Source organism: Mobula birostris, chromosome 28 (assembly GCF_030028105.1).
Source record: "Mobula birostris isolate sMobBir1 chromosome 28, sMobBir1.hap1, whole genome shotgun sequence".
NCBI classification, from domain to species: Eukaryota; Metazoa; Chordata; class Chondrichthyes; order Myliobatiformes; family Myliobatidae; genus Mobula; species Mobula birostris.
The window spans coordinates 9,775,781-9,847,869 of NC_092397.1; the positions used below are offsets into that span (position 1 = coordinate 9,775,781).

The window sequence follows — 72,089 nt, forward strand, 5'->3', positions numbered from 1 at the left end:
TCTCATCCTTCTAAATTCCAGTGTATACAAGCCCAGTCGCTCCAATCTTTCAACATATGACAGTCCCGCCATCCCAAGAGTTAATCTCGTGAACCTACGCTGCACTCCCTCAATAGCAAGAATGTCCTTCCTCAAATTTGGAGACCAAAACTGTACACAATATTCCAGGTGTGGCCTCATCAGGGCCCTGTACAACTGCAGAAGGACCTCTTTGCTCCTATACTCAACTCCCCTTGTTCTGAAGGCCAACATGCCATTAGCTTTCTTCACTGCCTGCTGTACCTGCATGCTTACTTTCAGTGACTGATGAACAAGGACACCTAGATCTCGTTGTACTTCCCCTTTTCCTAACTTAACTCCATTCAAATAGTAATCTGCCTTCCTGTTCTTGCCACCAAAGTGGATAACCTCACATTTATCCACATTAAACTGCATCTGCCATGCATCTGCCCACTCACCCAACCTGTCCAAGTCACCCTGCATTATCATAACATCCTCCTGCTAACACTGCCACCCAGCTTTGTTTTGGTTTGGTTTCCTCCCACGTTATACAGACCTAGGGCCCTGGCAATGTTGCCTCTAAGGCGGGTGCGTGCGCGCACGCATCTTTTGCCGCTAGCGCACAAAGGAATTTACACTGTGCCAGAAAGCTTGTCACCCTCGGCCTCATCGGCACGTTCAGCATACTTCACCATCGTACACAATCGTCTTTCCTTTCCCGGCTTCCGACGTGGAGAATGCTGACAACGTGGAGCTGGCAGTGATTTGTCCGCAGATTTTTAGAGCTGGCTTATTTACGCTGTTTTTATCAGAGGAGTTATTCAGTGTGCACATGCTGTTGTCACTGGGCAAAAAAAATTGCACGGCACAAGATTTCTGCGCACACTGCTTATTACCAATGAGAGGGAACATTGGTTATTGGTCACAACAGTGTAATTGAGCAACGTGGCTCACCAGGCCAGAAGAGCCTGTTACCCTGCCGTATCTCCAAATGAAATAAAGAGGTTAGTTTATGTATTAGATTATGAGAACACTCAGTCCTCTTTTATTGTCATTTAGAAAAGCATACATGCATTAAGAAATGATACAATGTTTCTCCGGAGTGATATCACAGAAAACAGGACAGACCAAAGACTAACACTGACAGAGCCACATAATTATTACATATAGTTACAGCAGTGCAAAGCAATACCATAATTTGATGAAGAACAAACCATGGGCTCGGTAAATAAAGTCTTAAAAGTCCCCGAGTCGATCGACTCCCAAGTCCCTGATAACAGGCGGCAAAAGGGAGAAACTCCCTGCCACAAACCTCTGGGCACCGTCAACTTGCCGATATTAATATGGTTGGTTGAAGAACAGAGACGATCTGTGGTTTGTTTTTAAACTGAGATTGGCACACAATCAATGCTAGGCCCCAGGCTGTTTGAATGTGGTGTTCACAGCTTAAATGAAACACATTAAAATACATTGATGAAAGAAAGCTGAGTGCGAGACTGTGAGGACTGTGCAAAGGGACACAAAAGCAGTAAGGAAAGAGATGGAAATATCAAGTTATTCACAGTAGAGTAAAGAATTGCAGAACATTTTTCAAAAGGTGAGAAATTAAAATGGCGGGAGGAGAAGATGGCGGCACGACGCAGCGCGCGCAACCTCTCTGGTGAAATGATATCATATTTGTTAAATAGCGGACTGTGCACAATTCTGATTTGATGGAGACAGATGTGAGAAGGTCAGAGGAACATCTGGAGAAACTTCTGAAATGCCCGGTTCGCTGCCGCTGCTACTGTGCGATCCAGAATCTCTGGAGGGAAGGCCCCAAATCCTCAGCTTTGCCTGCTGCTGGTGACCGAGTCTGGGGTCGAAGCGCTCGGCAGAGATGGTGCTTGATGCTGGGTGCTCGGTGTCGAGGGCTGGTCGGAGGCTTGAAGTTTTCGGACGACTCAGAGTCGGACTGTGGTCGGGTGTGGCAGGGAGAGTTTTCTTCCTTCTCCCGTCTGCTTGAGATGTGGGACTTTCGAGAGACTGAACTTTTTTACTGTGCCCATGGCCTGTTCTTCATCAAGTTACAGTATTGTTTGCACCTATATGTTATAATTATGTGGTTTTTGTCAGCTTTTCAGTCTTGGTCTGTCTTGTGTTTCTGTGATATCACACCAGAGGAATATTGTGTCATTTCTTAATGCATGCATTACTCAATGACAATAAAAGAGGACTGCGTGTCCTCTTAATTATAATCATAATTAGCAAATGTCTCCTCGTGCTGCTGGTGTATAAACCAGTTAACGGGGCAAGAGGGACTTTACTGCCATCTAAAAGAGAAAAGAATTCTTGATGAAACTCCAAACGCCACCACTGAAGTTTTGCCTTACACACCTAAGCAAGGGTGCATTTGCTTAGGAGGAGAGATGGTACACCACCGTAGCGTAGGGCCAGTAATCAGCGACCGGGGTTTCGAGTCCTGCCGCAGTCTGTAAGGGGTCGATAGAGTGAAAGGTACTGACAGAGTGGATGTGGAGAGGATGTTTCCTACGGTGGGAGAGACTGAGACCAGAGGACACAGCCTCAGAATGGAGCGGAGATGAGGGGCATTTCTTCAGCCAGAGGGTGGTGAATTCATTGCCACAGGCGGCTGTGGAGGCCGAGTTATCGGGTGTATTTAAGGCAGAGGTTGTTAGATTCTTGATTAGTCAGGGCATGAAGAGATATGGGGAGAAGGCAGGCGATCGGGGCTGAGGGGAAAAGTGGATCAGCCATAATGAAATGGCGGAGCAGACTCGATGGGCCAAATGGCCGAATTCTTGCTCCCACATCTTATGGCTTTATGGGTTTGTACGTTGTCCCCGACACCGTGTGGGTTTCCACCGGGTGCTCTGGTTTCCTCCCCCATTCCAATGACGGGCGTACAGATTAGGATGAGTAATTTGTGGGCATGCTGTGTTGGTGCCGGAAGCACGAATCTGGGGATGCGCTGGTCGTTGACGCACACGGCACATTTCACCGTGTGTTTGCCTGTTCTCTGATGTACATGTGGCCAATAGAAGTAATCTTTACCCTTAGGCGTTTGGCTCACAGGATTGGTTGTTGTGTTGAGCAGCTGTGGAGGATGGGCCTGGAGCCTTGAAGGGTGAGTAATTGCCTCTTGAACATGTGCAAAATTGATAAAAAGATAACATGGTGTATAGTTAAGACATGGCCAAGGAAGAACAATTTGATCATTTTTCTATTGAGAATTTTTGAAACTCCGAAAACTATGGATTTAGAGACTTCCTTACCCTGGAGGGCTGTGGATAGATACCCTGTTGAGGATACTCAAAGTTGGAATCAATCGGCTTTTGGACATTCGTGCTATTAAGTAGAGGTAGATTTTAGATAACTTGGTTGTAATCTCAGGAGTACAGTGATTTCCCCAGGAGAAGGAAGGTCCTATTGCTCCTCAGAAATGAGACCTGTGTGCCCCTCCGAATTTAATTAGTGCCTTCAATGTTGGCACTAATTCAGAGTCTTCAATTCAGAGTCTTGTTAGATTCAGGTTATTGTCATCTGTACCAGGGGTGGCGGGGTGGAGATGAGACTCTGCCAAAGGAGGTGTAAAGCACTCCTTCCTTCCTTCCTCAGTGTTCACTTCAAATAGTGGATTTTGGTGTGTTATTTCCCTGACCTTGTTCCACCATTTAACAAGATGATGGAACCTAACCCATGTACCTTTGGACATTTTCTCCTCACCCTTTGAAGTCTTTGCTTGATAGATCTCCCATCAATATCACTTGGCCTTGCCGTGTGCAGAAGAGAGTTCTAAAGTTCCCTCACTATCAAGGGTGCTACGCCATTGACATGACCGCTCTTTGTCCATCTCCAAATGTCTAGCTTCCCTCCTCAAGTATAACATCTATGATTTACAAAATTGGTCACCTCAGCTTTAGAATTAATGGTTACCCCGGCGTTGATTTCTATTCCTGGAAGAGATTTCTAAACTCTTGTGTTTGGAAGTATTTCCTAAGGATGACCTGATTCTAATTTTGTTGTCTTGCCTGTATTCCTAGACAGTTCATTTCTGCTGCCTCGCTTCAACTTAACTTGAACGTCAAGGGTTGAATTGTAAGGAGAGATTGGACAACGCAGGATGCCTCTCCCCAAAATGGAGAAGATTAAAATCAATCTGGCAAGACCAAAAGATTTAGGAGTAGAATTAAGCCATTCAGCCCATCAATGCTACTCCATCATTCGATCATGGCTAATTTATTTTCCCTCTCAACCCTATTCTCTCTGACGTCCTGACTAATCATGAACCCATCAGCCTCTGCTTTAAATATACCCAACGACTTGGCCTCCATAGATAGCTGTGGCAATGAATTCCACAGATTCGCCACACTTTGGCTGAAGAAATTCCTCCTCATCTTTTCTTTCTTTTCAAATCTTTTTATTGTTATATTATACAAAAGAAATAACACGAGTACATTGAAGTAACAACACTTACAATGTCTCAAAAAAGACATTATCTTAAAGATTGCAAAAAAATTTGTGATAACAGAATAAACCTACTAAGCAGAAAAAGTGAGAAAAAAAAGAACCCATTAGGTGTACGACCCCAGAGCCATGCATCATACAAAAAGCTTCTAAAAATAAACATCAAACCGCCAGCAAGAAAAGAAAATATATCAAAAAATTTACAATTAGATCGTGGAAAAAAATCTATCAATTAGCTCAAATGATAATAACGAGCAAATGAGCTCGATCTTTTCTCAAAATCAAATAAAGGTTCAAAGGTTCGACTTCTAATTTTCTCCAAACTAAGACATAGCATCACTTGAGAGAACCATTGTGACAAAGTGGGAGCTGATGTATTCTTCCACTTCAACAAAATGGCCCTCCTAGCTATCAATGTAACAAATGCAATAACATGTTGGTCAGACACAGAAATACCATGAATATTTTGAGGAATTATTCCAAAAAGCACAGTTAATTTATTAGGTTGTAGATTAATTTTAAGTGCTTTAGAAATTGTTGAAAAAACTGACTTCCAGAACTGTTCCAATATAGAACAAGGCCAGAATATGTGCATCAGTGTAGCTGCATCAGTTTTACATCTATCACGATGACAGGTCAAGAGCTTTAAGTTCCTCGGGGTCAATATCACAAATGACCTGACTTGGTCCAGCCAAGCAGAGTCCACTGCCAAGAAGGCCCACCAGCATCTTTACTTCCTGAGAAAACTAAAGAAATTTGGCCTGTCCCCTAAAACCCTCGCTAATTTTTATAGATGCATCGTAGAAAGCATTCTTCTAAGGTGAATCACAACCTGGTATGGAAGTTGTCCTGTCCAAGACCAAAAGAAGCTGCAGAAGGTCGTGAACACGGCGCAGCACGTCACACAAACCAATCTTCCATCCTTGGACTCACTTTACACCGCACGCTGTCGGAGCAGTGCTGCTGGGATAATCAAGGACACGACCCAACCAGCCAACATACTTTTCGTCCCTCTTCCCTCTGGGAGAAGGCTCAGGAGCTTGAAGACTGGTACGGCCAGATTTGGGAACAACTTCTTTCCAACTGTGATAAGACTGCTGAATGGATCCTGACCCGGATCTGGGCCGTACCCTCCAAATATCCGGACCTGTCTCTCGGTTTTTTTGTACAACCTTACTTCCCATTTTTATATTTTCTATTTATGATTTATAATTTAAGTTTTTAATATTTACTAATTTTAACTATTTTTAATATTTAATATTTGTAATCCAGGGAGCGGGAAGCGCAGAATCAAATATCGCTGTGATGATTGTACGTTCTAGTACCAATTGTTTGGCGACAATAAAGTATGACTGTCAACATTAGAAAAGATCTCTTCTAAATGGTCGTCCCTCCATTTTGAGGCTGTGCCCTCTGGTCCTAGATTCCCCCCCCACTATAGGAAACATCCTCTCCACGTCCACCCTGTCGAGGCCTTTCAGTATTCGATAGGTTCCAATGAGAAATGTGCTGCCTTTCTGGAGCTCCTTATACAAGTGGGAGCTGGAAGTGTACCAGTGGTGAATAGTGTCCAACCAGCCATGGTAATCAACAGCAGAGGAGATTCAGCAGATGCTGCAAAACCCAGAGTAGCACACACAAGATGCTGGAGGAGCTCGGTAGCTCAGGCAGCATCTACAGAAAGGCATGAAGAGTAGATATCCTTGGGTGTGTTGGTTGTTAATGCAAGCGATGCATTTTGCTGTATGTTTCGACGCAGACGTGACGATAACTAGACCATAAGATATAGGAGCAGAATTAGGCCATGTGGCCCATCGAGTCTGCTCCCCCATTTCATCATGGCTCTCTCCTCTCAGCCCCCAATCTCCTGCCTTCTCCCCGTATCCCTTCATGCCCTGACAAATCCAGAACCTATCAACCTCTGCCTTAAGTATACACAATGACTCCACAGTGGCGAATCTTGAATTCCACAGATTCACCACTCTCTGGCTGAATAAATTGCTCCTCATCTCCGTTCTAAAAGGATGCCCCTCTGTTCTGGGGCTGTGTCCTCTGGTCTTAGAGACCCCACCACAGGGAACATCCTGACATCCACTCTATTGAAGTCTTTCAACATTCAAAAGGTTTCAATGAGATCCTCCCCGCCCCCCATATTCTTCTGAATTCCAGTGAGTACAAGAGCCATCAAACGCTCAAATAAACGTAAATCTAAATATTGCTCACGTCTAAAGCTCGCTGTATTTTCGTGTTTGGCAGTGAAACTGGTTCTACCGAGCCCTAAAGTTATTTCAGTTGGCAGCTTGGTGTCGGGATGTGATACAGATCGTAGGGGAGTATAGCACAGGAAAAGCCCCTTCAGCCCACAACAAATTGACAAGCTCACCTAATTAATAATCAAATGCCCAACTTAACCAATCCCTTCTGTCTCCACAATGTTGATTCCCTCCCATCTCCTAGGAGGAGAAGATGGCGGCACGACGGCAGCGCGCGGCCTCTCCGGTGATTGATATCTGTATTCTGTCAAGTAGGGTACCGTGCACAATCCTGATTTGATGGAGACGGACGTGAGAGCACAGAGGAACATCTGGAGAAACTTCTGAAATGCCTGCTTCACTGCCACTGCTACTGTGTGGTAACCCGAATCTCCGGAGCGGAAGGCCTCAAATCCTCGGCTTTGCGTGTTTCAGCGGCCAGGGTGAGGTCGAAGGCGCTTGGCAGAGGATGGCGCTCGGGAGGCTGTATCGGAGGGGCTGGTCAGAAACTCGAAGTTTTCGGACGGATGGAATCAGTGTCGACTGTGGTCGGCTGCTTCCAAGGCATCGGCAATTTGACAGTGCCTGGAGGTTTTTGGCAGGGAGTTTCTCCCTTTTGCCGCCTGCTATCGGGGACTCGGGAGTCGATCGACTCGGGGACTTTGGGACTTGTTTTTACTGTGCCTGTGGTCTGTTCTTTATCAAATTATGGTATTGCTTTGCACTGCTGTAACTATATGTTATAATTATGTGGTTCTGTCAGTGTTAGTCTTTGATTTGTCCTGTTTTCTGTGATATCACTCCAGAGGAACATTTAGAAATGTATGCATTTCTAAATGACAATAAAAGAGGACTGAGTGTTCTCATAATCTAATCTAATCTAATTCATATGCCTATCTTGAGCATCTATATCATGCATACCTCCATCACCAGCCCAGGGAGGGCAATCTAGGCACTCACCACTCCCTGCGTTTCTTCAAAAGCAGCCTGTCCTCCACATCTCCTTGAATATAACCCCAACCTGAAATGCAGGCTCTGTGGTACTAGATATTTCAACCCTGGGGAGAAAGGTACCGGCTGTCCATCATAACCTTATAAACAGAGAGTGAGCAGTTTCAAGTTCCTGGGTGTCAAGATCTCTGAGGATCTAACCTGGTCCCAACATATCGATGCAGTTATAAAGAAGGCAAGACAGCGACTACACTTCATTAGGAGTTTGAGAGATTTGGGATGTCAACAAATAACACTCAAAAACTTCTATAGATGTACCGTGGAGAGCATTCTGACAGGCTGCATCACTGTCTGGTATGGAGGGGCTACTGCACAGGACCGAAAGAAGCTGCAGAAGGTTGTAAATCTAGTCAGCTCCATCTTGGGTACCAGCCTACAAAGTACCCAGGACATCTTCAGGGAGCGGTGTCTCAGAAACACAGCGTCCATTATTAAGGACCTCCAGCCCCCAGGACATGCCCTTTTCTCACTGTTACCATCAGGGAGGAGGTACAGAAGCCTGAAGGCACACACTCAACGATTCAGGAACAGCTTCTTCCCCTCTGCCATCCGATTCCTAAATGGACATTGAACCCTTGGACACCATCTCACTTTTTAAATATACAGCATTTCTGTTTTTTACATATTTTTAAGTCTATGCAAAGTCTATACTGTAATTGATTTACTTGTTTATTATTATTATTTTTATTCTATTTATTATTCTTTTTCTCTGCTAGATTATGTATTGCATTGAACTGCTGCTGCTAAGTTAACAAATTTCACATCACATGCTGGCGATAATAAACCTGATTCTCTTTCTTTTTAAATCTTTTTATTAATTTTTCAAAATTACAAACTCAATAACAAAGTTGGTACAAAGAGATTGGAAAAATGTTCAACAACATATATAAGATGAATTTTAAGTGACATAGGTATAAAAGACTTCCAAACTCATAATGAGATTAAACATTAAAAAAGAAATAAAAAGAAAAAAATATATATATAAACAAAAAAAAACCCCAAAAGAAAAAAAAAGAAAAAAACCCCAAGAAAAAAAACAAAACAGGGCTAGACCAACAGCTTATATCGGACATGTTCAATAATGTCGTTAACTCCGCTCCTCTCCTCATATAATTTAAGTTTAGAAAAAAGATTCGGAAAGGTCAGATTACATCATATGAAAATGTTGCATAAAAGGTTTCCAAGTTTCTTCAAATTTAACCGAAGGGTCAAAAATATCACTTCTAATTTTTTCTAAATTTAAACTTAATATGGTTTGAGAAAACCATTGGAATGTAGTTGGAGGATTAGTTTCCTTCCAGTTCAACAAAATAGATCTTCTCACTATTAAAGTAACAAAAGCTATCATTCGACAGGCTGAAGAAGACAAAGATCTATGTTCTACCATTGGCAATCCAAAGATTGCCGTAATAGGATGAGGTTTTAAATCGAAGCATTGAACTGTTGAAATAATATCAAAAATGTCTTTCCAATATTTTTCCAAAAGAGGGCAGGACCAAAACATATGAGTTAAAGAAGCCACTCCAGAGTGACATCTATCACAAGTAGGGTTTATATGGGAATAAAAACGAGCTAGTTTATCTTTGGACATATGAGCTCTGTGTACTACTTTAAATTGTATTAATGTATGTTTAGCACATATAGAAGAAGTACTAACTAATTGAAAAATTTTATCCCATTTCTCTGTGGGTAGGGAAAGTTGAAGTTCCCTTTCCCATTCATTTTTAATTTTGTCAGATATATCTGGCTGTAATTTCATAATTATATCATAAATTATTGCTATTAATCCCTTCTGCAAAGGATTAAAACCTAAAATTTTATCAAGAGTGCCAGAAGGATTGGAACTGATTCTCATTCTGATTCTGAGCTCTATCAGATCTCCCCGTGACACCCTCCCGAAACTGAGTTTGTGATCCCGCAGCCAGCCTGGCTTCAAGTAGAAGGGGGGACAAACGGGGTTATTCCCTGCTTCCCTTTCCGATTCAAGTAGCGCTGGGCAGGGCCAGCTTTAAATATAATCTCACTTCACCCACCAGAAAAAAAGTTGGAAATTGTTGATTTTATATACTTTTTATAAGATACTAGTTGAACTAATTCAAGACTAAAATCGTAGTTTCTTTCTTAGATAATTTGTATTTTTATTAATCTGTATCTTTGACAAACTCACATTTGCCATGATAGTATGTGGCATTTTGCCTCTGGTTACTGGTGGGAAGTGGTATAACCGTTAAATAACGGTTTGACACCCTTTTTTGTTTTTTTAATTGGCTAGGTCTTAGTGTTGGCGTGCTTTTGTGGTGAGCACGTGCAGCAAATAACTTCAGCAGCTAACTTCAGCCGCCAATCTTCTTCAGACGTTGGATTTTTTTAAAGCTTCCCAGTCATCCAACTTCCCACTCACTTTTGCTGCCTTAAAAAACCAAGGTAAGGGCATATAAGTGGGAAGTTGGATCATTGGGAAGCTTTTAAAATCCAACGAAAGACAACTAAAAAAAAGCTATAAGAAGGGAAAAGATTAAATATGAGGGCAGATTAGCCAATAATATAACGCAAGACACCAAATATTTTTTCAGTTATATGAAGAGTAAAAGGGAGGTGAGAGGATATTGGACCACTGGAAAATTATGCTAGTGAGGTAGTAATGGGGTACAAAGAAATGGTAGACAAACTTTTGACAGATGTACTTTGCATCTGTCTTCACTGTGGAAGGCAGTAGCAGTGTGCCAGAGATCCGTGAAGTGTCAGAGAGCAGGAGTGAGTGCCATTGCTATTACAAAGGAAAAAGTACTACTCAAACTCAAAGTGATAAGTCACCTGGACCCGATGGACTACATCCCAGAGTCCTGAGAGAGGTTGCTGAAGAGGTAATGGATGCATTGGTCATGATCTTTCAAGAATCATTTCATTCTGGCATTGTCCTGGAGGATTAGGAGATTGCAAACATCACTCCACTCTTTAAGAAAGGAGCAAGGCAAAACAAAGGAAATTATAAGCCAGTTAGCCTAACCTCAGCCGGCTGGTGGTTTAGTGGCATCAGCGCCGGACTTCGGAGCGAAGGCTCCCGAGTTCGAATCCAGCCGGCTCCCTTGCACGCTTTCCATCCGTGCTGGGTTGAGCATCGAGCTAGCAACTCGGCCTCGTAAAAATAAGAAAGCCTGCTTAAAAAAACGTCGTCATGATGGCGTCCTGATGTCTCCACTCGGAGTTAAGCACTTTCTTCTTCTTCTAGTCTAACCTCAGTGGTTGGGAAAACGTTGGAGTCTATTATGAAGGATGAGGTTTCAAGGTTCTTGGAGACTAATAATAAAATAAGTCAAAGTCAATATGGTTTCTGTCAAGGAAAATCTTGTATGACAAATCCATTGGAGTTCTTTGAGGAGGTAACAAGCAGGGTGGACAAAGGAGAGGCAGTGGATGTCACTTACTTGGATTTTCGGAAGGTGTTTGATAAGGTGCCACACATGAGTCTGCTTACATAAGAACACAAGAACAAAAGCTTAATGAGAGAAAATCCTATGACGTTACAGGAAGGATACTGGCATGGATAGAGGAATGACTGAGAAGCAGGAGTCAGTGAGTGGGAATAAAAAGGGCCTTTTCTGGTTGGCTGCCGGTGACTAGCGGTGTTCCTCAGGGGTCAGTATTGGGACCGCTACTTTTCACATTGTTTGTCAATAATTTAGATAATGGAATTGGCAAAAAAAGTGGCAGATGGAATATAGTTTTGGGAAATGTACAATAATGAATTTTGGTAAAAGGAACAATAGTGTGGACTATTATCTAAATAGGGAGAAGGTTCAAACATCAGAGGTGCAGAGGGACTTCAGACTCCTCGTGTAAGACTCCCAGAAGATTAATTTACAGGTTGAGTCTGTGGTAATGAAGGCAAATGCCATGTTGGCATTTATTTCAAGGGGAATAGAATATAAAAACAAGGAGATAATGCTGAGCCTTTATAAAACACTAGTCAGGCCACACTTCGCATATTGTCAACAGTTTTGGGCTCCATATCTCAGAAACGATGTATTGTCATTGGAGAGAGTCCAGAGGAGGTTCATGAGGATGGTCCCGGGAATGAAGGGGTTAACATATGAGGAGCATTTGGCAGCTTTGGGCCTGTACTCACTGGAATTTAGAAGAATGCGGAGGGATCTCATTGAAACCTACCGCATGTTGAAAGGACTAGATAGGGTGGATGTGGAGAGGATGTTTCCAATGGTGGGAGTATCCAGAACTAAAGGGCACAGCCTCAAAATTGAAGTGCAACCCTTTAGGCAGAGGTAAAGGGGGTTTTAGCCAGAACATAGTGAATCTATGGAATGTTCTGCCACAGACTGCGGTGGAGGCCAAGTCCGTGGGTATATCTAAGGTGAAAGTTGACAGTTTCCTGATTGGTCAGGATATCAAAGGATCGATGGGCTGAATGGCCAAATTCTGCTCCTATGTCTTATGGTCTTATAGACCTGAATATGGTTTGTAGACTAGATTTAAAATGCAGCTCTGAACAATGGGTTCCTAAGCGTCATGAACCACAATTAATTGGAAGACCAGACATTGCTGATTTAAATTCATTTGGGTGTCTGCAGTGTAGGTGCGAAGAGGCAGGTGTGAAGGTTGAGTGTATTTCAAAGAAAGCATTGTGGATGCATTGTAACTATGGAATTGTCCTTTGATCTTTAGCACATAAAATGTCATGTAGTGTTGGGTCAAACAGGCCTTTTTCTTCCAAAAGGGTCTCAATGTGATGCCTGCCATGTCTCATTTTGTCGAATAAAGAGACTTCTTCATATCTACTGGTTACTCCTTTCTGGTGACTGTTCACACGACAACATTAACATATTATACACATGTTAGAATTTATGATTGGATTATCTTTATCCAAGAATCTTCCTCACCAGCCCTTTACCTTTCCCTCCCACCTGGCTTCCCTGATCACCTTCCAGCCATCCTCCTCCCCCCACAACCTTTTTAATTCTGGCATCTTCCCCCCCCCCCCCACCACCCCCTCCCCACTTCCTTCTCAGTCCTGAAGAAGGGTCTTGACCCAAAACGTTGACTCTTAATTCATTTCCATGGATGCCATGTTCCTCCAGCATTTCGTGTGTGTGTGTGCGTGTGTGTGTGTTGCGTGTTGCGTGTTGCTTTGGATTTCCAGCATCTGCAGATTCCCTCGTGTTTTTAACGCGGGTCATTGCCCTGTCACGAGCTAAAACCGAGCCGAATAGGTGACCTTGAGGTAGTCAGCGTGGATGGTCGCAAGTATCGAATCGAAGAGTATTGAAGAGGCTAGTCATCAGGGTTAGTTATTACATCAGTAATTCCACTTATTCCCGTCCCTTATGGCGTAGAACCTCCCTTCTTGATCTTTTTTTAAAAATCGTTCCACTTCCATTTCTTTCTTTGATCTGACAAGTGTTATTTTATCTCGACTCGTAGCCATTAGCGGCCAGTACTTAGGGGAGGGATTATTTGCATCAAGCTGATCAGGCAGGTGTCGTTTGAAGCCGTCGCATGGAGCGACTGGGCAGCAAGCGCGGCAGGAGCCGCACGAGAGACATGGGGAGTCGTGAGCTCGGAGAGCTTCAAAGGCTGGAGTTGCTCATCGGACGGGGACTCCAGTAGGGCCGGCCTCAGGGGTGACGTCGTCTTGCGTTTGTTGTCGGTGAACTGGCTGTTGGTATCAGAATCAGCTTTAATATCACCGGCATATGTGGTGAAATTGATTAACTGTACGGCAGCAGCACAACACATGATAAATGTAGAAATTAAATAAATGAATTACAGTTATATATATATATATATATACACACACACGTATAAAACAGTAATTAAGTAGGTATATATAAAACAGTGAATAAGTAGGGCAAAAGCAGAAATCAAATAAAGTTACTGTAAGGTAGTGTTCGTGGGTTCAACGTCCGTTTAGAAATTGGATGGCAGAGGGGAAGAAGCTGTTCCTGAATCGCCGAGTGTGTGTCTTGCTCCTGTACCTCTTTCCTGATGGTAGCAATGAGAAGAGAGCATGTCCTGGGTGATGGGGGTCCTTAATGATGGATGCCGCCTTTTTGAGGTACCGCTTCTTGAAGATGTCTTGGTGGCTCCCATGATGGAGCTGACTGAGTTCACAACTCTCTGTAGCTTCTTTCGATCCTGTGCGGTAGCCCCCTCCCACAGCCCGCCAAACCAGATGCTGAAGCAGCCAATCAGAATTCTGACTATTTTTTTCTCCTCACCTGGCATTTCATTTGTCTCAAATTTCAAAATAAATTTTATTATCAAAGTACAATATCGCCACGTACAACCCTGAGATTCATTTTGTTTTGCAGGCGTACTCGATATATCTACAGAATTAATGAAAGACCGTCCAACCAAAGTGCAGAAGACAACGAAGTGTACAAATACAAAAAAAGAAGAAATAATAATATTAATAAATAAATCAGAAATAAACATGGAGAACATGAGATGAGAAGTCATTGAAGGTAAGTCCATTGCTATCAGAGAGAGAGAGAGAGCCTGTGACATGTCAAGGTGCTGGGTTATGCACAGGAGCTTTTGGTGGACTAGATCATGGTGTCTTTGGGGGTTTTGCTTGTGTGCTGGGTTGGGGGGGTGTGATGCTTCCTGCTGGAATAAGTTGGCAGGGGGAGCAGGGTTGATGTTTTGCTGCTACTTGTGCATGGCAGGGGGAGGGGGGGTGCTTTGGGGCTCTGAAATTTTTCTGTCAGTCATTCTTTGGGTTCTTCTCCTGTTTCATGGATGTCCGTGAAGAGTAAGAATTTCAGGTTGTTCACTTCCTACATTCTCTGGTGTTAAATTGAACCGCTGAACCTTTAGTTGTGGGAACAGTTCAATGATGGGGGCAAATAAAGTTGAGTGAAATTGTCTCCTGTGGTTCAGGAGCCTGATAGTTGAGGGGTAGAGACAGTTTACCTGATTTTTTTTTTTCTGGCTAATGTCAGAATCGGGTTTATTATCACTGACACAGGTCATGAAATTTTGTTGGTTTTGCGGCAGCAGGACAGTGCAAGACGTTAAAAATACGACAATTATAAATATATAGTTTAAAAAAGTGTAAAAAGAGAGCTAACTAGTGAAGTGGCGTTCATGGATTGTTCAGAAACCTGCTGGCAGAGGGGCAGAAGCTATTCCTAAAACGTTGAGTCTCCTGTACCTCCTCCCTAGTGATAGTAATGAGAAGAGGGCACGTCCTGGGAGATGAGGGTCCTTAATGATGGACACTTTGGTGCTTTTTAATATGTGAGTAATTTATATATATATATATAGTTTAAGAATTCATGTTCATTTAACTAATTCACATGGGTTATATGTATAAATACGTGAATTGCATATGTCTTGACACTCCCACGTGATACGTGCACGCCTCACTTAAACACGAAGCTAGACTCGCGTTTCAGACTCCAGTGAGGGAGTATGGAGGGATATGGTCCGTGTGCAGGTCAGTGGGACTAGGCACAAAATGGTTCGGCACAGCCAAGAAGGGCCAAAAGGCCTGTTTCTGTGCCGTAGTTTCTATGGTTTCAGTGTCATCCTTTGAATTAGTTTAATGCTTTGAAGTTACGGGTGCTACTACCTTTAGGCACTTAAGTGGGGTTTAGCCTGTCTTACAAATGAACGACCACCCCGTCGCCGTCTTTATCACCCAGCCAAGACACTGTAATCCATAAAACATTCCTATAACCATGAAACCAAGCCACCATGTTTCGTCTCCACTGTTCTCTCCCTTCTCTATCTAAGCCATTGGCTCCATCTGTTAGTTGGAGGATCTGACTCATCGTTAATTGAATCTACCAGGGCTGTGTACAAAGCCCCCTCCTTTACTTTCTGTGTACCCATGACTGTGTCACCACCCACAGCTCCAATCTGCTAATTAAATTTGCTGACAATACTACACTGATTGGCCTAATCCCAAATAATAATGAGGCAGCCTACAGAGAAGCAGTCATCTCTCTGACACAGTGGTGTCAAGAGAACAACCTCTCCCTCAATGTTGCAAAAACAAAGGAGCTGGTTGTGGATTACGGGAGTAATGGAGGCAGGCTAACCCCTGTAGACATCAATGGATCTGGGGTTGAGAGGGTGAACAGCTTTAAATTCCTCAGCATAAACATCACTGAGGATCTCATGTGGTCTGAACATACCGGCTGTGTGGCGAAAAAGGCACAACAGCACCTCTTCCACCTCAGACAGTTAAAGGAGTTTGGTATGGACACCCAAATCCTAAGGACTTTCTACAGGGGCACAATTGAGAGCATCCTGACTGGCTGCATCACTGCCTGGTATGGGAACTGTACCTCCCTTAATCGCAGGACTCTGCAGAGAGTGGTGCGGACAGCCCAGCGCATCTGTAGATGTGAACTTCCCACGATTCAGGACATTTACAAAGTAAAAAGTGTGTAAAAAGGGCCCGAAGGATCTTTGGGGACCTGAGTCACCCCAACCACAAACTGTTCCAGCTGCTACCATCCGGGAAACAGTACCACAGCATAAAAGCCAGGACCAACAGGCTCCGGGACAGCTTCTTCCACCAGGCCATCAGACTGATTAATTCATGCTGACACGACTGTATTTCTATGTTATATTGACTGTCCTGTTGCACATACTATTTATTATATATTACTATAAATTGCACAATGCACATTCAGATGGAGATGTAACGTAGAGAGTTTTACTCCTCGTACATGTGAAAGATGTAAGTAATAAAGTCATTTCAATTTACTGAAAACCAACTGCAGTGATTGGGTTGAAGGGACGTGGAACCAATTCACTCTCCTTCTGGCGGGGAGAGGCCAACACACAAACTTGGCCTCATCTCTTCAGGTCATCCCGTTGTGCTTTAAATCCAATCATTTAATTCTGACGGGGACTCTGTAATAATTCGGAGGTGTCGGGGAGGGGGGTGGAACCTTGGTGTTAGATTGAGTGAGGAGAAAGACAGCCATCTGCTCCAGCTTCCAGTTATTTTATTCAACACAGTTAACGTTACAGGACTACAAAACAAGACCACAGCTACAGCCAGATAAAGAACAGTTGTTATATTGCGCCACAGAATTGGACAAGAATCTATTTGTTTTTGCACAGACGACAAAACGGGGCCAACGATCGCTGACGCACTTCTCTTCTGGGGTCATGCTTCTGTCTAGTGCAAAGGGAAGTACCCAAGAAAAGAATGGTTTGCAATGCTGTCCAAGTTACTGACAAGATACTTCACAGTCTTGGTTATCAATCTTCTTTGCTTCACTGTTCAAATTCTCTTTGGCTTCACCACGGTTTCCTGGACGTGATCCCTGGACTCAAGCTGAACTGAATGTGCTTGTTCACATTTTCTCCGGAGCTCTATAAAACGTTTGGAGATGATGGAGGGGAAAAAATCTGGTGCTCTTTAAAAAAAAATCAGGTCATTGTAACACCAGCCAGTTCTCCAATCTACCTAACCCAGGCCTGAATCAACAGTGTCTTGGACAGGCATGTCCAACTGAAAATTGGGGTGCTCCCAATAAAATCAGTTTCAGGCATGGAATTAGAACATATAACATAGAAGATTACAGCACAGGAACAGGCCATTCGGCCCACAGTGTTGTACTATCCCAGCTAAAAAGCAAATCAGAAACACCCAAACACTAATCCCTCCTACCTACACCATGTCCACATCCCTCCATCTTCCTCACATCTAAACATCTTTTAAAAGCATCTAATGTATTTGCCTCTACCACCATACCAGCCATCCACGACTCTCTGAGTGAAAACCCTACCCCTCACATCCGCCTTTGAACCTAGCCCTTCTCACCTTCATAGGACGAGACATTTCTACCCCGGGAGAAAGATACTCCCTGTCTACTCCATTTATGGCTCTCATAATCTTGTAAACCTCTATTAGATCTCCCCCCTCAGCCTGTGGGAATTCTGAACCAAATAGAGCAAACCACAGTACAGAAACAGGCCCTTCTGCCCATCTAGTCGATACTAGATCTGTTATCCTGCCTAGTCCTGTCAAGTCCCATCAACTTGGACCACAGCCCTCCCTACCCCTCCATATCCATGTACCTACCCAAACTTCTCCTAAACACTGAAAGCAAACCCACCCATCATTGTTCCACGCTCTCGCCAGCCTCTTAGTGACATCGTTCCCCTGAAGAAGTACTGGGAGCAAGTTTAACAGAAAACTAGGCATATTTCTTTTGACTCCTGGGCTCACAAACACAAGTCTGCCTCATCACCTCACACGATCATGGCCAATCTTTCTGGACCTCCCCTCCTGCTGACATTTCTCCGTGTCCTTCGACTCAAAATCGGAATCGGGTTTAATATCAAATTTAATACTTCAGTGAATATATTTAAGACAAGGTTGGGTAGATTTTTGCATAGTAGGGGGATTAAGGATTATGGGGAAAAGGCAGGTAGGTGGAGATGGGTCCATGGCCAGATCAGCCATAATCTTATTGAGAAGGTTGATGGGCCGAATGGCCTCCTCCTGCTCCCCTTTCTTATGTTCTTATCACTGGCATATGTCATGAAGTTTGTTAACTTTGTGGCAGCAGTACAATGCCGTACATAGTAATAGAGAAAAAAATGAATTACAGTAATCATACATATATTTTAAATAGTTAAATTAAGTAAGTGTAGAAACAGAACTAAAAAAGTAGTGAGCTAATGATCATGGGTTCAATGTCCATTTAGAAATCAGATGGCAGAAGGAAAGAAGCTATTTCTGAATCGTTGAGTGTGTGCCTTTAGGCTCCCGTACCTCCTTCCTGATGGTAGCAATGAGAAGAGGGCATGTCCTGGGTGGTGGGGGTCCTTAATGATGGACGCCGCCTTTCTGAGACATTTGCTCTTTGAAGATGTCCTGGATACTACAGAGGCTATTTTACAACTCTCTGCAGCGTACTTCAGTCCTGTGCAGTAGCAACACCCCTCCCCGCAGCCCATTCCAGACAGTAATGCAGCCAGTCAGGATGCTGTCCACAGTACATCTGTGGAAATTTGCTAGCGTTTAAGGTGAAACTCCAAATCTCCTCAACCTCCTAATGAAATATCGCCACTGCTTTGCCTTCTTTACCAGGTTAGGTCCTCGGAGATATTGACACCCAGCAACATGAGATTGCTCACTCTCTCCGCTTCTGATCTCTCTATGAGGATTGGTTTGTGTTCCCTCGTCTTACCCTTTTTGAAGTCCACAATCAGCCTGAAGTCCGTATCTCTCAAATATCGATCCACCTCTTTGAGATGAATAAATCCAAGGGGAGAGGCTTAGTCTCATCATGCAAACGTCAGGAGCCTGGCAGTGGAAGTGGCTTCACACTATGCCGTGTGTGAGCACAGAGGCTCTCGCCTGCCCTGCCAATCCTAGTCACAAGGGACACACCACGTGGTCTGCTTTTCTTGTCTGTAAGTTTTCAAAAGACTAACCGCTGGTAGTTATTAGGTGAGACACGTGCTATTGAAAACGTTGAACTGGCTCACATACACCCTTTCTCAAAGTGACTTTCATGAGGCCACCCTCAGGGTGACAACGTTGACTCTTTACTCTCTTCCATCCATGCTGCCTGGTCTGCTCAGTTCCTCCGGTGTTTTGTGTGTGTTACTTCGGATTTCCGGTATCTGCAGTTTTCCTTGTGTTTGTGCCTTATATTCCAGCTGGGTAGCCTCCAGCCTGATGGTATAAGTATCGATTTCTCCTTCCAGTTTAAAAAAAAATCCTTCCTCTCCCATCTCTTACCTTTTCCCTCCTGTCTATCACCTCCCCCTTGTGCCCTTCATCCTCCCCTTTTTCCTGTTGTCCACTCTCCTCCCCTATCAGATTCTTTCTCCTCCAGCCCTAGACCTTTTCCAACCACCTGGTTTCACCTATCATCTTCCAGCTAGCCTCTTTTCCCCTCCTCCCCTCCATCCTTTTCATTCTGGTGTCTCCCCCACTTCCTTCTCGATCCTGAAGGAGGTCTCGGCCCAGAGCGTTGAGTGCTTGCTCTTTTCTATAGCTGCTGCCTCCTCCAAGTAGATCACAACCTCGTCGTAGGGTTTGGAGGCTCGCGTGCCTCAATGACCCGGAGAGCCGTGTCGGCTGGCGTCAGGGCTTTGAGCTTTGGCTCTTGGTAAGGGTCACCCACGCCAAACAGGGTCAAAGGGGTAGAGGCCAGATTAAGAGTGGTCCACCGGTCCTCCAGTTTCAGGGCTAACAACCTTGATGGGTCAAACAAAATTGTTATGGAAACAGCGATGAAGAACCCTTCTACCCGCGGAACCCGTGGAATGCACTGCCTGAGTCAGTGGTGGAGGCAGATACACTAGTGAAGTTTAAGAGACTAGTAGACAGGTATATGGAGGAATTTAAGGTGGGGGGTTATATGGGAGGCAGGGTTTGAGGATCAGCACAACATTGTGGGCTGAAGGGCCTGTACTGTGCTGTACTGTTCTATGTTCTACACCTGAGTGCAACGGTATTCCTGAGTCTCCACCCGGGACTTGCGTGACTGACGGTAGTGAAAACCAAGGACACCCTGAACACCGTCAGCGATTTCAGGCATTTCAGGATGTATATGATACACATTTCTCTGACATTAAATTATACCTTTGAACTTTTGAGATGGAGGACTTTCATCGCTGCCCTCAACGCCAGCTGCGTAACCGGCAGTAAAAAGGTAAATAGATGCTGCCCAACCTGCTGAGTTCCTCCAGCTTGCACTATGCTTTCCTGCACTGCACTTTATCCAGCGCCTGTTGTTATTTCATTTGGAGGTATGTCACTGTAACAAGCCCTTTCTGTGCTGTCCACATACACCCATGTGATCCACTAACCTACTGACCCCTGCGTCTTTAGAACGTGTGAGGAAACCAGAGCCCGGGGAGGAAATCCACATGGTTACAGACCCTTAAACGTTGAAATCAAGCTCACCTGCACCACTTGTGCTGGCAGCTTGTTCCACACTCTTTCCACCCTCTGAGTGAAGTTTTCCCTCATGTTCCCCCTTAAACTCTCACTTTTCACCCTTAACCCATGACCTCTGGTTGTAGTCCCAGTGGGAAAAGCCTGCGTGCGTTTCCCCTGTCTGGAGAACATAGAAGAGTTCAGCACAGGAACAGGCCCCTTGGCCCACAGTGTTATGGTGAACCAGCTGAAAAGCAAATCAAAGACCCCCAAACACTAATCCCTCCATCTTCCGTCCATGTGGTTATCCAAACACATCTTAAAAGCCTCTAATGCCTCCACCACCACACCAGGCAGCACATTCCAGGGATTCACCCCTCTCTGAGTAAAAACCTTACCCCTCAGATTCCCCCTCTCACCTTCAATGCACTCCCTCTGGTATTGGATTCCAACCCTGGGAAACAGATACTCTCTGTCCACCCTATCTAAGCCTCTCATAATCTTGTAAACCTCTATCAGATCTCCCTTCAGCCTCCGGCACCCCAGAGAAAACAACCCAAGTTTATCCAGCCTCTTGTGATAGCACACGCCCTCTAAACCAGGCAACATGCTGGTAAACCTCTTCTGCACCCTCTCCAAAGCCTCAACATCCTTCCCGTAGTAGGGTGACCAGAACAGTACGCAATACTGCAGATGTGGCTGAACCAGAGATTTATAAGGTTGCAACGTAATCCCCTGACTTTTGAGCTCAATGCCTCGAGTAATAAAAGCAAGCATTCCATAAGCCTTCAAAATTTTGCTTGCCTCTATCTGATCTGTATGAACAAGCTTTCCACTCTAGCTTGACAATAATAATATATATTAATGACTTAGACGAGGGAATTAAATGCAGCATCTCCAAGTTTGCGGATGACACGAAGCTGGGTGGCAGTGTTAGCTGTGAGGAGGATGCTAAGAGGGTGCAGGGTGACTTGGATAGGTTGGGTGAGTGGGCAAATTCATGGCAGATGCAGTTTAATGTGGATAAATGTGAGGTTATCCACTTTGGTGGCAAGAGCAGGAAAACAGATTATTATCTGGATGGTGGCCGATTAGGAAAAGGGGAGGTGCAACGAGACCTGGGTGTCATTATACACCAGTCATTGAAAGTGGGCATGCAGGTACAGCAGGCGGTGAAAAAGGCGAATGGTATGCTGGCATTTATAGCAAGAGGATTCGAGTACAGGAGCAGGGAGGTACTACTGCAGTTGTACAAGGCCTTGGTGAGACCACACCTGGAGTATTGTGTGCAGTTTTGGTCCCCTAATCCGAGGAAAGACATTCTTGCCATAGAGGGGGTACAAAGAAGGTTCACCAGATTGATTCCTGGGATGGCAGGACTTTCATATGATGAAAGACTGGATCAGCTAGGCTTATACTCTCTGGAATTTAGAAGATTGAGGGGGGGATCTTATTGAAACGTATAAAATCCTAAAGGGATTGGACAGGCTAGATGCAGGAAGATTGTTCCCAATGTTGGGGAAGTACAGAATGAGGGGTCACAGTTTGAGGATAAAGGGGAAGCCTTTTAGGACCGAGATGAGGAAAAACTTCTTCACACAGAGAGTGGTGAATCTGTGGAATTCTCTGCCACAGGAAACAGTTGAGGCCAGTTCATTGGCTATATTTAAGAGGGAGTTAGATATGGCCCTTGTGGCTAAAGGGATCAGGGGGTATGGAGAGAAGGCAGGTACAGGGTCCTGAGTTGAATGATCAGCCATGATCATACTGAATGGCAGTGCAGGCACAAAGGGCCAAATGGCCTACTCCTGCACGTATTTTCTATGTTTCTATGTTTCTATAACTATTTGAATTCCAGCAGTAACTAGGACTTTAGTATTCAGTGCTCTAATCATTGAGGTACCTGTCATTTTGGACCAACTATTTCACCAGTATTGCAGAAGACCATGACTTGGAGTCATGACTGTGGTGTTGACCTTTGCCCTTTGCTCCTTGACCTTGGGCTGCAGCAGTCCTGTGGCAAACCTGTGGCAAATCCGACTTCCCCATGTCGACTGCAGTGGAGAAACAATCTGTGCCAATGCCCCACACACACGCGCGCGCGCACACACACACACACACACACACACACACACACACACACACACACACACACACACAATGCTGGAGGAACTCAGCAGGCCAGGCAGCATCCATGGAAAAGAGTAAACAGTTGACGTTTCGGGCCGAGACCCTTCACCAGGACTGGGAAGGGAAGGGGGAAGAAGTTGTGGAGGGGAGGGGAGGAAGAAGTACGAGGTGGTAGGTGACAGGAGGAACCGGGAGAGGGGGTGAGGGGGGTGAAGTAAAGAGCTGGGAAGTTGATTAGTGGAAGAGATAAAGGGCTGCAGAAGGGGGAATCTGACAGGAGACAACAAAAGACCACGGAAGAGAGGGAAGAGGAAGGAACACCAGAGGGAGACTAGGAGATAAGATGAGAGAGGGAAACAGGAATTGGGAATGGGGAAGGAGAGCGGTGTTGGGGAGACAATTACCGGAAATTCGAGCAATCTATGTTCATGCCATCAGGTTGGAGGCTACCCAGACCCCTGTGTCTTTTTCTCTCTTTCTCTTTAAACCCAGCAACACATCCAAACCGAGCGAACCTAACCACATGGTCCGGGGAAGGAAGAAACACCTGGTCCTTTCTTACATCTGTCATTCTGCAGGGCTGTGAATCATAAATCCCCTCGACTGGATCCAATGGGTGGGATTGCTACAAAAGGCTTATTCGCTCAGCGGCCTCTTTTTAAGCCAGGAGTGGGACCCAATGTGATCTTCTGCTGCTGTAGCCCGTCCACTTCATGGTTCGACGTGTTGTGCGCTCAAAGATGCTTTTCTGCACACCACTGTTGTACCAGGTGGTTATTTGAGTTACTGTCGCCTTCCTGTCAGCTTGAACCGGTCTGGCCATTCTCCTCCGACCTCTCTCATTAACGAAGTATTTTTGCCCACAGAACTGCCACTCACTGGTTGTTTCCTTTTTGTTTCTCGCACTGTTCTCGGTTGGGAATCTCAGCAGTTTCTCAGATACTTTGGCACCGACAATCATTCCACGGTCAAAGTCACCTCTTCTCCCCCTGTTCTGATATCTGGTCCGAACAACAGCTGAGCCTCTTGACCACGTCTGCATGCTTTAATGCCTTGAGTTGCCGCCCGATTAGGCGTCTAGCGAGCCTGCGCACAGGAGCACCGACTGACGCGGCCACTCTGTGTACCTGAAACTCTTCCGTGTTAGCAACGGGCAGGGCCCCAGTCACACCAAGCGTTCTTGTCGCGATTGAGAAAGCCCCGCGAAGCCCTCCAGAATCGGAAAGATGAATTTGTATATTTGCGATGGGATGCTGCTGAGCGGGCACTTGCAGCCAGAGGAGGAGAGTTTTGAAACTTTGGCATCCCCTTAGGATCCGGGGCTCAAATATCACCGTGGCTCGGTTAGGGCTTAAGGTTACTCGGGCCCTGGCATCCCAGCCAAAGAGCCATCTCCAAAGGACAAGGAGCCTCGCTGTAGGGTTCACAGCCAACTACCGCCCAGGCTCAACGGGGTCTCCCCCCCTCAGTCATTCGGACACGGGCAGCACTGAGGTCCGGCAGTCCTGCGCCACAGTGCTTTTGTCTTGCAGCTGGGCGGCCCTGCAGCCCTGTAGCAGGGCCCTCCTGGCGTACTTAATGGCGTTGTTCTTCACGGTGACGAAGAAGAGCGTGTTGATCATGCTGTTGCTCACCGCGATGCACTTCACGACGTAGTACACTGTGATTGAGTGCCTCTCCCGCAGGAGCACGCTGGGGAAGAAATCCCGGACGATGGCGTACCCGTAGTACGGGGCCCAGCAGAGGATGTAGGCCGTCAGTATCGCCATCAGGACCAGGACTGTCTTCCGCCGGGCTCTCAGCCGCTTCTTGATCTGTTTGGTTTGCACACCGGGCACAATCTTGAACCACAGCTCCCTGCTGATCTGTAGGTAGCACAGCGACATAGTCACCACAGGAGCGGCAAACTCCAGGACGAAGAGGAACAGAAAGTAAGACCTGTAGAAATGCACCTTGTCCATCGGCCAGATCTGCCCGCAGAATACCTTCCCTCCGCCGCCGCCGGGGAAGGTGTCGAAGGTGGTCTCGGTCATGAAGTAGGCCGAGGGGATGGAGATAACCAGGGACACGACCCAAACGGCAATCAGGATGCAGTAGGCCGTCTGTAACTTCATGCGAGGCTTTAGTGGGTGCACTATCACCAAATACCTACAGGAGGGCCAGAAACAGGAAAATACAGAGGGAAGTAAGTGGGTTGCAGAGATCGACCATGAGTGACAAGACCAGGTCCTTTAATGAGAGAAGGGTTACCAGAAAGAAACTGATAAATTTTGAAGTAAATACTTTGACATTTCAACTCATCTCCATTTTTACTGAGACGAGGAGGAGAATTAAAAATAAAATAAAGATGATCTTTCATAAGTTATCTTTTGCAGCCGATGGGATGTTATGCTGAAGTTGTGTACAACATTGGCAAGGCCCAGTTTGGAGCATTGTCCGCAGATTTGGTCACCCACCTATGGGAAAGATGTAAATAAGGTTGAAAGAGTACAGAGAAAATTTACAAGGATGTTGCCGGGTCTGGAGGACCTGAGTTATAAGGAAAGATTGAATACGTTAGGACTTTATTCCTTGGAATGTGGAAAATTGAGGGGAGATTTGATAGAGGTATACAAAATTATGAGGGGTATAGATAGGGTAAATGCAAGCAGGCTTTTTCCACTGAGATTGGGTGGGACGACAACTGGAGGTCATGGGTTAAGTGTGAAAGGTGAGAGGTTTAAGGGGAACATGAGGGGAAACCTCTTCACTCAGAGGGTGGTGAGAGTGTGGAACGAGCTGCCAGCACAAGTGGTGCATGCCAGCTCGGTTTCAACATTTAAGAGAAGTTTGGATAGGTACATGGATGGTAGGGGTATGGAGGGCGATGGTCCCAGTGCAGATCAATGGGGGTGAGCTGCTTAAATAGTTTGGCATGGTCTAGATGGGCTGAAGGGCCTGTTTCTGTGCTGTACTTCTCTATGACTAACAAACCTAAAATCTTTAATAATTTTTTCTTTGCGTCAGCATGGTAGAGTAGTGGTTAGCACTGCAGTTTACGGTGCAGGCGATCCGGGTTCAAATCCCGCCGCTGCCTGTAAGGAGATTGTACGCTCTCCCCGTGACCGCGTGGGTTTCCTCCCACAGTCCAAAGACGTCACGGTTGGTAGGTTAATTGGTGATTGTAAATTGTCCTGTGATTAGGATAAAATTAAATTGGGTGGTCACTGGGCACGGCTCAAAGGGCCGGGAGGGCTTATCTCAATAAGGTAAAGGTTACATTTATTTGGCACAAGTACGTCGAAATATACAGTGAAATGCACCATCTGCATCAAAACGAATCAACAAGGATCGAGCTGGGCAGCCCACAGGCGTTGTCACTCTTCCGCCATCGGCGTAGCACGCCCACAACTCACTGACCCCAACCAGGACGTCGTTGGACTGTGGGAGGAAACCAGAGCACCCGGAGGAAACCCACGCGGTCACGAGGGGAGATCCTGAGGAATCGTGGGGGAAATCAAACCCCTATCTTACAGCCGGCACTGGTGAAGCGCTCTGCTCCGTGCAACACCATCGTGCCCCTTGCTTGCTTCTTCCCGTCCTGACCCCGAAACCCAGGTTTGGCAGGCACAGCAAAGCTCGACGGTGAGCTCAGTAATGAAGTGTTAAAAAAACAAGCAGAAGAGTTCAAAGGGAAGTTGAGAAAAAATGTTTTTGAGTTGGAACTTGGATCAGTAGAGGCCCTTCAGCCCAAGATGGTGTGCCAACTTTTTTAACCCACTGAAAGGTCAAAGCTAATCCTTTCCTTCCACACAGCCTGCCAATTTTTCTATCATCCATTTGCCCACCTAAGTATCCCTGATGCATAAAGACAAGAACGGTCAGGATGGGAAACAGTTTCTTCCCTCAGGCCATTAGGCTTCTGAACTCCTGGCCGCATCGCATTCGAAGTGTCACCGGTTAATCTGATCCGTCTTTTAAAATGAATGCACTTTAGGCTATTGATGTGTGATTTGTCTGTTGGTTTTATCCTTACCCTCACAAGTTGTTGTGTGTACTTGCACGGTATTCACACCGATCGGGGCTCGGGTGGTCAAGGCATCGCGACCTCCCGGTTTTGGCGGGACCCAGGTCATACCGACCCTGGACGTACGGAGTCTGGGAAAGTTGCTTCTCTCACCATTGAGTCCGGTGGCTGTTAGCGAGGGGTTAACAAGCCGCGTCTCTGGAGACGCCCGGCAAAAGGGGTTTCATACAAGTATATAGTTATACAACAATAAACTTGACTTATGAGAGGTGATTGATTAAGTTTGTGGCCTAAGGTAGAAGGAGTCAATTTTAGAAAACCTAGCACATCTATTTTTCAACATAGTCCCCTCCTACATTTACACACTTAGTCCAGCGGTCGGGGAGCATACGGATCTTGGACTTCCAGAAAGTGTCCACAGCAGGGGTGATTGATAAGCTCGTGGCCTAAGGTAGAAGGAGATGAGTTATACAGCTCTCGTTACATGCACATGCAGGTCAACTCTTTGAATGATTATGCAGAAAGTTTGAAGTTAATAACTCATCTCCTTCTGCCCTGGGCCACGAGCTTATCAATCAACCCTGCTATGGACACTTTCTGGAGGTCCAAGATCCGTATGCTCCACGACCGCTGGACTAAGTGTGTAAATGTAGGAGGGGACTACGTTGAAAAATAAATGTGCTAGGTTTTCTAAAATTGACCCCTTCTACCTTAGGCCACGAACTTATCAATCACCCCTTGTATGTCTGCCTCCACCTCCACCCCTGGTAGTATATTCCACACACCCACTATTTCTGTGTTTAAAAAAAAAATGCGTCTGGTATCCATTCCCTCCCCATACTTTTATTTAGTCAACTTAAAATTATACACCCTCATCTAAGTCATTCACACCCCGGGAAGAAGTCTCTGCTCGACCTATGCCTCTTATCATCTTGTACACCTCCATCAAGTCATCTCTCATCCTCCTTCACTCCAAAGAGAAAAGCCCTCGCTCGCTCAGTCTGTCCTCATAAGATGTGCTCTCCAATCCAGCCAACATCCTGGTAAATCTCCTCTGCACCCTCTCTAAAGCTTCCACATCCTTCCTGTAATGAGGTGACCAGAACCGAACACCATACTTCGGCAGTCTAACCAGAGTTTTATAGAGCTGCAGCATTACTTCGCACCTCTTGAACCCAATCTCCCGATTAATGAAGGCCAAAGCATCACACATCTTCTAGAAGGTGTTGTTGGAAACAGCAGCTTTTTCAAAAATAATACTTCTTTATAAGATTTGTACTCCTAAAAAGCCATCTTGTAGACATTCTAGAAACGCTCCCTCTTGGAATCCTGCACCGACTTGACTTTCCCAATCTACCTGCATCCCCATGACTATTGTAAAATTGTCCTTTTGGCATGCATTTTCTATCTCCCCTTGTAATCTTTAGACCACATCCTTGCTACTGCTTGGGGTTCTGCATCCAACTCCCTCCCATCAGGGTCTTTTTACCCTTGCAGTTTCCTTAGCTCTATCCGCAATGATTCACCACCCATGTCAACTCTTTCTAATGAGTTAATTTTAGTTTTTTTTAAAACGAAGAAAGCCATGTCACCCACCCACCCATCCCCACCCCCACCTTCCTGCCTGTCATTTCAATACAATGTGTATCCTTGGACATTAAGTTCCCAGCTATAATCTTCTTTCAGCCATGATTCAGTGATGCTGACAATGTCATGTATGCCAATCTGTAACTGTGCTACAAGTTCATCTACCTTATTCTGTTTACTGTGTGCATCCTGTTTGCCTTCAGTCCTGTATTCACCCTTTTCGATTTTGTCCACCTTTTACGTTGCAACTCATCCAGTTGACTGCAATTTTGCCCTATCAACAGCCTCTCCTCACTACACATGACCTCTGTTTGTAACACAACTATCTCATCTTCAGCCCTATCACTCCAGTTCCCAATCCCCCTGCCAAATTAGTTTCAACCCACCCGAACATCTCTAGCCAATCTGACCACAGGAACATTAGATTCCCTTGGGTTCAGATGTAAACTGTCCCCTTCCTACACGTCAGACCTTCCCCAGAAGAGATCCCAAAGATCCGTAAATCTGAACCCCGGTTCCTCAGCCACACAGTCACCTGCCAAATCACCCTATTCTTACCCTCACTGGCACGTGGCACAGGCAGCAATCCAGAGATGACTACCCTGGAGATCCTGTTTCTCAGCCTTCTACCTAGCTCCCTAAAATCTCTCTTCAGGACCTCCTCACCTTGTCTAACTATGCCATCGGTGCCAGTATGTACCAAGACTTCTGGCTGCTCACCCTCGCCCTTGGCATGGGCCCGATCCGAGACGTCCCTGATCCTGGCTCCAGGGAGGCAACATACCATCTGGGTGTCTCTCTCACACCCACAGAATCTCGTCTCTGTTCCTCAGTTCATGAAATCTCCAACCAACACTGCAGTCCTCTTCATCCCTCTTCTCTTCTGAGCCTTCACACCAGACTCAAGTTACAGAGACCCGGTCGCTGTGGTTTCCTCTGGTAGGTCGTCACCCTCAACAGTATCCGAAGTGGTATACTTTTTATCGAGGGGTATGGCCACGGGTGAACTCTGCACAGGGTGTGCATCTCCCCTCCTTCTCCTGACCGTCACCCAGTAACTTGTCTCCTGCAACCTAGAGGTGACTACCTTCCTGTAGCTCCTGCCTATTGCCTCCTCATTTTCCCGAACGAGTCGAAGGTCATCGAGCTGCAGCTCCAGTTCCTTCATACGTTCTCCGAGCAGCTGCAGCTCGGCGCACCCGGTGCAGGTGTGTTTATCTGGGAGCCCGGACTTCTCACATCCCACCCACGGTACAAAACACTGCCCCTAGAGCCATTTTCACTGTACTGTGTACTAACGGATGAGGAATGAACAGAGAGAGAGGGTAACTTACAAGACAATCAACCTCACCCAAAGCTGACCTCGCCCAAGGCTGATGAGCCAAAGCCTCTCTGAAGACTGGCTCGCTCACAGGAATGGCCGCTCCCCTTGCACCTGCGTTACATGTACTCCCTCTTTTTAACGAATCCCTCTCGCTGACTGGTCGCTCCTCAAATCAGAAAAGCCGCAACTAAACTCTGCCTTTGAACTCTCGATCGCCACCCTGATTAAAAAGTAACCCTTTTCACACACCCCTGCAGTGGATTGTCCAATAATACTTCTTGTAAGATTTGTACTTTTTAAAGAAGCCCATATAGTTTTCACAGTGGCAGAAAGCGGTATAGCAGCTAAACTAACGATTTATTACCTTCCTCATTGCTCATTGGCTAACATTACCATGTGATGTATTTTAGTTATATAACCTATTAACTAGCTTATTTCTATCTAAGGAATTTTCCTTATCTTATCTATAGAAATGTTGGATTTTTCAGAGGCACCATCTTTTCTTCTTTTTCATTCCTTTGCCTTTGCATCCAACAGCCTCTTAACTCATTTCTCAGCTCTGTATTCCATTTGTTTAGTATTTGTAAGTCTGTTTGTACTCTGAGATAAACGATCATTAGAATTAAGACTGCTCATCATTTTTGACTCCTGGAAGACTGCTAAGGATGAGGAAACAAATAGACATCCAACAGTGAAGAGCTGAATGGGGCAAAAATGAACACTGTCATTCAGGCCAACAAAGCCAATACTTGATTGTTGAGGCGACTTTATAGCAACAGCTTGAGGGAAAATCGTCAGAGATGGTTACAGATCGAGAATGGGCACTCAGTGACTAACTTCACAGCCGTCAATGATATTGATGCATTCAAGGCTAAAACTGGGTTTCTCAGCTGGCCGTGTGGCGCTGAAGTGGAGCGAGTGACCTTGGAGAGATTTGAGAATTTTAAGTTTCGGAACTGGCCCGTTCCAAAGCCAGTTTAAGACGCAGACATAGGGAGAGCTGAGCTGAACACGCAAGTGAGGTCATCATGGAGTCAAAGAGCAATACAGCACAGATACAGGCCCTTCAGCCCTGTAAGTCAATGCTACCCCACCAGTCCCAATTTCCTGCATTCAGTCCGTATCCCTCCGGGCCCCTCCCTTCTACGTACCTAACTAAGCACTTCTTAAGTGATAATATTGTATCTCGTGTGGGCATGTGGCCAAGTGGTTAAGGCATTGGACTAGTGATCTGAAGGTCGTGAGTTCGAGCCCCAGCCGAGGCAGCGTGTTGTGTCCTTGAGCAAGGCACTTAACCACACATTGCTCTGAACGACACAGGTGCCAAGCTGTATGGGTCCTAATGCCCTTCCCTTGAACAACATCGGTGTCGCGGAGAGGGGAGACTTGCAGCATGGGCAACTGCCGGTCTTCCATACAACCTTGCCCAGGCCTGCGCCCTGGAGAGTGAAGACTTTCCAGGCGCAGATCCATGGTCTCGCAAGACTAACGGATGCCTTAGTAATATTGTATCTGCCTCAATCATTTATGAGAGGATGGTACTGATTGACTTTCATTGATGGAGGGTGAAGGGGGGGGGCCATACAGGAACCACACTAGAATGCCAACCAAAGTTCAGTAGAGGGGAGGTGGTGCTGATGATATGGAGCTGGAAGCTTCGGTGATAGATTAAAGCTCAGTTCAGGGCCAACAGCTGGAACCAAGAGGCTTGAGGCACAGAGGTGAGGTGGGCTAGATTAATATTTCTGAAAAAGACCCACTGCGGTATCTGGAGATGTTCTCACCTGTCGACTGCTATGACCAAGAGAGCGTTGGTGGAGACGTAGAGGGAGACCATCCTGAGGTAGTTCACAGAGGAGCAAAGAACGTGTCCGAAGTTCCAGGACAGCTCCCTGACCACATAGTAATCCATCTCGAAAGGGCAGCACACGATGGCCACAATGAAGTCGGAGACAGCCAGGTTGACGATGAGAAGGTTGGTGATGTTCCTCAGGTTCTTGTACCTGGCCAGGGTGACGATGAAGAGGAGGTTGCCAACGCCGCAGACCAGCATAATGCAGACCAGCACGACGCCAATCACCACCCGAACCTGATAGGTCTTGACGGCGTCCTCCTCTCCTCGCGAATCGAGGGATGTCACGTACTGGTCGTACTCACAACTCCCGTTCCAGTGGGTGCTGGCGTCCACCAAACTTAAGTCAATGTACCGTGAGAAGTTGGCACAGGGATCCGCCATGGCCGAATCTCCCCAGCTCACCAAACCCGGGATCTCTTCCTGTGGCAACGTTGGGTAATATTCCTGTTCTATCTGTATGAAGTAAGTCTTTTTCTACAATTTGCAGGTTGCTAAAGTCTTGATTGTTGGAGCAGGTGGCTTCAGCTTAATGCTGGAACTGTGACTCTGGGTTAGCGTGGTTTGAAGGAGGAGGAGCATCTTCAAGCCAAGCCCACTTGAACTTAGCCAATGGAGTGAGAGGAGAGAGGGCTCACCTATTCACCTGCGGAGGAAAAGAACAATGCCATTAGTTATTGGCTTTGGTCCTGATCCCCGTTTCTATGGCTAATGTGTCGCAGGGTGAGCTTGTGACTCTGGAAGGGTTGTGTTAGTGACCGGTTTTCGCACTGCACCAGATTTAGCGGAAAGCTTCCTGAATGTTTCCTGCACTCCCTCCTTCTCTCTGTCTTCATATCGCTACCTTGCTTGCTCTTTCCCTCTCTCCAACTTTCCAACTCTACCTCTGTTATCTTTTTCTCTACACTGCTCTTTCCCTCTAGCTTGCTTTCTTTCTTTCTCTACATCTCTTCCTTGTTCTGCTTCTCTCTATCTCATTCACTCTCTCTCTAACCCCTCTCTCTTGCTCTCTAACCCATTCTCTCCCTCTCTCTACCCACCTCTCTCTCCACCTGTCCAGCTCTCTGCCACCCTCTCTTACCCCCTTAACCCCTTTACACATTACCTCACACCCCTCTTTTCTTAAGGCATCCGTTAGTCTTGCAAGACCATGGATCTGCACCTGGAAAGTCTTCACTCTCCAGGGTGCAGGCCTGGGCAAGGTTGTATGGAAGACCGGCAGTTGCCCATGCTGCAAGTCTCCCCTCTCCACGACACAATGTTGTCCAAGGGAAAGGCATTAGGACCCGTACAGCTTGGCACCGGTGTCGTCGCAGAGCAATGTGTGGTTAAGTGCCTTGCTCAAGGACACAACACACTGCCTCAGCTGGGGCTCGAACTCACGACCTTCAGGTCGCTAGTCTAACGCCTTAACCACTTGGCCACGTGCCCACTCACACCCCTCACCCACCCAATAATCCCTCCTTGCCCTCCCCAACTCCCCCCTCAGCCCCCTAGCCCCAATCACTCCTCACCTCACCAACCACACTTCTCCCCAATCACCCCTCAATCCTCTCCCTCAGCCTTTAACCCTCACCCCCTCTTCTGTCCTCCTCACTCTCTCCCTCTCCCTTCCCTACCCATCCCCCAAACCCCTCCCCTCACTCATTACTCACTATCCTTCCACTCCCCTCAGTCCCCACACCCCCTTCACCCCTTCCTCCCTCGCCCTTTCCCATCATCCCCACTCCCATCCCCTCCCCACTCACTCCTTCCCTACCCCCGCCCCTACCCATTCCCCACACCCCTCTCCCTCACCAATCACTCACTCACCCTTCCCCTTCCCCATTTGCCTCAGCCCCCCTCCCCCTCCCCACACCTTCCTTCCCCCTCAACACTCACCTACCTTCTCTCTCCCTCAACCTCTCTCTCTCTCTCTCTCTCTCCAACGACTCACAGACGTGCTTCTTCCCCTCCACCACCGGATTCCTGAACGCTCTCCGATCACAGCCGCACTATCCCCTTTCTGCGCGCCGTTTATTTATTTTGCCGTCGCTAGTGACTTTGTGTTTGTGTTTGGGTGAGGGGTGACTGGGGGAGAGAGAGGGGAGTGGGAGGGGGTGGAGGAGGTGAGGAGGGACGAGGAGCGATTGGGAGGGGAGGAGGTGAGGATAGTAAATTTGTGTCCTGACTGCTGCTGCCAGCCGCCAACACACTTCGCACCAGCCGTTCTGAGACCAGCGAACTTCCCCGTCCATTGTTTATCCTCCGCGCCCTCTGTCCGCAGTGACTCACCACCAATCCCCCTCTCTATCTGCGACGGTATGTCTGACGGTCCTCTTTCTCGTCCCCCCACATCCAGCGCGTCCTCTCCACCCTCCCCCCGGCCAACCCCCTCCTCTACTCTGCATTCACTGTCTGTCATCTCCCCTCCCTCTGTCTCCCCACCCCACAGCTTTATCGGTCCCCGCAGAGCTCTCTCGCTGCTACGACCACCCCTCACCCGCCACCCTCCTCCACCCCCTCCGTCCATCTCAGGTGAAGTGAATCTACGATCTAATTCTGCACGTGTCACTTTGAGGGCCGTTTTCTAGCAGGCATTTGCGGGGAAATCGAACTTGTGGAAGACTGCACATAAAGACTGACAACCAACATCAAGAGAAGACAGAGCAAATTAAAATAAACAAAATCAGTAACTCATATTCAGAGTACGAGTTATAGAGGCCTTGGAAGTGCGTCCATAACAATAAGCTCACACAAAATGGCGGAAGAACCCAGCAGGCCCAGGCAGCGTCTATGGAAATGAATAGACAGTTGACAGTTTCGGGCTGAGATGCTTCCTCAGGACTGAGAAGGGAAAGGGGGAGATGCCAGAATAAAAAGCTGTGGGGGTTGTGGGGGGAGGAAAGGAGGCTAGTTGAAAGGTGATAGGTGAAGCCAGGTGGGTGGGAAAGGTCAAGGGTGGAGAGACGAGACAGGGCCATCAGCCATACCGTTGCAGACAGAGAGGGGGATCAGTGGTGAGTTACTGCAGGCAAAGGGAGCGGAGAATCAACAATGGACAGAGAAAGCGACTGGTGCCAGAATCGCTGTCGTGTACAGCACTGCTCATCCCTCCACTCCCCCAACCCCTCTCCCCCAGTCACCCCTCCCTCCTCCCCCTCACCCAAACACAAAGTCACTAGCGATGGCAAAATAAATAAACGGCGCGCAGAAAGGGATAGTGCGGCTGTGATCGGAGAGCGTTCAGGAATCCGATGGCGGAGGGGAAGAAGCACGTCTGTGAGTCGTTGGAGAGGTGGGGGGAGGGAGAGAGAGAGTGGGGGAAAAGAGAGAGGGTGGGGAGAGAGAGGGGGGAAGAGAGAGAGGGGGGAAGAGAGAGGGGGGGGAGAGAGGGGGGAGAGAGGGGGGAGGGGGGGGGAGAGAGGGGGGGAGAGAGGGGGGGAGAGAGGGGGGGGAGAGAGGGGGGAGGGGGGAGAGAGGGGGGGGAGAGGGGGGGAGAGGGGGGGAGAGAGAGAGGGGGGGAGAGAGGGGGAGAGAGAGAGCGGGACTAGAGAGTGCGGAAAGAGAGAATGGGGAAGAGAGAGAGAGTGAGGAGAGAGAGAGAGAGTGGGGGAGAGAGAGAGGGGGGGGAGAGAGAGAGAGTGGGGGAGAGAGAGAGAGGGGATGAAAGAAAGGGAAGAGAGGAGAGAGAGAGAGAAATAGATGTGAGTCATTAGAGGGGAGAATAGAGAGAGGGAGGGTGACAGGTGAGGGTAGTGTCGGGTGATGAGGAGGAGGAGGGTGGGTAGGCTACCTTTCCCTCACCATCACTCTCCTGATGAGATCTCCATCCCCTGCTGTACTTCTCTCCACTCCTTCCTTCACTCCCACTCTGCCCAGATGAATCAGCTGAGTCCTGCTGAGTAGGGATGTATAAGTTATTGTAGAAACAATACTGGTGAATCTGACAACGTTAATTTCCCCAGGAATCATGAACTCTATTAAACAGAAATTAGCAGACCTTGTACTGGATTGTAAGTGAATGATTGCTCGAGATGAGCATTTCCAGGGAGACATCTGCGAGGGACGGGTTTGCGAGTTGGGGATTTGATATTCTTGTTGCTGTTTTTTCCCGTGTGGGCGATATATTAGTTTTTGTGCGAGGGAAGAGGTTGTGGGGGGGTTTGAGATTTGTGCGATTTTGATTCTTTTTTTGTGCGGGGGGGCATGGGTTGATGGCTTTCTTTTAACAACTTCTGTGGTTTTCTTTGTTCCGTGGCTATCTGGAGAAGACAAATTTCAGAGTTGTATTCTGCATACATACTCTGATAATAAAATGAACCTTTGAGTATTGTTATTATGGCACAACCGTTGCTTCTCTGTGTAGACCAGACCAGGAAAAAAAATGCACACCTTCCTAGTAGCTCATATCTACCTTAATAATACTTTCAGATAAGAAATTATCTCTCCGCTCCACATCGGCAAATAAATTACTGTGCAAAAGTCTTAGACACATATATAGCCCAGCGGTCAGGCAGCTTATTTCCCAGATAGCCCCAAATCCCTTATGAGGACTCAGTCTCCCGGCATGCGTAATATGGAGCGGAGAGCAAGTTTGTAAATCTGCTGGGAGGAAAGGATGTTGGGATGTTGGGAATGGCGAGGGTGGAGGGGCAGGTGGCAGAGAAGGAGTGCCAGAGATGAAGGGGTGGCGCAGTTGCAGACACCGCCCCCCAGCCCTGAGATGCCAGGCAAGGTCATCTGATTCCAAACAATTGGTTTATTGATGGCTACAGAAGGTCTCTCTGGTGCTTCCCTCTCCCTCCCCCTTTTCCCAACCGTGATTCCCCTCTCCCCGACCCCTTCCCACTCTCAGTCCACGATAGAGACCCCTATCAGAATCAGGTTTATCATCACTCACCTATGTCACGAAATTTGTCTTTCTTTGCGTCAGCAGTACATAAATTTACTACGGTACTCTGCAAAAGTCTTAGGCACCCTAGCTATATATGCGTAAGACGTCTGTACAGTAGTGTATCTGCGATAATGTGTTTTGATAGAGCTGTGTACGATGACAAGAGGCATGGAGTGAACTGCCAGCGCCTTTTCCCCAGGGTGGCAATGGTTAATACACGAAGTCTTGATGAAGGGTCTCTTTTCCAGACATCTCACCCTGCAAAAACTCATTTCAGGGAGGTAGCACCATCAATTTGCGGGAGACTCCCAGAACTTCCGGGAGAGGTGGGATGTCGGCAATAGAGTAGCTCCTTAGCAGCTAACCAGCTAGCTTAAATAACGTTAGCTTTGCTAATGAACGAATGACACCTGTTAAACTCACCTCAACATGTCTTTTACAGTCTTAACCCACCATGGGCAATAGAACAGTCACCGTTGCAAACAGCACAGTGAGCAACACTGTCATTATTTTTGACCCCTATTAGGCAGGGGTACACGCTAGTGTAGTCTGGGGTGACGTACGTTTTATATTTTCTTTCTTTTGGAACACTCTGCCATGGTGTGCGCTCTCGCTCTCTCTTTCTCACGCTCTCTCGCGCTCTCTCGCTCACTCACTCTCAAAAAAATTGATTTCTGAGATATTGTATATAATTTGCGGGCATCAGGGAGCCGCTATTAATATGCGGGAGACTCCCGGAACTTCCGGGAGAGATGGGATATCTGCTTTTCCATGGATGCTGCCTGGCCTGCTGAGTTCCTCCAGTATTTTGTGTGTGTTGCTTTGGGTTTTCAGCACCTGCAGACTTTCTTGTGTTTGTGTTAATACGGGGGGGGGGGTGCAGGGGACATCATTTTAAAGTGATCGGAGGAAAATGTATTGGGGGGGTTGTCAGAAGTAGGGTGTTTTTTTCACACAGAGAATGATGCTGCCTGGGGTGGTGGTAGAGGGATGTTTGAGAAACCTAATTTTTCTGTAAATGCTTGCAAAAAATTGAGTATTCTGGTGACTTTGTTAATAAATTCACTTTGACTTTGACGTTCGTGCACGATGGAAAACATGGAGGAAAGACGGAAAAGTTCGATTGATTTTGGAGTAGGTTAAAAGGTCAACACAACATCATGGGCCGAGAGAAGCCATATTGTCCTATGATCTATTCCTTGAGTTACTGAGTAATAGAAGCGAACTGGAGGCCATTCAGCCCTTTATATCAGTGCTGCCCCTTGGAAGGAAGTTTCCAATTGGTTCATCCGGCACGGACACAGGCCCTTGGGGCCAGCCAGTCCTTGCCAACCAAGATGCCCACCTATGCTAGATCCACTTGGCCACATTTGGGCCACGTCCCTCCACACCTTTCCTATCCACGTCCGACTGCCTTTTAAATGATGTTCATGAAGTTAACGCAACCACTTCCGGTTCTATGACTGTGATTGTTCTTGGCAAATTTTTCTACAGAAGTGGTTTGCCATTGCCTTCTTCTGGCCTAGGGGGTGAACCCCAGCCATTCTCAATACTCTTCAGAGACTGTCTGCCTGGCGTTAGTGACATGTGATCTGCACCGGCTGCTCATACAACCATCCACCACCTGCTCTCATGGCTTCACGTGACCCTGATCGGGGCGCTAAGCAGGTGCTACACCTTACCCAGGAGTGACCTGCAGGCTAGCGGAGGGAAGGAGCGCCTCACACCTCCCTTGGTAGAGATGCATCTCCACTCCGCCACCTTCGGCATAACAAGTTGCCCCTCAGATGCCTCATAAATCTTTCCCCTTCACCTACGTCTTCTAGATCTGGATTCCCCAACCCCAGCCACCTTGAAAAGAATAGAAAGACATGAGGAAAGAAGATTAAGCTGCGTCGTGGACAATCTGGAAGTAGTCACCCAGGTCTACAAACACCTCTGGCCTCATCTCTTCTAGCTCCTCCTCCTTTTAGGGGCTTTTGGTATTGCTTGGATGGTGGGGGGAAGGGGTGGAGTTGGTGGTTTTGCTGGTGCAAGTGGGGGGAGGCGGAGGGAGAGGGTCAAAGCTCCTGCTTGTGCGCTGGGAGGGGGGCTTCGGGGATCTGTTGGTGTCTATCATTCATTCTAAAGGGTTTCTTGTTTGGTGGATGTCTGTGAAGAGTAAGAATTTCAGGTGGTATACTGTTCACATTCTCTGATATTAAATTGAACCATTTGGACCCTGGTTTTTTAAAAAAAAAATCTGTGCACATTCGCCTTATCTATGCCTCTCACTTTTTAACGTACCTCATAAAGTCAACGCCAGTTGGCGGTGTAACGGTATCAGCACCGGTCCTCAGGGGCAAGATGGCCGGCCCCTCGCACGCTATCCACCTGAGCTGGGTTGAGCTAGCAACTCGGCCTCATTAAGACCATAAGACCACAAGACAAAGGAGCCAAAGTCGGCCATTCGGCCCATCAAGTCTGCTCCGCCATTTTATCATGAGCTGATCCATTCTCCCATTTAGTCCCACTCCCCTGCCTTCTCACCATAACCTTTGATGCCCTGGCTACTCAGATACCTATCAATCTCTGCCTTAACTACACCCAATGACTTGGCCTCCACTGCTGCCCGTGGCAACAAATTGCACAGATTTACCACCCTCTGGCTAAAAAAATTTCTTTGCACCTCTGTTCTGAATGGGTGCCCTTCAATCCTTAAATCATGCCCTCTCATACTAGATTCCCCCACCATGGGAAACAATTTTGTCACATCCACTCTGTCCATGCCTTTTAATATTCAAAATGTTTCTATGAGGTCCCCCCTCATTCTTCTAAACTCCAAGGAGTACAGTCCAAGAGCGGACAAACGTTCCTCATACGTTAACCCTCTCATTCCCGGAATCATTCTAGTGAATTTTCTCTGAACCCTCTCCAACGTCAGAACATCCTTTCTTAAATAAGGAGCCCAAAACTGCCCACAGTACTCCAAGTGAGGTCTTACCAGTGCCTTATAGAGCCTCAACATCACATCCCTGCTCCTATACTCTATTCCTCAAGAAATGAATGCCAACATTGCATTCGCCTTCTTCACCACCGACTCAACCTGAAGGTTAACTTTAAGGGTATCCTGCACCAGCGCTCACAAGTCCCATTGCATCTCAGAACTTTGAATTTTCTCCCCACTTAAATAATAGTCTGCCTGTTTATTCCTTAGCCATACTTTATTGATCCCGGGGGAAATTGGTTTTTGTTACAGTTGCACCATAAATAATTAAATAGTAATAAAACCATAAATAGTTAAATAGTAATATGTAAATTATGCCAGGAAATAAGTCCAGGACCAGCCTATTGGCTCAGGGTGTCTGACCCTCCAAGGGAGGAGTTGTAAAGTTTGATGGTCACAGGCGGGAATGACTTCCTATGACGCTCTGTGTTGCATCTCGGTGGAATGAGTCTCTGGCTGAACGTACTCCTGTGCCCAACCAGTACAATATGTAGTGGATGGGAGACATTGTCCAAGATGGCATGCAACTTGGACAGCATCCTCTTTTCAGACACCACCGTGAGAGAGTCCAGTTCCATCCCCACAACATCACTGGCCTTATGAATGAGTTTGTTGATTCTGTTGGTGTCTGCTACCGTCAGCCTGCTGCCCCAGCACACAACAGCAAACATGATCGCACTGGCCACCACAGACTCGTAGAACATCCTCAGCATCGTCCGACAGATGTTAAAGGACCTCAGTCTCCTCTGGAAATAGAGATAGCTGCCAAAGTGCACAAACATACACTTTCCAACATTGTATTTCATTTGCCACTTCTCTGCCCATTCTCCCAATCTATCCAAGTCTCTCTGCAGACTCTCGGTTTCCTCAGCACTACCGGCCCCTCCACCTATCTTTGCACCGTCAGCAAACTTAGCCACAGAGCCATCTATTCCATAATCCAAATCGTTGATGTACAATGTAAAAAGAAGCGGCCCCAACATGGACCCGCTTTAAAAACAGGTAAGTGGCGAGGTTGCCGCTCGACGTGCCACAGGGCGCGGAGAGGACACAAAGTCAACGCTCAGCGCCCTACAGGAATGAAGCCTTAGCCTGTGGAACTGCTCCCTATAAATCAGTGCCTCGATTCCTAGCAGCGTCCTTGTAGCCATTCCCTGATCCTTTCCCCGAAGCCCTGTTGATCCTTTGTGTGAATACTCCTGTAAAATTCACCGCAGGCTCCAGATTGTAACTTGCATCACAATATCCTCTCCCCCGCCCCCCTCCCCACTTCATCTCTGCTTCACTGCTTTGGCCGCTGCCTTCAATCAGTGGTGTCTGGCGGCTGACCTCCATGCCAATGAACAATCACTTGCTTGCTGTGTGTTTGTGCGTGTGGCTGAAGCTGAAATACAATCATTATCCATCCTCACCGCTCTGGACCGAGGAGGGAGATACGAAAATTGGCCATGCGTGCCAAAATCAGGTTGAATATCCCTGACATCCGTGGTGAAATTTGTTGTTTTTGCGGCAGCGGAACAGTGCAAAAAATAAAAAATTACAAAATGATAAATTAGAATAAGAAATGTTATCGTGTGCCCACCATCTCACGGACATCTCTGCCACTTCACTCGTCCGGGCTGCTGTCCCCAGATGCTTCATATCCTCCCTGAACCAAAGAACTCAGAGCATGCATTTCTAAATGACAATAAAAGAGGACTGCGTGTCCTCATAATCTAATCTAAGTGACTACCGCCCAGTGGCACTGACGCCGATCGTCAAGAAGTGATTTCAACAGCACGTATCACAAACTCCACTCCTGCCGTGCTAGACGTTTATAGACATAGACATAGAATAGTACAGCACAGTACCGGCCCTCAAACCCTGCCTCCCATATAACCCCTCCCCACCTTAAATTCCTCCATATACCTGTCTAGTAGTCTCTTAAACTTCACGAGTGTATCTGCCTCCACCACTGACTCATGCAGTGCGTTCCTGTGCTTACTGACGGAACCACTCTCGGACAGATGCTATAGCACCTGGCCCTGACACACCTCGAAAACAGGGACCCTTACGTCAGACACGAGGAAATCTGCAGATACTGGAATTTCAAGCAACACACATAAAAGTCCTGACGAAGGGTCTCGGCCCGAAACGCCGACTGTACCTCTTCCTAGAGATGCTGCCTGGGCAGCAACTTTTATGTGTGACCCTTATGTCAGAATGCTGTTTCTAGATTTCATTTTGGCATGCAATACTATCATCCCACAGACCGTGGTGAACGAATTTCTACTCCTTGGTCTAAATGCACCACTGTGCATCTGGGCGTTGGACTTCCTGACCGTCAGATCTCAGATAGTCAGGATGCACAATCGCTCCTCCCTCCCCATCATTCTCAACGCGGGCAATCCCCTACCCCCGGCCCCCAGGGCTGTGCGCTGGGCCCACAGCCGTACGCTCTGCTCACACGCGTGACTGCACGGCCAAACGCTCGAGCAATCGTGTTGTCAAGATCACCGATGGCCCGACGGCGGCGGGTCTCGTCGCCAACGACGACGAGACGGCCGACAGAGAGGAGGTGGAAGAGCTCAGGGCCCGGTGCCTGGCAAAGAGCCTCTTCCTTAACATCAACACGACAAAGGAGATGGTTATCAGCTACAGGACAACTCGCACCGCACTCGCACACCCCTCTTTACATTGGCGGCATAGCCGTGGAAAGTGCGAGCAGTTTCAAGTCCCTGAGAAACCACATCTCATGGTCCCAGAACACATCCTACAAAGTCAAAACAGCTCACTGATATCTCTATGTTCTGAAGAGAGCCGGACCTTGCCCATCTATGCTCACGTCATTCTATAGAGCATCCTAACAAGCTGCATCACCACTCGCACTGCTGCAGACAGGAAGGCGCTACAGCGGGTAGTCAAAACAGCCCAACACATCGCTGGCACCAGCCTACCTGCCAACAAGAGCCTGCGTACAGGGAAAGGGCCAGTAACGTCGTGAAGGATCCCACCCACCCCTGCTCATGGACTGTCTGCCCCTCTCCCATCAGGGAAGAGGCTACATAGCATCCACACCAGGACCACCAGACTCAAAAACACCTCCACCCATAATTTCCCATCAGTCACCTTGTGTACAGCCTGGCGCCACCTTATGGACACATTATCAATCTACGTATATAAGCTATCTTATGTATTTTGATATATGGCATGCGTTTTAAAAATTATTATTGTGTTTTTTATTTTTTGTGGGGTTTTTTGTGCTGCATCAGATCCGGGATAACAATTATTTTGTTCCCCTCACACTCATGAACAGGAGGTATTAAAAATATATTACAAGTTAATTAAATAAGAGGCATTGATCGTGTGGATAGACAGAGGCTTTTTCCCAGGGCTGAAATGGCTGACACGAGAGGGCACAGTTTTAAGGTGCTTGGAAGTAGATACAGAGATGTCAGGGGTAAGTTTTTTCACACAGAGAGTGGTGAGTGTGTGGAATGGGCTGCCGGCGATGGTGGTGGAGGCGGATACGATAAGGTCTTTTAAGAGGCTCCTGGACAGGTACAAGGAGCTTAGAAAACTAGAGGGCTATGGGTAACCCTAGGTAATTTCCAAGTTAAGGACATGTTCGGCACAGGTTTGTGGGCCGAAGGGCCTGTATTGCGCTGTAGGTTTTCTGTGTTTCTAATGCAAGTAAAGACCAGGTGAACAAGACTTACGCCAGACTGTGTAAGAACAGCAGATACCTGTTCCTCAAACACCCGAGGTTTTTTACGTTAATCTGGCCGATCTGAGATGAGAGTTATTTCCAGATTTCTCAGACGACCTGGGTCCCTCGGTGGCCATGGCCGGCTCTTACCGCATCTCTCTGGTTAAGCGGTCACCTGCAAAGCCAGTCCGTACAAGTACCTGGACAGGGGAGGGCGATGGCCCAGGTTTAGGTCCTTGGGGACAGTTCAGTGCGGACTAGATGGGCCAAACGGCCGGTTTCTGTGCCGCATGACTGTCATTTTAAATGGTTCAGTCTGTTAAGAGTGTTACTCCTGTCCAGGTCTCTCCCTTTCGGCTTGCTCAGATGCGGCTTCTGGGTGGGTGCAAGTTAAAGCCCGAGGCCACTCCGTCCTTCTAACCTGTTCTGCCGTTTAGTACGATAATGACTGACCTGGCCGGAGCCTCAGCCCCACGTTCCGGCGGTGCCCCGCTTGTCTAAATGCCCGTCGACAGTCGTTGTCGAGCTCCCTTAGCAGGTGCGCTCTATTCTATCCCTCCATACTGAGGCCGTGCCCTCTGGTCTTAGATTTCCCTCCCGATGGCCAGTTGAATTAGATAACCAAGACCCCCGACCCTCATCCCACAACCCCCGAGGATGAAAAGCAAGCCCGCGGTTTCGCTCCACTCCCGAGTCACACAGAAGCCACCTGATAATTTCGCTACACAGACACACACACTCACTTCTCAAAGATCAGCCCGAGTCCTCAGATCCTACTTGCCCTCCACCCAGAAGTTGCAGAAGTATCTTCAGCACCCCCCGGGGCAATAGAGGAACACTTTTTTTTTGTCCTTTGCTTGTCCGCAGATGTTTGGGTCTGGGTGAGTCACAGCGCCGGCGAGAAGCAAATGAAAATTACCTTCGCTTCTTCGGCTGCCTTCAAATCAAGTGTTCAGAATGGACGGCGTGACAAATCGCCTCTATCGCTGCTCTGTCTCCTCAGCGAAGAGTCCTCAAGCCTTACCTGTGATTTCCCCCCTCGCCAAGGTGCCGCGGTCTCTCCTTTGCGGCAGGATGTCTCGGGGGGTGGCCGGCGGGGAGGATTCTCGCCGCGCCGTGCTGGGGTGGGGTGCGCTCCCCTCGTCCCTCTGCCCCGGCTCCGGGGATCTCGCTCGCTGGCGACCTGTCTGCCTTCGCTCGGCCACTCACTGACTCAGTGCCCCCTCGCCGTCAGGAGGAGCTGATTCACCCGCCGCAACGTTGTCTTAAAGGAGAAGTCCCGCCTTCCGAACGAGAGGCGACGCCGGGAGGACCCGGTGTGAGGAAACAAAGACGGTCCCCCCACCCCGGGGAGGAGGGGGATGCTGTGGTTTTGGGGGCTGTCACTAAGGAACTCGGGGGGGGGGTGGGTTTGACGCGATGAGACAACACCTTGTGCTCCGCCTGGGTAGCATCCAACCCGATTGTATGAACACCCATTTCTGAAACTTCTCCCCTCACCATCACCCCCCCCCCCATTCCTGTTCCCCTCTCTCACTTTATCACCTCCCTCTGGTGTTCCCTCCCCCCCCTTCCCCTTCTTCCATGGTCTTCTGTCCTTTAACATCTGTCGGACGATGCTGAGGATGTCCTACGAGTCTGTGGTGGCCAGTGCGATCATGTTTGCTGTTGTGTGCTGGGGCAGCAGGCTGAGGGTAGCAGACACCGACAGAACCAACAAACTCATTCGTAAGGCCAGTGATGTTGTGGGGATGGAACTGGACTCTCTCACGGTGGTGTCTGAAAAGAAGACGCTGTCTAAGTTACATGCCATCTTGGACATTGTCTCCCATCCACTACATAATGTACTGGTTGGGCACAGGAGTACATTCAGCCAGAGACGCATTCCACCGAGATGCAGCACAGAGCGTCATAGGAAGTCATTCCTGCCTGTGGCCATCAAACTTTACAACTCCTCTCTTGGAGGGTCAGACACCCTGAGCCAATAGGCTGGTCCTGGACTCATTTCCTGGCATAATTTACATATTACTATTTAACTATTTATGGTGTTATTACTATTTATTATTTATGGTGCAACTGTAATGAAAACCAATTTCCCCCGGGATCAATAAAGCATGACTATGAGTATCAGATCCCCTCTTCTCCAGCCATTTATCTCTGCCACCTATCAACTTCCCATCTCTTTACTTCACCCTCTCCCGGTTTCACCTGTCACCTGCCACCTCGTACATCTTCCTCCCCTCCCCTCCACCCTTCTCCTCCTTTTCAGTCCTTTTATCCAGCCCAAACCGTCAACTGGTTACTCTGTTCCATAGCTGCTGCCTGGCCTGCTGAGATCCTGCAGCATATTGTGTGTGTGTGTGTGTGTGTGTGTGTGTGTGTGTGTGTGTGTATTTCCAGCATCTGCAGAATCTCAAAGTTGCTGGTGAACGCAGCAGGCCAGGCAGCATCTCTAGGAAGAGGTGCAGTCGACGTTTCAGGCCGAGACCCTTCGTCAGGACTAACTGAAGGAAGAGCTAGTAAGAGATTTGAAAGTGGGAGGGGGAGGGGGAGATCCAAAATGATAGGAGAAGACATGAGGGGGAAGGATGGAGCCAAGAGCTGGACAGTTGTTTGGCAAAAGGGGATATGAGAGGATCATGGGACAGGAGGCCCAGGGAGAAAGAAAAGGGGGAGAGGGGGAAACCCAGAGGATGGGCAAGGGGTATCACTAACCTCTCATATCCCTTTTGCCAATTAACTTTCCAGTTCTCAGCTCCATCCCTCCCCCTCCTGTCTTCTTCTGTCATTTTGGATCTCCCCCTCCCCCTCCCACTTTCAAATCTCTTACTAGCTCTTCCTTCAGTTAGTCCTGACGAAGGGTCTCGGCCGAAACGTCGACTGTACCTCTTCCTAGAGATGCTGCCTGGCCTGCTGCGTTCACCAGCAACTTTGATGTGCGTTGCTTGAAATTCCAGCATCTGCAGAATTCCTCGTATCTGCAGAATCTCTTGTGTTTTTGCACTTACCCTATAAACACCCCTTAAAATGTTGAATACCTCTAGCAAATCTCTCCTCATTCTCCTGCGCTCCAAGGAATAAAGTCCTAACCTATTCAACTTTCCCCCACAAAAAGAAACCTCAGGTCCTCAGGTCCCGGCAACATCCTCGCAGATTTTCTCAGTGCTCTCTCAATCTTAATGATATCATTTCTGTTGCTAGGCGACCAGAACTGCACACAATACTCCAAATTAGGCCTCAACAGCACCTTATAGAAATATGCTGGCTGGGAGGCGTTAATGTGTTCTCCTCAGTGCCAGGTGCTCCAGTTTCCTTCCACAGTCTAAAGACGTACCGGATGGTGGGTTAATTGGTCACTGTAAATTGTCCCGTGACTAGGCTCGGGTTAAATTGGGGTATTGCTGGACAGCATGGCTCGAAGGGGCAGAAGGGCCTATTCCGCAATGTCTCTCAATAAATAAAAAACTATTTCAATGCAGGTTGGGTTTTCTTCTGTTTCGTGGATGTCTGCGAAGAGTAAGAATTTCAGGTTCTATACTGTATACATTCTCTGACATTAAACGGAACCATTTAAACCCCGATGTTTAAAAAAAAAACTGTGCACGTTCGCCTTGTTGACACGGTTCATGTTTTAATGCACCTCATTAGGCCAATGCCAGCTGGCAGGGTAGTGGCATCTGCCACTAGGACTGGTCCTAGGTTCGAATCCAGCCGGCTCCCTTGCACACTTTCCATCCGCGCTGGGTTGAGCTTCGAACTAGCCACTCGGCCTCGTTAAAAAAAAAGAACAGTCAAATGCTACGGAAGTGGCAAAAAAAAGCAGCCCGATGCACCACTAAGCGTGAAAAAGAACAACAACATTGTGTAGATTTAAAGTAAAGCATGATAGATTAGTAAGAACGTCAATGGTTACGGGGAGAATGCGGTTGAGAGGGAAAATAAATCAGCCGTGATGGAATGGTGGAGCAGACTCATAGAAACATAGAAAATAGGTGCAGGAGTAGACCATTTGGTCCTTCGAGCCTGCACCGCCATTCAGTATGATCATGGCTGATCATTCAACTCAGAACCCTGTACCTGCCTTCTCTCCATACCCCCTGATCCCTTTAGCCACAAGGGCCATATCTAACTCCCTCTTAAATATAGCCAATGAACTGGCCTCAACTGTTTCCTGTGGCAGAGAATTCCACAGATTCACCACTCTCTGTGTGAAGAAGTTTTTCCTCATCTCGGTCCTAAAAGGCTTCCCCTTTATGCTCAAACTGTGACCCCTCATTCTGGACTTCCCCAACATCGGGAACAATCTTCCTGCATCTAGCCTGTACAATCCCTTTAGAATTTTATACGTTTCAATAAGATCCCCCCTCAATCTTCTAAATTCCAGAGAGTTTAAGCCTAGTCGATCCAATCTTTCATCATATGAAAGTCCTGCCATCCCAGGAATCAATCTGGTGAACCTTCTATGGCAAGAATGTCTTTCCTCAGATTAGGGGACCAAAATTGCACACAATACTCCAGGTGTGGTCTCACCAAGGCCTTGTACAACTGCAGTAGAACCTCCCTGCTCCTGTACTCGAATCCTCTTGCTATGAATGCCAGCATACCATTCGCCTTTTTCACCGCCTGCTGTACCTGCATGCCCACTTTCAATGACTGGTGTACAATGGCACCCAGGTCTCATTGCACCTCCCCTTTTCCTAATCGGCCACCATTCAGATAATAATCTGTTTTCCTGTTCTTACCACCAAAGTGAATAACCTCACATTTATCCACATTAAATTGCACCTGCCGTGAATTTCCCCACTCACCTAACCTATCCAAGGCTTGATGGGCCAAATGGCCTAAATCTGTTTCTCTGTCAAGTGCAGCAGTTTTGAGAAAGAAAATGCGCTTAAAGCTGGAAAGACGGGGCACTCACGGGGTTTCCTATGCGTGCCGCCGAGGCTCTGAAAGAACACGGAGGAATGCTTCTTCTTTTTCTTTATATGTCAATGACTTGAACGACTGAATAGATGGCTTTGTGGCCAAGTTTGCGGACAATACAAAGATAGGTGGAGGGGCAGTTAGCATCGAAGAAGCAGAGAGGCCACAGAAGGACTTAGACAGATTAGGAGAATGGACAAAGAGTGGCAGATGGAAAACAGTGTCAGGAAGTGCACTTTGGTGGAAGAAACAAGAGACTAGATTATTTTCTGAAAGGAGAGAAAATTTTAAAGATCGGAGGTGCAAAAGGACTTGGGGGTCCTCGTGCAGGATTCCCTAATGGTTAATTTGCAGATTAAGTAGGTGGTGAGGAAGGGAAATGTGATGTTAGCATTCATTTCAAGAGGACTGGAATATAAAAGCAAGGATGTAATGTTAAGGCTTCACAAGGCAAAGGTGAGGCCTCACTTGGGGTACTGTGAGCAGTTCTGGGCTGCTTATCTAAGAAAGGGTGTGCTGACATTGGAGAGGGTTCAAATGAGGCTCACGAAAACGATTCCAGAACTGAACGTCTTATCAGATGAGAAGTCACAAACCAGAGGAAACCTGCAGATGCTGGAGATCCGAGGTAACGCACGCAAAATGCTGGAGGAACTCAGCAGGCCAGGCAGCATCCATGGGAAAGAGTGAACAGTTGATGTTTCAGTCCTGCTGAAGGGTCTCGGCCTGAAACGTTGTCTGCACTCTTTTCCAGAGATGCTGCCTGGCCTGCTGAGTTCCTCCGACAATAGGTGCAGGAGTAGGCCATTCAGCCCTTCAAGCCAGCACCACCGTTCACTGTGATCATGGCTGATCATCCACAGTCAGTACTCTGTTCCTGCCTTCTCCCCATATCCCTTGACTCCATCTAACTCTTTCTTGAAAGAATCCAGAGAATTGGCCTCCACTGCCTTCTGAGGCAGAGCATTCCACAGAACCACAACCCTCTGTGTGAAAAAGTTTTTCCTCAACTCCGTTCTAAATGGTCTACCCCTTATTCTCAAACTGTGGCCTCTGGTTCTGGACTCCCCCAACATCAGGAACATGTTTCCTGCCTCTAGCGTGTCCAATCCCTTAATAATCTTTTATGTTTCAATCAGATCCCCTCTCATCCTCCTAAATTCCAGTGTATACAACCCCAGTCGCTCCAATCTTTCAACATATGACAGTCCCGCCATCCCGGGAATTAACCTCGTGAACCTACGCTGCACTCCCTCAATAGCTAGAATGTCCTTCCTCAAATTTGGAGACCAAAACTGCACACAGTACTCCAGGTGTGGTTGTATACAATGGCAAATACTGTATGCACTTTGATGACAAAATTTATTTTTCATGTAGATGTATTCAATGGCAGGAAGGGCTTTCCCCCGTGATGTACTGTGCTGAATCCACTACCTTTTGTAGTATTTTCCATCCAAGGGCATCGGTGTTTCCATACCAGATAGTAGGCTCTCCGCTGCACATCCGTAAAACTTTCAGATGTCACGCCGGATCTCCCGAGCAAGAAGAGGCGCTGCCAAGTGTTCTCCGTGATCGCACTTGCGTGCTGGGCCCAGGAGTCCAATTCCCGCCGCCGCCTCTGGGAAGTTTTCACGTCCTCCCAGTGACCCTGGCGTGTTCCAGTTCCAAAGTCGCACGGTTTGGGTTCGGGCCGGTGAGCCGCGGGCCTGTTGTTGGCCGTCGACGCAGAAGCGAAGCATTTCGCTGTATGTATACATGTGAGAAAATATTTATATAGGCACCCGTTAGTCTCATGAGATTTGCGCCTTGGAAGGTTTCCAGGGCGCAGGCCTAGGAAAGGTTGTATGGAAGACCGGCAGTTGCCCATGCTGCAAGTCTCCCCTCTCCACGCCACCGATATTGTCCAAGGGAAGGGCATTAGGACCCATACAGCTTGGCACCGGTGTTGCCGCAGAGCAATGTGTGGTTAAGTGCCTTGCTCAAGGACACAACACGCTGCCTCAGCCAAGGCTCGAACCAGCAACCTTCAGATCACTAGACCGACGCCTTAACCACGTGGCAACGCGCCCACAGTGAAAATATTAAATGTTAATTAAAAGCCAGGGTCCCACACGAAACACTCCTCAGTAATCATCACTGCAATTCTGCCCTTGTTTTGTTTGGACACTCCGATATGTTGGCTCTGCCGCGATGGGGCCACACTCAGGTTGGAGGAGCAATACATTATATTCCATCCGGGTAGACTCCAACCTGATGGTATGAACATCGATTTCTCAAACTTCTAGTAGTCCCACCCCCTGCCTTCACCATTTTCCACTCCCAGTTTCCCTTTCTTACCTTCTCTCCTTCCCTGCCCATCACCTCCCTCGGGAGCTCCACCCCTTTCCCTTTCTTCCACGGTCTTCTACCCTCTCCTATCAGATTCCCCCTTCTCCAGCCCATTATCTCATCCACCAATCAACTTCCCAGCTCTTTACTTCACCCTTCCCCCCTCTCCCGGTTCCACCTATCACCTACCACCTTGTACTTCGTCCTCCCCTCCCCCCGCCTTCTTACACTGGCTTCTCATGTCATGGTCCCTTCTGGAAATCCCCCACCATGCCACTTACCTCAGGAATTGGGCCTCAGTCGCCTCATTTAATTTCCAGTCACTCCCAGGTTCCACTAACTACACATACCTGCTTCCCATCAGAAACTGCAGGACAAAGACCCTGTGATCACAACAAGGAGCTGCCAGTTCGTTGGTCGACTCTTGTATGAGTAGTCTCGTTCCATGGTTCTTAGAACTATCAGTTCTAAGGCTAGCATCATTCCTTAATTCTCTACTAAAACCAAGCCTTCGGCTAAAGACTATCTGGACACCAAATCCACGCTTGCTACTGTCCGTAACACCTCCCGATTTGACCTCCACACCTGTGTTCAGCACTTGGGTTCGTACCACCGCCACGTCCTTGCAACATCTCATCTTTTTTCTTCCTCCCCCCACCCCCAGTCCTGATGAGGGGGTCTCGGCCCGAAATATCAACGGTGCACTCACTCTTTTTCATAGACGCAGCCTGGCCTGCTGAGGTCTTCCAGCGCTTTGTGTGTTTTTTGTGCAATGAATTGTGTGGTGCTTCCACCTCGTTGCGCTGCCTTCCTGGGTGGAAGGTACACCTTGTCTCCTTTCTAACCTGAAGATATGAGTTTATGGTTATGTTCTTCCCAATTCAGTGTGAATTAGCACCCAAATTCTTGAGTTTTAATATTTTCTGAATCCAAGTCATTGGGTGTATTTAAGGCAGAGATTGATAGGTATCTGAGCAGCCAGGGCATCAAAGGTTATGGTGAGAAGGCGGGGGAGTGGGACTAAATGGGAGAATGGATCAGCTCATGATAAAATGGCGGAGCAGACTCGATGGGCCGAATGGCCAACTTCTGCTCCTTTGTCTTATGGTCTTAACACTAATTGTGGAGCCCAAGCCTGCCATTGTGACTGTATCTATTGATTCTATTGTACTTTTGTACATAAAGCTCAAAATCCCCCCCTTTTCCCCCCTCTTACATTTGTGTTTTGTGCATAGAACTCAACATCCCCTTTTCTCCATTTTGTCTGTTTACCATTTCTGCTCCTTCCGGTCGTCACAGGTGCTGCTCCTGAACAGAACTCGAGGAGGGGGTTGAACCGATCATCAGCAGTGGAGAGGGAACATGGAACTGCCAAGCAACGCACACTCGCACAAATACGCTGGGGGAGCTCAGCAGGCCGGGCAGCATCTGTGGGAAAGAGTAGACAGGCGACACTTCGGGCCGAGACCCTTCGTCAGGACTGGAAAGGAAGACGAGAAGTCAGAGTAAGAAGTTGGAGGGTGAGAGGAAGATGTACAAGGTGGTAGGTGATGGGTGGATCTGGGAGAGGGGGAGGGGCGAGTTAAAGAGTCTTTGGTGTGGCAAATCGGATATAAACTGACGCTTTAATCGGTGAAGCAGAATGCGCTAGATTCATGTCCGCCCTAGTGAATTCCAATATGCTATGTACTTCCTATGCTTAATATACACAGTGGGTGCAAAGGAATCTTCATTTAAGACTGCATGTCTGGGTTCAGCCATGAATTGATGCAACTTCAACTCAACTCGTGTAATCTCCTCACTGCTGCACAGTTCCACAACCTATGGACTCAATTCAGAATCAGAACTGGGTTTAATATCGCCGGCGTATGTCATGAAATTTGTTGTCTTTACAGCAGCAGTACAATGCAATACATAATAATAGAAAAAACTGAATTACAGTAAGAATATATATATTACATAGTTAAATTAAATAAGGAGTGCAAAAATAGAAATAAAAAAATTAGTGAGGTGGTGTTCATGGGTTCCATGTCCATTCAGAAATCGGATGGCAGAGGGGAAGGAGCTGTTCCTGAATTGTCGAGTGTGTGCCTTCAGGCTCCTGTACCTTCTTCCTGATGGTAGCAATGAGAAGAGGGCATGTCCTGGGTGATGGGGGTCCTTAATGATGGACGCTGCCTTTCTGAGGCACTGCTCCTTGAAGATGTCCTGGTTACTATGGAGGCTGGTGCCCATGATGGAGCTGACTGAGTTTACAACTCCCTGCAGCTTACTTCGACCCTGTGCAGTAGCCCCCCACCCCTCACCACACCAGACGGTGATGCAGCCAGTTAGAATGCTCTCCACAGTACATCTGTAGACATTTGTGAGTGTTTCAGGTGACACTCCAAATCTCCTCAAACTCCTAATGAAATATGGCCGCTGTCGCGTCTTCTTTATAGCTGCGTCGATATGTTGGGCTCAGAATAGATCCTCAGTGATATTGACACTCAGGAACTTGAAATTGCTCACTCTCTCCCCTTCTGATCCCTCTATGAGCACTGGTGTATGTTCCCTCATCTTACCCTTCCTGAAGTCCACAATCAGTTCTTTCGTCTTACTGACGTTGAGTGCCAGGTTGTTGCTGGGGCACCACTCCACTAGCTGGCATATCTCACTCCTGTACGCCCTCTCGTCACCACCTGAGATTCTACCAACAATGGTTGTATCGTCAGCACATTTATAAATTTTCAAGGACTCTGCAGTTCATGTTGTCAACATTTTTTATTCATTTATCTGTTTATCTATTTGTTTATTATTTATATTGTTTTTGTATTTGCACAGTTTATCTTTTGCAGATTGGTTGCTTATTGATTGGTTTCTTCTGCAGAAAGAAGCTGCAGAAGGTTGTAAATCTAGTCGGCTCCATCTTGGGTACTAGCCTACAAAGTATCCAGGACATCTTTAGGGAGCGGTGTCTCAGAAAGGCAGCGTCCATTATTAAGGACCTCCAGCACCCAGGACATGCCCTTTTCTCACAGTTACCATCAGGGAAGAGGTACAGAAGCCTGAAGACACACACTCAGCGATTCAGGAACAGCTTCTTCCCCTCTGCCATCCGATTCCTAAATGGACATTGAACCCTTGGACACTACCTCACTTTTTTAATATATATTATTTCTTTTTTTTTTGCACGATTTTTAATCTATTCAATATACATGTACTGTAATTGATTTACTTATTTATTATTATTTTATTTTTGTTTTTTTTTCTTCTATATTATATATTTGTTGCAGTGAGTGACTGAGGCAAACCCAAGTGCAGGACACAGGCACGGAGGTTAAGGTAGGACGCTTACGTGGACCTGAACGTTCGACAGCAAACAGGAGGGACCTTGACATGGAGCCTTGACACGGAGGTGCGGGGTTTCTTAGGTAAATCCTGAAACTGGAGCCAAACTAAGAACACATGGTCATAAGCAGCCGGGAAACGTTAATCACCACACAGGTAAAACCAACGATCTGGCAACTATCGGTTGTAAGGCTGGGGTTCTTACACTTCAAGTCCCGATGGAAACCAGGTGTGCCATTAGCAAAGAAAATTAGAAGCAATTGGGAAATTACCGTTCAGAACCATGGCACAATCAAAGGAAATTAGAGAAAACCAGGGAATAAACAATCAGGACCATGACAGTATTGCATTGAACTGCTGCTGCTAAGTTAACAAATTTCACGACACATGCTGGTGGTAACAAACCTGATTCTGATTCTGATTTGTCAGTCTTTGTGTGTGGTTTTTCATTGATTCTATTGTATTTCTTTGTATCTACTGTGAATGCCTGCAAGAAAACGAATCCGGGTAGTAAATGGTGTCACGTGACCGGCAACAATAAATATAGAATTGAGTCAGGTTTTATAAAAGCAAACAAACACTTATTGATCTCTGCTCAAAAATAGCGAAATGTATTTAAACGACTAACTTAACCGGAAGTTATCTGCTATACGGCAACTCTGGAACAGTTCTTAAAAGGGTAAATGCGAAAACAGTTCTTAGAAGGGTAAATTCGAAAGTCCAAGAGATTTATACAGTCAATTAGGAGAGACATTCCTGAAGAAAAGAATTCCTCGAAGACGTGACGTTACTGTTGATCCCAGCCTGCTTTGTCTGCAAGATTCACGACAACGGAAATAAAATGGTTTGAAGGAACTGACCTTTCCCTCTGGAGAATAGACACTGCACAACCCTTCCTGCTTTAGCAGTGGTTATCTCATGCAGGTCACTATTTCTTGAACGAAGATTCAATAAAGGTCAATCCTCTCCAAAACCGCCAAATGATATCAGCTTTACTCGACTCGGCAAATTCCTGAACTTTGGTAAGGTCTTCACTCTCCAATACTACTAACAATAGAAAGTAGAACTCTACTTTAAAACAAAACTGTGTCATAAGACTAATACGCAGCATAACGGAGTATCTGACGAATTAAATAACGAACTAAACTTAAAACTCAGCTGGAAAAACTAACTGCGTCTGTCTGTCTGTCTATGTCTTGTTTTACGGCGGTTGGCATCCAGCTTAATGGTGCATTACCGCCACCTTCTGCTCCGGAACGTGCACTAGACATATAATCTAAATCCCTTCACCCAATCTCGCTCGCGCGCACGCACGCACATACCCACACACACACAAACCTACACTTTACCCTCCCATCTTTGACCATCCTAGTACCCTATTCCTGTTTATCCGTCATATCTTATAAAAAACCCCTGTACCCCTTAAAAACGCTAAAAATACCCGGACCTGTGCTCTCTCACCCATGCCCAGCAACCCTTTTAATGTGAATTCCTGCACCCCAATTCCCTTAGTTTAATTCTCATCATCTCTCTCTGTATCCCATACTTCCTGCAACTCAGAACTACATGTTCTGCTGACTCCTCTTCCTGACATTCCTCACACAAACATGTCTGGTGTTTCCCCATCATTTTCAATATTTTGCTTAATGCACAGTGACCCAGTCTTAACTTAGTCCACACAGTTTCTCCTCTTCTGTTTCCACCACCTACCCTCGTACCTGCAACAATTTTTTGTATTTGATATAAATGCCTCCCTTTCCCCTCCCTGTCCCATCTTTCTTGCCACATTTGGTTGACTTTTTCCCAGATTACACGCTTAACCTCTGCTTTACTGATACTAATGTGCATTTCTACATTCTCTTTCTTTAATGCCCTCTTTGCCAACTCATCCACCTTCTCATTCCCCTTCACCCCTACATGTGCTGGAACCCATAGAAATTTCACCTGACTTCCCTGATTTGCAATCACACCAGAGGTCTCCCTTTATACAAGGTGAGAACGTGTCATCATGTGACCTCACACTGGCGGGAAAATTACATCACCCCACCATCACATGACCATTACCTCATGCTCATAAGATACTCAATTACATCATGGTCATAAGACAGTCACAAGATATCCATGAGGTATGTAACAATGGTGATATATACGTACTTGATAAGAAATTTAGACCATAAGATATAGGAGCAGAATTAGGCCCAGTGAGTCTGCTCTGCCATTTCATCATGGCTGATCCATTTTCCCTCTCAGCCCCATTCTCCTGCCTTCTCCCTGTATCCCTTCATGCCCTGACCAATCAGGAATCTATCATTTTTGTGGCACTGCCTTGAACCCTCTCCAGTGTCAGCACATCCTTTCTTAGATAAGGGGCCCAAAACTGCTCACAATTCTCCAAGTGAAGCCTCAACATTATACCCTTCATATTCCGGTTCTCTCGAAACGAATGCTAACATCGCAATTGCCCTCCCCACCGCCGACTCAACCTGCAAATTAACCTTCAGGGAATCCTGCACAAGGTCTCCCAAGTCCCTTTGCACCTCAGATTTTTGAAAGTTCTTTCCATTTCCAAAATAGTCTATGCTTTTATCTCTTCTAACAAAGTGCATGACTGACCCTGTATTCCATCTGCCATTTTGTTGCCCATTCTCCTAATCTGTCAAAGGAGGAGAAGATGGCGACACGACGCAGCTTGCGCGGCCTCTCCGGTGAATAGTATCTGTTATCTGTCAAGTAGGGTGCCGTGCACAATTCTGATTTGATGGAGACGGACGTGGGAGCATGGGGGAACATCTGGAGAAACTTCTGAAATGCCCGCTTTGCTGCCACTGCTACTGTGTGATCCGAAATCTCCGGAAGAGAAGGCCCCGAATCCTCGGCTTTGCTTGTTGCTCGGCGGCCAGGGCGGGGTCGAAGCGCTCGGCAGAGATGGCACTCGGTGCTCGGTGTCAAAGGGCTGGTCGGAGGCTGGAAGTTTTCGGACGGACTCAGAGTCGGCTGTGGTCGGGTGCTTCTGGAGGTTTATGGCAGGGAGAGTTTCTCCCTTCTGCCGCCTGCTATCGGAGACTATCCGGAGTTGATGGGAACTTTGAGACTTTTTTTTTACCGTGCCCATGGTCTGCTCTTTATCAAATTATGGTATTGTTTTGCACTGTTGTAACTATATGTTATAATTATGTGGTCTTGTCAGTGTTAGTCTTTGGTTTATCCTGTTTTTTTTGTGATATCACTCCAGAGGAACATTGTATCATTTCTTAATGCATGCATGCATTTCTAAATGACAATAAACGAAGACTGAGTGTCCCATAATCTAAGTCCTCCTGTTGCCTTCTTTCTTTCTCAAGGCGACTTGCCCCTCCACCTGTTATTGGACATAGGACCATTAGAACAGGCAAATTCAAAGTCTTATGACTAAGAATGTTCGAAACCATCACAAAAATGGCCCTGTTCCTTTGTTTTCCTGCTGGCTGGCAGGTCTTAGGCTGTGTCTGTTGAGGCCTGAGTGTGAGGCAGGGGTCAGGAGACTGATTAATTTCAGGCATCAGTGTTTGTCGTCTTAAAATAATTAAAGAAGAGATCAAGCAATCTGGCGGGATGCAATTTCCTATTTTACACTGTTAAGATCTTCCGCCGTGGAGAGTGTGTCTCAGTTTTTATCTGGTCTAGAAAGCAGTCGACATGAAACATTTTGTTGGCATAAACTGCACAGCACAATGATCAATGCTGATTCACAAGAGTATTGGGGAGGGTTACAGGCTTCACGTACGCGCTACTCTGTCATATTTCAATGCCTGGAAATGCTTTTGGCATCTTGAGCTCACCGCACCAAAACTGCTGGAGAAGATGACTCCTTCAAAGAGGAACAGACTCCTATGGGAACGTTCCCGGAGGGCGATGCGTCTCGCAGCGTGCTCTCTGCTGCTGTCCTGGGAAGAAGGGATGGGGCGTTCAATCCTTCGTCAGAGATGATTTCAGTCCGTTTAAATTAATGAACTGGAGCGATTTTGGCAACAGACCTGCATCTATATAGTACATTTCAAACAGGAATTTAAAACCAGCTTCAGATAAACTAAACAACTGCACCAGGAAGGACATTTTAACCATCAGTAGTTATGGGACAATACGGAGGTAATTTATTTAGCCATAAATCTCAGCCATCGGATTTAATTAGAACACAGAACAGCAAACTTTGCAAAGCCCAGCTTGCTTCCATTATTTTTAAACGCTGATACTCTTGAAGAGCAGTAGTTTCTCTGTCAGTTAGTCACAGCTGTGCTCCGGAAAACTGAGAAATGAAGTACAACACTGTGTGTAAGTCTTGGCACAGACACACACACACACACACACACACACACACATAAATATAGCTCGGGTGCCTAAGACTTCTGCACAGGACTGAACTTGCCAACGTGGAGCGGAGAGCCAGTTTGTAAATCTGCTGGGAGAAAAGGATGCTGGAGATTGGCGAGGGTGGGGGCGCCAGGGGAGGGGTGTGGGACAGGTGGCGGAGAGGCAGTGCCAGGGGCGGAGGGTGGCGCGGGTGAAGACACACCCAGCCCCGAGACACCAGGGTCACTTGATTGCAAGCAATTGGTTTATTGATCATTACAGAATGTCCTTCTGGTGCTTCCCCTCTCCCTTCCTCTTTTCCCAATTGTGATTCCCCTTCCCACTCTCAGTCCACAAGAGAGACCCATATCAGAATCAGGTTTATCATCACTCACACCTCTTTCACATCAGATGGTTGAAGAAGTTTGGTTGAGTCCTCAAATCCTAAGAACTTTCTCCAGGGGCACAATTGAGAGCATCCTGACTGGCTGCATCACTGCCTGGTATGGGAACTGTACCTCCCTCAGTCGCAGGACTCTGCAGAGAGTGGTGCGGACAGCCCCGCGCATCTGTAGATGTGAACTTCCCATGATTCAGGGCATTTACAAAGACAGGGGTGTAAAAAGGGCCCGAAGGATCACTGGGGACCCGAGTCACCCCAACCACAATCTATTCCAGCTGCTACCATCCCGGAAACGGTACCACAGCTTAAAAGCCAGGACCAACAGGCTCCGGGACAGCTTCTTCCACCAGGCCATCAGACTGATTAATTCACGCTGACACAACTGTATATCTATGTTATATTGACTAACCTGTTGGACGTACTGCTTATTATAAATTACTATAAATTGCACATTGCACATTTAGATGGAGATGTAACGTAAAGATTTTTACAGCTCATGTGTATGAAGGATGTAAGTAATAAAGTCAATTCAATTCTTTATTTTTGCATCGGCAGAACAGTGCAATACACAAAATTACTACAGTACTGTGCAGAAGTCTGTGCGCTGAAGTTATATACATATATGTGTTTAAGACCTTTGCACAAGACTGTATCTCTGCATATGAGGGGAGATAGTGGAATAAATATTCAAGCTAGTATGCAGGCCATTAAAACTGATTACCCAAATGAATAAAAAGCTTTTCTATATCACTTCCAGTATTTGAAGGGATTACAGTAAGCCGGGCCTGATGAAGGTGCTTGGCCGGAAAAGTTGACTGTTTAACTCCTCTCCATAGATGCTGCCTGGCCTGCTGAGCTCCCCCAGCGTTTTACAGAGGCATTTCAGAGCACACCAAGGCCCTCCGTGTTGGCAAAGGATCAATTGGGAGGGATACTTTATAAATCTGACAAGGAAGAATGCTGAGAATAGTCCAATTGTCCCCTTGAGGCTGGTCCTCTGTTCCCTACGATCAATAACATTCAATGAGAGTGTTTTTGATATGTCGCCGTGGAGACGGACCGTGGAGAACATTCTCACTGGCTGCGTTACCGTCTGGTATGACTGGGGGGAGGTGGAGGTCCTCGCCACAGAAGTGAAATAAGCTGCAGAGAGTTGTAAACTCAGTCAGCTCCCTCATGGGCACCAGCCTCCGTAGTGTCCAGGACATCTTCACGGAGCGGTGCCTCAGAAAGGCGGCGTCCATCATTAAGGACCCCCACCACCCAGGACATGCCCTCTTATCATTGCTACCACCAGGACTGAGGTACAGAAGCCTGAAGGCACACACTCAGTGATTCAGGAACAGCTTCTTCCCCTCTGCCATCCGATTTCTGAATGGACATTGAACCCATGAACACTACCTCACTACTTTTTTATTTCTATTTTTGCACTACTTACTTAATTTAATTATTTTATATATATATGTACACTTAGTGTCATTCAGGGTGTTGGCACGTGGACAAGTGGTTAAGGCATCGGTCTAGTGATCTGAAGGTTGCTGGTTCGAGCCCCAGCCGAGGCAGCGTGTTGTGTCCTTCAGCAAGGCACTTAACCACACATTGCTCTGCGACGACACTGGTGCCAAGCTGTATGGGTCCTAATGCCCTTCCCTTGGACAACATCGGTGGCATAGAGAGGGGAGACTTGCAGCATGGGCAACTGCCGGTCTTCCATACAACCTTGCCCAGGCCTGCGCCCTGGAAACCTTCCAAGGTGCAAATCCATGGTCTCACGAGACTAATGGATACCTATATATAAAGTGTAATTCACATTTTTCTCTCTATTATTATGTATTGCTGCCACAAAGACAACATATTTCACAGCATGTGCTGGTGACATTAAACCTGATTTTGATTCTGACTTCCCTCTATTCCCAGAAAGCTCAAACAGATGCCCGCATACTTTCATTTCCTCAATTTACAAATTCAGTCGATCTTACCTCTGTCAGGGGCGGTGGTAGAGGCAGATACATTATGAACACTAAGGAGAGTCTTAGAATGGCACATGGACGAAAGAAGACGCAGAGGGCTATGGGGGAGGGAAGGGTTAGATTGATCTTGGAGTAGGTTAAAAGGTCAGCATAACATTGAAGACCATAAGATAAAGGAGCGAAAGTAGGCCATTTGGCCCATCGAGTCTGCTCTGCCATTCAATCATGGGCTGATCCAATTCTTCCAGTCATCCCCACTCCCCTGCCTTCTCCCCATACCGTTTGATGCCCTGGCTAATCAAGAACCTGTCTCTGCCTTAAATACACCCAATGACTTGGCCTCCACAGCCACACGTGGCAACAAATTCCACAGATTTACCAACCTCTGACTGAAGTAATTTCTCCACATCTCTGTTCTAAATGGACGTCCTTCAAACCTGAAGTTGTGCCCTCTTGTCCTAGACTTCCCTACCATGGGAAATAACTTTGCCATATCTAATCTGTTCAGGCCTCTTAACATTCAGAATGTTTCTATGAGATCCCCCCTCAATCTCCTGAACTCCAGGAAATACAGTCCAAGAGCTGCCAGACATTCCTCATACAGTAACCCTTTCATTCCCAGAATCATTCTCATGAATCTTCTCTGAACCCTCTCCAATGTCAGTATATCCTTTCTAAAATAAGGAGTCCAAAACCGCACACAATACTCCACATGTGGTCTCAGGAGTGTAGTATAGAGCTTCAACATCACATCCCTGCTCTTATATTCTATACCTCTAGAAATGAATGCCAACATTGCATTCGACTTCTTCACCACCATTGTGGGCCGAAGGGCCTGTACTGTGCCATTCTATGTTCTGTCTTGTCCGCTGGGAGAGACAAACTTTCACAAGGCAATGAATAAATAAACCTCTCATTAGATAAGCATTATTGTGAGCAGTTTTGGGCCCCTTATCTAAGAAAGGATGTGCTGACATTGGAGAGGGTTTGAAGGAGGTTCACGAAAATGATCCAGGATTGAAAGGCATGTCATACGAGGAGCATTTGATGGCTCTGGGCCTGTACTCACTGGAATTCAGAAGAATGAGAGGAATCTCATTGAAACCTATCAAATGTTGTAAGTCCTTGATAGAGTGGATGTGGAGTGGAGGTTTCCTATGGTGGGAGAGTCTAAGACCAAAGGGCACAGCCTCAGAATAGAGGGGCGTCCTTTTAGAATGGGGATGAGGAGGAATTTCTTTAGCCAGAGAGTGGTAAATCTGTGGAAGTTGTTGCCACAGGTGGCTGTGGAGGCCAAGTCTTCATGTATATTTAAGGCAGAGGTTGATAGATTCTTGATTGGTCAGGGCATGAAGGGACATGGGGAGAAGGCAGGAGATTGGGCTGAGAGGGAAAGTGGAGCAGACTCGATGGGCCAATTGGCCTAATTCTGCTTCTATACCTTACGGTTTAACAATAAATGTCATCCTTAGATAAAAGAATTATTGAAGGGATATAAAGAGTTAGAACCTGTGCCCGCTGGCAAGAGCTTGATGATCAGGGACACCGATGTAAAAGTTTGGGAAACTTAACATTTTTTTGTAGCCACAGTAATAGAACATTACACTACATTACAGGCCCTTCTGCCCACAATCTTGTACTGACCCGTCAGGACTCGTCTGCAGAGCAGGAGGCCGCGGAATGAGTTGGAGACCGCTCCTGGTGGACCTTACGCGCCAGTTTTAAAAAGCGAGTGGGGCCTGGTCAGGATTTGCCCAAAGAGTGGGATATTGCTTGGGTTAATAGCGACTAGGGGCAATCGGCAAGGGGTTTGAGCAGAGCGGCTATTGCGGGAGCGGGCCAGTGTTAGGGTGGTGAGGCCTTGGCTCAACAGGTGCAGGCTAGAACTGAAGTTTGAGAATTTGGAGGCACAACAAGTGTAGGCAGGATGGAGGTTCACGCAGTTGCATTGTCCTCTTGTGAGATGTGGGGTTTTAGGGTACCTAACTCCCCCTGCTGACTACATCTCCAGGAATTGCTCCCTGACTGGCAGGGTCTAGATCTGGAGCTGGAGCTGGATGTATAGATGAGTCTTTTACTGAGCTGGTCATGTTTCAGGTTATAGGTGGGTGACCACCAGGAGAGGTAATGGAGTACACAGTCAGCGCAAGATTCCCTGTGGCCATTCCCCTCAGCAGCAAGTATACCCCTTTGGATACTGACCTATGTGGTCATAACAGCCGCCTCTGAGACTCAGCAGGGAGGGGTAAAGTCAGGCAGAGCGGTAGTGATAGGAGACTCATTAGTTTTCTAGAATTAGAAAACGCATGTAACGAGGGCAAAGTTACAATAGTCATGGGGGATTTCCAAAATCAGGTTGGTGCTGGATCCCAAGAGAGGGAATTTGTAGCATGCCTACAAGATACCTTTTTAGAGCAGCTTGTGGTTGAGCCCACTAGGGAAAAGGCAATTCTGGATTGGGTGTTGTGTAATGAGCCATATTTGATGAGGGAGCTTAAAGTAAGAGAGTGAACATAATATAATAGAATTCACACTGCAGTTTGAGAGGGAGAAGATAAAGTCGGATGTATGGCACTGTGCAAAAAAATCTTAGGCACCCTAGCTCTATATATACGAAACACTTTTACATAATACTGTATCAGTAATATAGTGGAGTGAAGGGAATTACAGAGACATGAAAGAGGAACTGGCTAAAGTTGATTGGAAGGGAACACAAGCAAGGATGATGGCAAAACAGCAATTGTGAGAGTTCCTGGGAGAAATTCGGAAGGCACAAGATAGATACACCCTGAAGAAGAAGAGGCTTTCTGAAGGGAGGATGAGGCAACAATGTGTCACAAGGGATGCTAAAGACAGCATTAGATTTAGATTAGATTATGAAGACACGTAGTCCTCTTTTATTGTCCTTTAGTAATGCATGCATTAAGAAATGATACATTATTTCCTCCGGTGTGATATCACAAAACACAGGACAGACCAAGACTGAAAAAACTGACAAAACGACATAATTATAACATATAGTTACAACAGTGCAACAATACCATAACTTGATGAAGAAGTCCGTGAGCACAGTAAAGTTCAAAGTTTCTCAAATGTCCCACATCTCACGCAGACGGGAGAAGGAAGGAAAACTCTCCCTGCCATGCCGGCCACAAACCGACTCTGAGTCATCCGAAAACTTTAACATTAAAGCAAAAGAGAAGGCGCATGATACAGTAAGAATCAGTAGGAAGTTAGAGGATTGGGAAACTTTTAAAAACCAACCGAAGGCAACTGAAAAAAAAGAGAGAAATGATGAAATATGAAGGTGAACTAGCTAATAATATCAAAGAGGATACCAGAAGGTTTTTCAGATACATAGACAGTAAAAGAGAGGCAGAAGTGGATTTGGACTGCTGGAAAATTATGCTGTAGAGGTAGTAACGGGGCTCAAAGAAATACAGACAAACTTCACTGTGGAAGACACTAAGCCAGCTATCCGAGAGTGCTGGGGGCAGAAGTGAGTGTCATTGCTATTTTCTAAGGAGAAGGTGCTTGGAAAGTTAAAAAGTTTGTACATAGTTAAGTCACCTGGATCAGATAGAAAACACCCTGGGGTTCTGGAGGAGGTAGATGAAGAGATTCTGGAGACCTTTCAAGAATCACGAGATTCTGGAATGGTTTGGAGGACTGGAACGTTAGCAAATGTCACTCCACTCTTTAAGAAGAGGGGAAGGCAGAAGAAAGGAAATTATAGACCAGTTAGCCTGACTTGAGTGGTTGGGAAGACTTTGGAGTCCATTATTAAGGAAGAGGATTTCAGGGTACGTGGAGGAACATGATAAAATAAGTCAAAGTCAGTGTGACTAACAATTCCCATAGTATTACAGGAAGGATACTAACATGGAAAGAGGATTAGCTGATTGGCTGGAGGCAAAGACGCAGAATAAAGGGGGTCTACTCTGATTGGCTGACAGTGACACAGGGGTCAGTATTAGGACTGCTGTTTTACATGTTATATGTCAATGACTTGGTTGACTAAATTGATGGCTTTGTGGCCAAGTTTGCAGATGATACAAGGATAAGTGGAGGGGCAGGTAGTGTTGATGAAGCAGGATGTCATCGGAAGGACTTGGACCGATTGGGAGAATGGACAAAGGAGTGGCAGATGGAATATAGTGTACGGAAGTGTATGGCCGTGCATTTGGTAGAATGAATAAAATTATAGAGTCACAGAGTCATACAGCACAGGAACAGGCTCTTTGGCCCAGCTGATCCATGCTGAAACTGCCTACTCCCATCGACCTGCACCAGGAGCACAGGCCTCCTTAACCCTATCATCCATGTACCTATCCAACCTTCTCTTAAATGTTGAAATCGAGCTCGCATGCACCACTTGTGCTGGCAGCTCGTTCCACACCTTCACGGCCCTCTGAGTGAAGAAGTTTCCCCTCGTGTTCCCCTTAAACTTATCACCTTTCATCTTTAACCCATGACCTCTGGTTATAGTCCCTTCCAACATCAATGGAAAAAGCCTGCTTGCATCTACCCCTATCTGTACCCCTCATAATTCTACATACCTCTGTCAAATCTCCTCTCAATTTTCTACGTTCTAAAGAATACAGTCCTAGCCTGTTCAATCTTTTCTTATAACTCAGGTCCTCCAGTAGCCTTGCACGACATGTGGTGTTAGATTGAGAGCAGAATATCCCCTTACACAAAGACAGACGCAATTCCCAATCCCAACCAATACTGACAGACTGCGTTTCAAAAGAGTCAATTTATGATCAAAGTATACGACCTAGGATTCATCTTCCTCACAGACAGCCACAAAACAAAGAAACACCATGGAACCCGTTCAAAGAAAAACATCAACCAACCACCCCTCCATGTGAAAAGAAAAACAATACTCGCCGAAGGCTAGGAATCCTGCGGCGTGTAACTCGCCTCCTGACTCCCCAAAACCTGTCCACCATCGACAAGGCTCAGGTCAGGAGTGTAAGGGAACACTCGCCACTCACCTGGGTGAGTGCAGCTCCATCGACACTCGAGAAGCTCGACACCATCCAGTACCAGGCAGCCCACTCGATTGGTACCCCTTCCACACGCGTCCAATCCCCCCACCATCGATGAACACTTACAGCAGTGTGTACTATCTACAAGATGCACTGCAACAACACACCAAAGTTCCTAAGGCAGCACCTTCCAGACCCCACGACCACCACCATCTAGAAGGACAAGAACAGCAGATACCTGGGAACACCGCCACTTGGAAATCCCCCTCCAGGTCACTCACCATCCTGACTTGGAACCATACTTATACTTATACTTTATACTTCATTGTCGCCAAACAATTGATACTCAATTGATAATCAATCATCACAGCAATATTTGATTCTGCGCATCCCAATCCCTGGATTACAATTCAATAGTAAATATTAAAAATTTAAATTATAAATCATAAATAGAAAATAGAAAAATGGAAAGTCAGGTAGTGCAAAAAAACCGAGAGGCAGGTCCGGATATTTGGAGGGTATGGCCCAGATCCGGGTCAGGATCCATTCAGCAGTCTTATCATAGTTGGAAAGAAGCTGTTCCCAAATCTGGCCGTACGAGTCTTCAAGCTCCTGAGCCTCTCCCGGAGGGAAGAGGGATAAAAAGTCTGTTGGCTGGGTGGGTCGTGTCCTTGATTATCCTGGCAGCACTGCTCCGACAGCGTGCGGTGTAAAGTGAGTCCAAGGATGGAAGATTGGTTTGTGTGATGTGTTGGGCTGTGTTTACGATCTTCTGCAGCTTCTTTCGGTCTTGGACAGGACAACTTCCATACCAGGCTGTGATGCACCCTAGAAGAATGCTTTCTACGGTGCATCTATAAAAATTAATGAGGGTTTTAGGGGACAGGCCAAATTTCTTTAGTTTTCTCAGGAAGTAAAGGCGCTGGTGGGCCTTCTTGGCAGTGAACTCTGCTTGGTTGGACCAAATCAGGTCATTTGTGATATTGACCCCGAGGAACTTAAAGCTTTTGACCTGTTCCACTTGCGCACCACCGATGTAAATTGGGTCGTGCGGTCTGCTACTCCTTCTGAAGTCAACAACCAATTCCTTCGTCTTGCTGACGTTGAGGGATAGGTTATTGTCTTCGCCCCATGCCACCAGGTCCTTGATTTCCTCTCTGTACTCAATCTCATCATTACCCGAGATATATCTCGCCATTCCTTCATTGTCGCTGGGTCAAAATCATGGAATAACAGCACTGTGGGTGTACCTACACCTCAGGGACTGCAGCAGCTCATCACTCACCTTCTCAAGGGCAACTAGGGATGGGCAATAAATGCCGGCTTAGCTGATGGCACCCACGTCCCGTAAATGAATACATTTTTTAAAAATACATGCAAACAGCAACAGACTATAATGAATGAGAAAACACAGAGCATAAAACAGAAAATTGACAGAGTCCAGGCATATTCAGTTCAGCTCTGTGTTCACCGCCTCGATTCAAGATTGCCCAAAATAGCAACAAACAAAAAGGAGCGGCCAGAAACCAGAAACACATCATAACGTGAACCACAGAGTCCAATCCACAAACCGTGTCGATTAGACCTTGCCAGAGACCCAGGACTCCAGCACCATCGTCTGATGGCATCGAGGGAGAGAGAGACCACTTGAACACAGGGACCTTCCTTCAGGAGCAGCGAGTCAAAGGGAGTGAGAGGGAGAGAGAGAGAGAGAGACCGTCACACGCAGGCGCCTTCCTCCGACAGTGGCGAGTGAGAGGCTGGTAGATGGCGCTGAACGCCCGCTCGCCCTCCGCACTCGCCTCGATGACTTCAATCTCCCTTGGTGCTTTAACTGGTGAGATTGGCAAGAAATGGGGTCAGTCGTGGGGTCTGCGCCCCCACCTCCGTGCTTCTTGGCACGCTTCACGGAACACCTGCGGAGGAAGCAAGGCCCAAGATCGCTCAACTGGCCCGAAAACACACCATCAAAATGTAGGCCACAGGATCCAGAACCACACTTGGAAGCAAAAGAAGAACTGAAAGAAGTAGTTTCGTGAACCATCTGAAAGACGTCGCCCTTGGCCGTGTTGTTTGCTGGCTCCATCTTCAACTCCTGTTGTCCGTAAAATGATCAGGAGGAGAAATAGTCAAGATCAAGGTCAAAGTTCAAAGTAAATTTATGTACTATTAAAGTACATATATGTCACTATATAGAACCCTGAGATTTCTTACTCCAGGACCTTGGGCAACATCGCTTGGGGCCACCAGGTTTGACATTAAAAAAAAATAATTATAGCGGAGTTGCATATTCCTTTGCAGTCAAGGTCTCTAATTTGTCCAAAGCCTTTTGACTGAATTTCCATTAGATCAACAACCTGATTTGGTAGAGGCAAGCAAATTTATGAGGGGTATAGATAGGATAAATGAAAGCAGGCTTTTTCCACTGAGGTTGAGCGAGACTGTAACTGGAGGTCTTGGGTTAAGGGTGAATGGTCAAATATTCAAGAGGAACATGAGGGGGAACAACTTCTCTTAGATGGTGGTGAGAGTGTGGAACGAGCTGCCAGTAGAAGTGGAGGATGTGGGCTCTATTTCAACATTTAAGAGAAATTTGGATAGGTACATGGATGAGAGGGGTATGGAGGGCTATGGTCCCAGTGCAAGTCGATGGGGGTAGGCAGTTTAAAGGGCTTGGCACAGACTAGATGGCCTGAAGGGCCTGTTGCTGTGCTGCAGCACTCTACCTGATTTTTTTTGTGTGTGTGGCTGTATTTTACAAGTGCTCACTACCTTGTAGATGCTATGTGTGCTTTATGCTGTGTATGACTGTTAGTATTGTGTTTTGTACCTTGACCCCAGAGTAACGCTGTCTCATCTGGCTGTATTCATGGGTGTTCATGTACAGTTGGATGACCATTAAACTTGAATTGAACTGAAATCTTCCGGCAGTAATGAAAACTCAGGCATGAATAATTCAGCTGGAAGTGTGGAAAGGAGTTTTCTTTTGGTGTTTTCATTGAGAGCATTTAGTAGGTAGTGAGAATTTAAGAAACTGCATAAGCATAAGTGTTTGCTGCAAAGTGTGAAGACAAAGAAACAAAGGAAATAGCTCACTGTTATCCATTTCTGTCACACAGGGCAGATAGTATCTGTCTGAACCATTTTAGAACTATTAAAAACTGGCATGCTGAATTAATCTCTCGCCTTTCCAGACAGATTAAATGTCAGCGGCATTTCGTCCTGCCCTCGCAAGGAAACGCCGCGTGCTAGCAGCGTCTAACCAGTGGAGAGCCACAGAGGTCGGTTATGGATTCCCTGCTGTGCGCAGTAATGATATGGATGAGATTGTAACTCGGCAGGTGGCGCCTAACTTGGTGATTATAATGCACCGTGGAATTCAAAATGGGATCAAGGTCAACGGGGAAAGCAGGCAAAGGGACTGGCAGATGGAATTCAGCTTGGACGAGGACAAAGTAATGCACACTCTAGTCCAGGACACGCACCGTGAACGGCAGAGCCCCGGACAGGGGGCGTCCGGAAGGGAAGTGGTGGCACAGAGAGGCGTGGCGATGGTGACATTTACAGGGTATTCTTGCCCCTTGACAGCCAAGGCAATGAGTTACATTCCTAGACAACGATCCGCAGTGCGATTTCCTGTAACGTGTCCAGTGATGACAACGGGACGCATAAAATTGCCAGATTCAAGTGGGTGCAGCGTCTGTTGGTGAAAACTAAGGTGTTTCTGGAAAAATACGGAAGCAACCGTACCACAATTGTGTGTTCTGAACCATCTACAAAATGAATAAAAAGGCACCCAAATACTAATCCCTCCAACCTACACCATGTGTACATCCCTCCATCCTCCTCACCTCCATGTGCCTATCCAACTGTCTCTTAAGAGCCTCTAATGTATTTGCCTCTACCACCATACCAGGCAGCACATTCCAGGCATCCATCATTCTCTGAGTAAAAAACTTACCCCTCACACCTACCCCCTCTCACCTTCAATGCATGCCCTCTGGTACTAGGGCAGATCCCTGGGGAACAGATACTTTCTGTCCTCTCTATCTATGCGGGAGGAGAAGACGGCAGCACGCCGCACGTGCGCAGCTCTCAGGTGAAAAATGATGTCGTATCTGTTAAATAGGGGCCGTGGACAATTTCTGATTTGATGGAGAATGGACGTGAAAGCACAGAGGAACATCTGGAGAAATTTCTGAAACGCCCGTCCGCTGCTGTCGGGAATGTGTGGTCGGGAATCTTTCGGAGGGTAGGCCTCAAAATCCCCGGCCTTGCCTGCTTTTGGCGACCGAGAAAGAGGTCGAATCGTTCGGACAGAGATGGCGCTTAGTACTCGGTGTTGGAGAGCTGATCAGAGCTGGAAGTTTTCGGATGACTCAGAGTCGGACTGTGGTCGGCATGGCAGGGAGAGTTTTTCTTCCTTCTCCCGTCTGCGAGAGATGTGGGACATTTGAGAGACTTTGAACTTTACTGTGCTCACGGACTTTCTTCATCAAGTTATGGTATTGTTGCACTGTTGTAACTATATATATAATTATGTGGTTTTGTCAGTTTTTTCAGTCTTGGTTTGTCCTGTGTTTTTGTGATATCACACCGGAGGAAATAATGTATCATTTCTTAATGCATGCATTACTAAATGACAATAAAAGGGGACTGCGTGTCCTCATAATCATAATCATAACCTTGTAAACCTCTACCAGCTCTCCCCTCAGTCTCTGTCGCTCCAGAGAAAACAACCCAAGTTTATCCAGCCTCTCGTGGTAGCACACGCCCTCTAAACCAGGCAGCATCCCGGTGAACCCCTTCTGCACCCTCTCCAAAGCCTCAACATCCTTCCTGTCGTGGGGCAATCAGAACTGTGTGCAATTGTTCAACTCATTTATATATATATAAATCATTGTTTGATTAATTTTATAAATATGTGCGTGTGTATGTGCATATGTATAGAAACACACATATTGGTCAATTTTTATATGTGTATATATTTATTTATTTTTTGTACATAGGTGAATATATAAAAGTGGAAATACAGTATAGGAAAGTTACTCTGCAAGGATAATAACCATTCTATATCTCAATCCAACAATAGGCAGGGTCTTTCCAAGGGCAGAGGATTTGAAAATTAGAGGGACCCTGTTTTAATGGGTGAGGGTTGAAAGATCAGCACGATGCTTCACAGTACCCGCCATGGGGGTTCGATTCCCGTCGCTGCCTGTGAGGGGTTTGTACGTTCTCCCCGTGACCACGGGCTCCATGTCCATTCAGAAATCAGATGGCAGAGGGGAAGAAGCTGTTCCTGAATCGTTGAGTGTGTGCCTTCAAAGCTCCTGTACCTCCTCCCTGATGAGGGCATGTCCTGGGTGACGGGGGTCCTTAATGATGGACGCCACCTTTTTGAGGCGTCTGCTCCTTTTGGACAACCTGGATACGACAGAGGCCAGTGCCCATGATGGGGCTGACTAATTTTACCACTCTCTGCAGCTTATTTTGATCCTGTGCTGCAGGCCCTCATAACTGGTCATTGTAAATTGTCCCGTGGGGCTAGGACTGAATCGGGAGACTGCCTGGCGGCGAGGCCCAAAGGACCAGAAAGACCTAATCCGCACTGCATCTCAATAAGTAAATTTGAGGCTGTATAACTTAAAGAATTGAAAGTATTGATGCACAATAGGCAATTGTTAATTCACAACGAGAAACACTGATGAAAAGTTCCCGCTTTCTGAGTCTCCCGACGACAAGGTGTCAGAAGAGCTGGGCAAACCGGGTGCTCCTGCGCAGGCCAAACTCACCCTTGGTGCACCGCCCTACACGTGCACGTGCCGCAGACTGTGTTCGCGTTCGGTTCGTTACTCCGCGAGGCTTTCCCCGTCTCGCCACTGAACTGAGGCCACGGCCCGCAATTCCAGAGCTCCCGGGCCGGCCGCAGCGACGAACTGGCCTCGTGGCCGTGGACTCACCCTCCTGAACTTTAGTTTGGCTTCGCACCACCTGCTCTCACACAATGCGTTTTTGACAGCCTTCTTTAATGGGTTCTACTGGGACTCTTTGTTTTGTGGCTGCCTGTAAGAAGGCAAATTTCAGGGCTGAACGTAAAATTCAAAGTAAATTTTATTATCAGTGTACTGAGATGCATTTTCCCGTGGGCATACTCAGCAAACCTATAGAATAGTAACTGTAAACAGGATCAGTGAAAGATCAACCAGAGTGCAGAAGACAACAAACTGTGCAAATGCAAATATCGGTAATTAACAATAAATAACGAGAGCATGAGATAAAGAGTCCTTAAAGTGAGATCATTGGTTGTGGGGACATCTCAATAGATGAGTGTAGTTATTCCCTTCTGTTTGAGAGCCTGGTGGCTGAGGGGTAGTAACTATTTCTGAACCTGGTGGTGCGAGTCCTGAGGCTTCTGTACCTTCTGCAGCGATGAAGGAGTGTGGCCTGGGTGGTGGGAAATCGCTGATGATGGATTCCGCTTTCCTGCGACAGTGTTTCCCTGTGCAGGCCGGTGTAGTTACTTCAAACTTTGAGTCAAACTCTTACTCCTTGGTGGCTTAGCTGTACAGAATGGTGGGGGGGGGAGCAGCTGAGTGTCGCAGCTTGTTTCAAGGCCCCTCCGTTGGGGAGGGGATAGTCCTCACACTCGATATACCGCATTGGCTGAGGCTGCCGTGGCAAAGGGGGTCACAGCAGGGTGAAAGGAACCGAACTCTCTTGGTTGAAGGTGATACAATGATCAGGTAATTTTGT

The 72,089-nt window shown here is 46.9% G+C and overlaps 1 protein-coding gene across 1 annotated transcript; it reads right to left on the reverse strand.

The window, feature by feature from the left end:
- Positions 1-22,826: 22,826 nt before the first annotated feature.
- On the reverse strand, positions 22,827-44,254 carry LOC140188974 (prokineticin receptor 1-like). Its single transcript, XM_072245636.1, has 3 exons — positions 44,087-44,254; positions 31,445-32,158; positions 22,827-24,891 (listed from the first exon to the last, which is right to left on the reverse strand). The coding sequence occupies exons 2-3, from the start codon at positions 31,894-31,896 to the stop codon at positions 24,213-24,215; spliced, it is 1,131 nt and encodes a 376-aa protein (XP_072101737.1). The 5' UTR covers positions 31,897-32,158; positions 44,087-44,254; the 3' UTR covers positions 22,827-24,212.
- Positions 44,255-72,089: the final 27,835 nt, after the last annotated feature.

Excerpts from the sequence above, each read along its gene's own strand:
- LOC140188974 (XM_072245636.1), bottom strand. The coding sequence starts at position 31,896 with ATGGCGGATCCCTGTGCCAACTTCTCACGGTACATTGACTTAAGTTTG. Across the intron at positions 24,892-31,444 it reads TTGGTCATAGCAGTCGACAG|GTATTTGGTGATAGTGCACC; the intron begins GTGAGAACATCT and ends GCCCTCCTGTAG.